Source organism: Nannobrachium achirus (assembly GCF_963921795.1).
Source record: "Nannobrachium achirus genome assembly, chromosome: 13".
In the NCBI taxonomy this organism is placed as follows: domain Eukaryota; kingdom Metazoa; phylum Chordata; class Actinopteri; order Myctophiformes; family Myctophidae; genus Nannobrachium; species Nannobrachium achirus.
Window position 1 is genome coordinate 62288250 of NC_137833.1, and position 72089 is coordinate 62360338.

General features: G+C 42.4%; 2 protein-coding genes across 2 annotated transcripts; one reads left to right on the plus strand and one right to left on the minus strand.

Moving 5' to 3' along the window:
• Positions 1–20463: 20463 nt before the first annotated feature.
• LOC308297038 (uncharacterized protein) lies at positions 20464–23741 on the plus strand. The gene is made up of 2 exons (XM_080740418.1): positions 20464–20840; positions 22721–23741. The coding sequence occupies exons 1-2, from the start codon at positions 20738–20740 to the stop codon at positions 23641–23643; spliced, it is 1026 nt and encodes a 341-aa protein (XP_080596544.1). The 5' UTR covers positions 20464–20737; the 3' UTR covers positions 23644–23741.
• A 6425-nt stretch (positions 23742–30166) lies between these two features.
• prorsd1 (prolyl-tRNA synthetase domain containing 1) lies at positions 30167–43650 on the minus strand. Its single transcript, XM_080739777.1, has 4 exons — positions 43546–43650; positions 42562–42687; positions 32503–32592; positions 30167–31072 (listed from the first exon to the last, which is right to left on the minus strand). The coding sequence occupies exons 1-4, from the start codon at positions 43630–43632 to the stop codon at positions 30863–30865; spliced, it is 513 nt and encodes a 170-aa protein (XP_080595903.1). The 5' UTR covers positions 43633–43650; the 3' UTR covers positions 30167–30862.
• Between the last annotated feature and the right edge of the window lie 28439 nt (positions 43651–72089).

The window sequence follows — 72089 nt, forward strand, 5'->3', positions numbered from 1 at the left end:
AGTGGGAGGACTGCGCTATTGAGCCAGTTTTGGCCCCACACTCCTCCCCACCTCCTGCTCAGCAGGCCTGCCCACCCCTCCCCAACCCTCTCCCAGCTCCTCCTGCCTCCTTCTCAGGCCTGCCTGCCCACCCCTCCCCAACCCTCTCCCAGCTCCTCCTGCCTCCTTCTCAGGCCTTGTGACATCACAAATCTGACATTTCACAATCAGGACCGTTCTGAGACATGCTAACATAGATCTGCCCATAAACTGAGAAAGACACAATGGTCAGAAATAGGACTTTGTGAGGATAGAAGTTGCTGGTGGGACACCAAGAAAATACATAAAAATGAAAATTCATGGTGTAGTCCCTTTAAAGAGGCAGTGCCATAGTTTTGTACTTTTTCTGGTTTTCATGTGTCTAGGAGGTTGACAGTATAATCATAATAGTAGATAATCATGTTTTATAGAGGGGGGAAATCATGGCACCCCATCTTTAGAAGGTTGAGAACCACTGTCCTAAACCACTGTAAGCCCAGGTATCTGCCAGATGTTCCTATTCATTTCATATGACTGTCGATTAAGTCTTTAAGGTAATGTGTTTTAACTAGGGGTGTAACAATATAGTAACTGTATCGAAATATCGTTTTTAACTTAAAAAATCGAAGTAAATCGAAATGAAATCATCTAAAATCGAATCGTATCGTTTTATTTTGTATCGTATCGAATCGGCAGTGCAAAGAATCGATTGTATCGGTACTACCTACTTGTGCATTGTATTTAGCATTTTTAAGAAGAAAAAATGAAAAGGAGGGGTTTCATTACTTTTCCTTTCCATATCTATCGATAAATGTGTGTAATCTCTGGGTTCATGTCAAGGTGCAGGTTTGTCAATATACAATGTCCATGTATTTGGCAGAAAATCACTGCGTTTACTTATTTATATCCATAATAATACATGTTTCCCTTAAAAACCTGCACTATCCACACCTTTCACACAGATTTAATGTCTTTGCTAAATAGTTACTATATCGATTTTAAATCATTGAATTGAATCGTATCGTATCGCCATGAATGAACCAATATCGTCCATGTATCGTATCGTCAACCATGTATCGTGATATGTATCGAATCGCTATTAAAATGTATCGTTACACCCCTAGTTTTAACATATAGCCTGCACCTTTACATGGTTAAATAGGTCAGATCTTTATCTACATGAATATATAACATTTAGTGTGAATTCTCAAATCTAGTTTTGTCCCGACTCTCAAGAATCAGTGATTTATTGCAATTGGGCAATACAGCAAATACATTAGATGTGTTGTGTTACATCGTATAATTAAGATTTGATAATAAACTCTTTGTTTGAATGTGAATCATGAAAAGTGTTTTTTTTTTTTAGTTTTTAGTGTTTTGTGTTGAACAACATGAATCTTCGAATGACCATTGAAAACGCATGAGTAGCCTACTTGGATAACAAGAACAACATGTCATATTAAAATGTGGGATCTGTTTTCAGAGGAATGCAAAATTTGGCAACATGTTTTGGAGAGAGTGTTTGCAGTGATAACGTTTTTGTCTGAGCATGGCCTGGCTTTCATATTTCTCGATTTGGAGTGCAGGGCGTGGCAAACCATACCTATCAAGCACCATTTGTGATGAGTTTGTTGATTTGATGGGAAATAAGGTATTATCTGAGATGATTAACGGAATCAAATTGGCTAAATATTTCTCTATCAGTGTTGACTGAACACCTGACAATACACACATAGACCAGCTAACTGTGATTATGAGATATGTCTCCCGTGAATGTATTCCAATAACAGGTCTTATAGGTGAGACACTGTTTAACACCGTTATATCAGTATTGAAAAGGATAGCTATTGATGTACAAAATTGTAGGGGCCAATGTTTTACGACAATGCCAATAAAATGTCAGGAGCTTATAAAGAGTGCAATTACGCTTACCTCAGTTAAATCCGCTCGCAGAATGGGTGCCCTGTGCTGCCCATACGTTAAATTTAGTTGGCGTGAATTCAATTAACTGTTGCCTGGAGACAGAAACTCCAGAAGTTTTTAATGTATGCTGTCCCCGTAAAATAATAATATTTTTTTTATAATAATCTCAAGATCCCCATCACGGTGGGCAATAATGCTTAAGAATCTGCAGCCAAATGACAAAAAAAAAGCATAAAGACCCCCAAGACTCTCTTGGACACACGGTGGTCTGCCTACGCGTCGGCAGCCAAGGAAGGCTATAGGCCTATATGCCTTAATTATGATAACATCATGCAGGCACTCTGCAACATAAGTGAGGATGATGTACACGAGGCTACATCGTTTTTACATAATGACGCATTTAGAGACTGCTGTTGTGTGCACATTTTGGGAGTCCTACTCTGCAGCGGTTTAACAATGTAAGCGAGCAGCTGCAAGCAGTTGATCTCGACCTGTGAGCTGATGTAGACTTGGTTTCCTCGCTCAGAATGTATGTGGCCACCCTCCGTGATGAATACGACAGGTTTGGGACCATATCGAAAAGTATGTCTCCAAATGTCTCTAAAACATACAGATGTGACACCCAGAGAGCTAGGAAGCGCCTGAGGAAAGCTGACGAATCTGATGAGCCTGATGGTCAACAAAATATGTCAGGAAAAATGAAGTTTTCTGTTAATGTCTTCAATGTTATTGTTGACTAATGATAAGGCATATAAAGACCTGTGTTTTGGGTTCCTTGGCAAAATCCAATCCCTCTCAGAAAGTCAAATTCGAGTGTCGGCAGCACACTTACAACAACAATATTACAAAGACTTGGACGAGGACTTCTGAGATTCACTTTAATGAGACTGCAGCGGTCTCATTTTCAGATGTGAATGCTTGCTTTCTGGAACTTGTCTGGAACATCCTTAGAAGGTTTGGACATCTGACTGACTATACTGAAGCATGTTGCTCACTTAAAGCAATGCTTCATTTTATATACATTTTGAGTGGTTAACATATGTGTCCCAGCACAGCTGACGGCTAGTCATTGAATTTTTTTTTTTTTCATTTTCATTTTTTCATTTCATTTGAAAGCTGTGAATCATAGCTACAAAATGATACATTGGTTGTGGAGATTGACCCAACAGTTTTGAAGATATGGCTTATAGAATGATGCCATGCTGAAATACTACTTTTGAGATATTCAAGTTCTAAATTTGGGAGGACCAACAGAATTATGTCCCGATCTCTCACATTAATTAAAAAAAAGTCTTATTTACATGCAGAGTTAAGCTCTGGCGTTTAAGTGAAATGTAGCCTGATATTTATGACATGCTTTTGTGGCTTTATCACATTTTAGAAAAAATAATAATAATAATAATTTCAGCTGTGGTCTAAAGTAGTGGATTCCGAAATGACTGCCCCTGTGTCATGCTCAGTCACATATATTGATTAGATTTTGATATTAATTTCAAACATATACAGTCTGACCAGAAGCAGTTATTTAACATTAAGAACTAGTAGTGTAAGATACAGATTAATTAATATTATTTGAATATTAATACAATAATATATCACCAATTACCTTCGAGAATAAATGTTCTGTATGATGCCAGCCTACAAAGCAACCAAAGGTATGGCACCCCCATATCTTCAAAGCCTGAACCAACCTTACAACCCCTCCCACTCATTCATCAGATCAGCGAACACCGGGCAGAACCTTTGTTAAAACACCCGGGACAACGCTCCACACGTCCCAGACTCCCTTCTGGATCCAAAACTGCGGAATGAACTCCCCATTGCAGTTAGAACTGCAGACTCACACCTAGTCTTCCGCCGTGATCTAAAAAAGACCCAACCACTTCAGACTCCACCTTATAGCCCGTAGCACTTGCCCTAGCCTCAATGACCTTGCAGGCTTATGCAAAGGCTAAAATAATTACCGGTAGATAGTTATGTAATGTAGTATTTAATGTTATGTATAGATTCCAGGCCTGGCATCCTATGGTGTGTATAATTTCAATGTACCGCTTATTGAATTTGTTGGATAGTCTAATGTTAGACGGAGGATTGTACTACATAAACAGTTCATGTATTATTAATGATAATACAACTGGTAGTTTCGATGAAGCAATCTGATTGGTTGAAGTAGCTCTACCCGTGTGAATAACGAACACTACCACACGGGTCTAATCAAACAAAGTTATCAGCTGCGTTGGTCGCAAAAGAAATGAAGCGCTCCCCTCTCCCCACACTCTGCTAGCGGCTATAGGCTAGCAGTTTTCATGTGACGTTAAGGGACATAGTAGCTAAATGTGGCATAAAAAAATACAAATTCCTATCGAATATCTTAATTACAATGAAATGAAGTTGACATGTTTTTAAGGGCAACAGCTGTATATAGCAATATTACACTCAAGGGTGTGGGTTATGTAATTATTGTACCTTCTGCGCTGCCTACGGGCATTCACCCTTCAGGCTTGTGCCTGCAGCAACGTAGGCGGTACAATAATTACAATAAGCCACACCCTCTTGTGTAATATTGCTTAAATATAAGCAACATGTATTAGGAATAGAAACAACATGTATTATGATTACAAGAAAAAGACAAAGGAAGTATTTCTAAGTACGATCTTTATTAAACTGCACAACGCTACACCATCACAGTGGCAAAGAAACCTTACAACAGTTTCAAAACACATCCATGTTGAACAAGATATTATTGATGTTGTATTTTCACTGTTTAACTTTTACTTAAAGGATAACTTTTTTTTCCTTTTTTTTACAACAAGGCTTCACATTTTAGATAGTAATTAGAGAACAAAAAAGAGTGTTAAAATGTTTTCATTTACTGCTTTCTATCATTTTAGATTTTGATTTCAGTGGGTGGGGGCATGCGTACAATAAGCCGGCGATTTCTTAATGACTATTTACATTAGCCTCCATAAGTCACATCTGCCCATGAAAGATTGCGGTGCATCTTGGGAATTGGCTTATTGTGTCTAAACATACATATTTAGACACATAAAAGAGAAAAAATATACAATAACATCACAAGGCAGTAGTCACTCCATCCCACATTTTTTACATCTGCCTCATGGTGGTGCTATACCTTCCCACTTTGTTCTTTTGAACCGTAGGTCAAATGATCAAAGGAAAATGACAATGTATTCCTTGATCATAATGCAACTCCCCATATACCCGATGTCTCTGGTTCACATTGACACATTTCCTGGGGCAATCTGCCCAGATCATGCATGTCATGCAAGTCTTCTCTTCTTTTTTAGTATTTTACTCTCAAAAAAGCATCTGCAAAGTAGTGCATTTGAAACTACATTACAGTGCACATCATGGGGTGATCACTGCTTGCCTCCTGTGAATTGTTTTATTTTAATTTTTGTTTATTTTATTTTTATTTTGTTGCTGAGTGAGGTCAGTAGACAAAGTGACATGAGTGAGATGAAAAAACCTGAGTGAAATGTGCCAATGTCAACCAGAGACATCGGTAAGTCATGACCATTTCCACAGAATTATATTTAGCATCTTCTAAAAAAGATTAAAACAAAAACAAAACAACCGGTTGTTTTGTACATAACCTCTAATTCTGAATACCATGCTGACTGTACTCACTTCTGACCAAACAAATATGAATATTTCAACCATATGTAGAACCGTCTAATCTATCATGACAGCCCTGGGTAGGGGCTGTCATGCACATTCAGGAAATCAGACTTCTTTGTACAAACATGTTTCACAAAAAATTTAATAAAGGTACACAATGAAATTATCAGTTAAAAAAAATATCAGTTATTTAACAACCCATAGGCTACTAATGCCTTAAAACTTTCTTCCAATATCAAATCATGATTAATATAGAACCAGTTGCAAAGTCACACCAAGCCTGCTATGGAAGCAGTCCACAGTGTGTGACTTTTGTAATGAATACATATTTAAACAACAGGTTAATTCTACTCCAAACTCAGCATCTTTGAATAATAATAAACATGCAACTATCTATGTAGAGTATATGATATACTATATTAGGCACTTGAAATTGAAAGGCCTCTCTCTACAGCATGGAGGCGCTGATGTCTTTTTAATGTTCCATACAGACTAAAACACTTCCCACATATTTCACAAGCAATGACTTCACTCCAGTGTGAACTCTCTTGTGTGTCTCAAGGCTAGACATTTGAGTAAAGCCTCTCCCACATTGGTCACAGCAGTAAGGTTTCTCTCCTGTGTGAATTTGCTTGTGTCTCTTAAGGTCAGACTTCCAAGCAAAGAATTTCCTGCACTGCTCACAGCAGTAAGGTTTCTCTCCGGTGTGAATCTTCCTGTGTTTCCTAAGGCCAGACTTCCAAGCGAAGCATTTCCCACACTGCTCACAGCAGTAAGGCTTCACTCCAGTGTGGATTACATTGTGTACCTTGAGACTATCCAGTCTGCTGAACCTTTCTCCACAATGGCAACACCAGTAGGGCTTCTCGCCGGTGTGAACCATCTTGTGTCTTTTAAGATAAGACTTGTGAGTGAAGTTTTTCCCACATTGGTCACAGCCAAAAGGCTTCTCACCAGTGTGAATTCTCTTGTGTCCCATAAGGTGAGCAAATATAGTGAAGTTTTTCCCGCACTGGTCACAGCAGAAACGCTTCTCTCTCCAAGTGGTCCTGGTTGGGCCTAAGCATTCTCCAGAATGCATGCGCTGATGTGTTTTTAATGCTCCATACCGAATAAAACACTTTCCACAGATGTCACAATCAAATGACTTCACTCCAGTGTGAACTCTCTTGTGTCTCACAAGGTTAGACCTGTGATTGAAGCTTGTCCCACATTGGTCACAGCAGTAAGGCCTCTCTCCACTGTGAATTATCCTGTGTGCCACAAGATTACACCTTTGATTGAAGCTTGACCCACATTGGTCACAGTGGTAAGGTTTCTGCCCAGTGTGAATTATCTTGTGTGCACTAAGAGCAAACAAGTGAGTGAAGTTTTTGCCACACCAGTCACAGAAGTATGGCTTCTCTCCTGTGTGAATTCTCGTGTGTGTCTCAAGGCTTGACTTTTGAGTGAAGCTTTTTCCACATTGGTCACAGTAGTAAGGCTTCTCTCCAGAGTGAATTCTCTTGTGTCGCACAAGTTTAGCCCTTTGATTGAAGCTTGATCCACATTGGTCACAGTAGTAAGGTTTCTCCCCAGTGTGAATTATCCTGTGTGTTTTAAGAGCAGACAATTGAGTGAAGTTTTTCCCACACAGGTCACAGCAGTAAGGCTTCTCCCCAGTATGAATTCTCTCGTGTGTTTTAAGAGCTGACATTGTACTGAACTTTGACCCACACTGGTCGCAGGAGTAAGGTTTCTCTCCAGTGTGAATTCTTTGGTGTATTTTGAGTTGAGAAACATAAGTGAATTTCTTTCCACACTGGTCACAGCAGTAACATCTTGGTTTAACTGAAGCCAGGGCAGGACAGGTATCTGGTGAGATAAACAACACAAGGTAATGTATAAGAGTGGAGGTAGGTGCACACAGGTTGACTACATGTTATGTTAACCTGGCGTAACCAGGCTTACTCATCTGCGAAGAGAAAATACTGGACACGACTTAAGGCAGAGAGTGGTTAGAAAGGTGGGACTTCCACTGTGTGTCTTTTTTCACAGTGTGGTGTTCATGCAAACGTATTCCCCACGGAAACATTTGTGTTTCCTATTCTATTTCTCCCGCTCCTTTGGTTGCGCTCGCAATAAACAATATCCAAACAAAAATATCCAAAACATGGATTGTGACAAAGTTACACAGGCGAACCCTATCAAAAGTGAGTTAAGAGCTACACTCTATTTTTATTCGTTTTCTAGGGGATGTTAAAAGACCTGCACCGCATGACATAACTACCCTTAAAATCAGCACTGCTGCCAAATTCGAGCATCTCCGTTAAAGATGGGGTGCTATGGGGTGCTCACACCCACCAGTTCATTAAGTATGCCTGGTTGACATGGTGGGTGGTGACCCAGCTGAAGTTAACCACACCCACAGTGTTGGGTGTATGGTAAAAGGGGAGGGGATGATTATATAATGTCACTCTATCTGTGTTTTTGGATCAGCACTTTTGACCCACAAGGTGGCAGCCTTGAGGAAAAAAACCCAAAATACAAAGGGAATACATAATCGCTACCAGGGGGTCTAATGAAATACTGTCAACGTCCTAGACACATGAAAACCAGAAAAAGTACACAACTATGGCACCACCTCTTTAACACAACGCACAGCACAACTGCACAAGTGGAGACATCTAAGAAAATTCCTGTCTGTCACAGAGGAAGAATCAAGGAGACCTGGTGGTGGAATGAGGGAGTACAGGAAAGCAGACGGAGGAAGAGGTTGATGAAGAGGAGCCCCCCTGGTGAAGGCTTATCACCCCCTAAGCCCCCCCTCCCCACAAAACCAATTGTGATGATTTTTTTAAGGAATAAATAAATAAATAAATGTGAATTGACAATTGACTGACTTCTATGTAAACCATGCTATAAAATCATACTTTTTTATGCTGGAAATCATCTTAAGCCTTAAGCCTTAAGCCTCTTGAAAGCTTCACTTTCAACCGACTGGCCACTGTTTTTCCCACTGGTAATTAGTTCCGGGAGACGAAGCGTGTCGGTCAGTATAGAGCATTAACAAATTCATCCACCAGAGGCATTGACATCTCATTCTTATGACTTCCTATCTAGCCAAGCTGTATAAACCATGAAGAAATAATATTTATTTTTAAAAAAGAGAGGAAAAAATAAAGAATAAAAATAAATAACCGAATATTCGACTTCGGTGAATTACGTTGAATAGTGACTTTGATATTCGATTATTCGAATATTCGGTAAATGCCCTATATATAAATATATAATATATATATTATATATATATATTATATATATTATATATATTAAAAAAAAGAGAAGAAGAGGAGGTCATGCAGGTGACAGAGAGGACATGGGTTAGGGCAGGATGATCCACTGTGGCGACCACTGACAAAGAGAGCATGGAACTTACTGAGGTCCTGGTGGTCGGCAGGTTCCTGCTGTTGAACACAAACAGTCCTGGCTTCATCTGGAGAGTTGATCTGCACCTGCAGTCTGGGCTCCATTGTCTGGTCTGCACCTTCACTCTGGGCTCTATAGTCTGGTCTGGAATGAAACTATGTATAGATATATAGATTGTATTAGTGTTGTTACAGCATTGAAGAACATGACACAACTATGGAGACAATGGAGGTCCCCAGGACTGTTTTGTGTTATCCTTTTTTTTATCCAATTTTTTTTATTATTATTTAGCAACGATGGAATAAGCGGACCACCGCTCCCGTTTTGAGCTGTGGTCGGGTTGACCAAAATGGGCAAAATGCGTAAAACATAAATAACACCTGGACGAGACAAAATAACATAAAAAAGGTAAAAAGGCTTATTTTCATGCACTGTGCAGGGCATGGGTCTTCAACAGGGGTCCAGGACCCCTAGGGGGTCTTCAGTTAGGCTACTACAGGGGGGCCCGCTAAATCAGCGGTGACTTATAGGTGAATAATGACCGCTGCGCTCTATAACGGACTGCTGCCTAATCAAAGGCTCAGAACACCTGCTGCACTCAGGCTGTGCTGTGTGAATTTAGTGCCGAATCCAACATGTCAGCCATGTAAACAAACACACAGCGTCATTTACAACTCAAGAATGTTTTTAAAAACATTTTAGGCAAGAAATAGACGACGCAGTATCAGAAAATGGACAACCGTTTTGCGCTGGGGTATGAGGGGCCGTTTGGGACAAAAATCATAAAACACTTGTAAACACACTAATGAGACAGTCTTATACTTGAGACACTTTGACACACGCTGTTGAGACACTTTTACATATAGGCCTACTAATGAAATGTTATACGTGTTTTATTGATTTTTGTCCCAAACGGACCCTCATACTGGGGGGACGCCCAGCGTACTTGTGGAACACTTTCAGCAGTCTGTAAACATAATTTTATTGAGTAGCCGGGTAATAAGCGGCTATCGCGTCGGTGGCATATCAACCTGTCGGGCTCCTATCACTCGATAATCACGGCTATTTCCAGCACAGAGGTTTAGAGTAGATCGAGGTCCAGAGCAAAATTAAACTTCAAAGTGAAGTTTACAAAGTGTTGAGAGTTTAAGTGGTTAAATGTCTGAAAATGCACACCAACATGAATCCAACATCAATATCTTAATCTGCAACACATTTGTATCCAATATGCTCTCTCTCTCTCTCTCTCTCTCTCTCTCTCTCTCTCTCTCTCTCTCTCTCTCTCTCTCTCTCTCTCTCTCTCTCTCTCTCTCTCCCCATGGAATCTTACAGGAGCGGAGGCACTCTTTAAGCCCCAGCAGATCTATTACATTACATTAAACGGTTAAATCAGTACAAGTATACTAAATGATTACAGTGCATGTAATTACATTAAACATAATGAATGAAATACATACCAGACTAAATGATCTCTGCTTCTGAACGTCTTCACAGCCTTCGACAATGTTCCTCCCTGAGAAACAAGTGTGTTATGAGAGAGAGAGAGAGAGAGAGAGAGAGAGAGAGAGAGAGAGAGAGAGAGAGAGAGAGATCAGCCAGGAATGTGTGACCTTGCCCATAGCTCTCTCCCCCCGCATAGTGTGTGTGTGTGTGTGTGTGTGTGTGTGTGTGTGTGTGTGTGTGTGTGTGTGTGTGTGTGTGTGTGTGTGTGTGTGTGTGGCAGTGCAGGATTCTCTGAGATGTATTGTCATTCCTTAAAAGTACATAATGAAATGTGTATCCAAGTCCTGGTCAAGGCAGAATAAACAAAATATGACGCCTAAACACTATAGATAAAACATTCTAACAGCCTAAAACCTGTAGTGCAAATAAAGAATTAGTACTTATCCACTACAACAATACAATAGCAACAACAAACAACAAGTTCATGAGTAATCTCACCGATCACTAGCGCAATAATCACAGGTCAAGGTCTAGAGCGCTGAACGTTTTCCAGGCCAAGGACGCCTTAAATGAGAGAGAGATGAATCAGGGACCCCTTAGCAGAGAGAGAGAGAGAGAGAGAGAGAGAGAGAGAGAGAGAGAGAGAGAGAGAGAGAGAGAGAGAAAGAGAGATGAAGCAGGGACCTGTAAGGGTCCATTTGGTTCCATTTGTACACTCTAGTTACAGACCTGTAAGGGTCCGATTGGTTCTATTTATACGCTCTCAGGGTTAAAGATCTGTAAGGGTCCATTTGGTTCCATTTGTAGCTCTCAGAGTTACAGACCTGTAAGGGTCCATTTGGTTGCATTTGTACATTCTCAGAGTTACAGACCTGTAATGGTCCATTTGGTTCCATTTGTACACTCTGAGTTACAGACCTGTAAGGGTCCATTTGGTTCCATTTTACACTCCGAGAGTTACAGACCCACAAGGGTCGATTTGGTTCCATTTATACACTCCCAGAGTTACAGACATGTAAGGGTCCATTTGGTTCCATTTGTACACTATCAGAGTCACTGGTGGTCCCCAAACCAGATGTTGAGGAAACATTAATTACATTTTGAATACAACAACAAGATGGGTAGATGTATGTGTATGTATTTACTTCTAATAAAGTCTTCAATCAAAAAAGCCTGGTGACATGAGTTTATGCAGAAGTTTTTGATTGATTGAAGAATGTATTATAGAAGTTTGCATTAGAAAAAAAGTACAGTTTCATGACAGCACAAATCACTGGTACAAGGTCTACTAAAAAGGAGATCCTAGAAAGCCAAGGCTTATTTCCACAGGAACCACACTTTATGTACCTCATATAACATTGAAAGACAGACAGAACATAGTAATTTATCTAAGATAACATCAATTTCAAAAGCAGAAAAAGCACAACATCAAATACAATGGCAGAAAAAAGGAGGGTGGGAGCGTGGGGGCTTGCACACAGGCGGGATTTACAACCATTGCGTTTTTTTCGTTTGCTGCATGATTAAAACGCATTGGATTTGGTGTGCAAGGCTGTGCAGAATCCACACTGCGGAACCGAAAAGGAGTCATAAAAGGAGTCAATGAGTTTTTTACTGCAAGACACATTTTGATTGATTGATTGAAGAATTTATTAGAAGTTTGCAATAGAAAAAGTACAGTTTCATGACCATACAAATCACTGGTACAAGGTCAACTAAAAGGAGATCCTAGAAAGCCGAGGCTTATTTCCACAGGAACCACAAAACACACAAATTGGGTTCTATCTGGAAAAAAACGCACAGCCGCAGCCACCTGCCGCATGGCAAATTATGAGCCGGTGTGCATGAGGTCATAGAGAATCATTGTTTTCTTTTTAAAAAATGGAATCGTCTGTTTTTTCCGTGCGAAAGAAACGCGTCTGTGTGCAAAGGGCTTAAGTTTAAAGGGAATGCAACACAACAGGCTCTGCTTTGTGTCAATAGAACAGTGACATAGTTGTGAAAATATTTGCCAATGCAACTATACCCTGAAAGAGTTAATATTTGGATCTGTCAGAAGCAGGAGGTCCCAACTCCAAAGGCACCGTCCAACCCGCTCGGAGTGACGAATCAAAACACTGTCACATAGGGAATGTTGGTCACATGACCCCCATTAAATGAATGGGAACCGATGGGGAACCAGGCTGTGGGAATTACGATATTATATACCCTAATAATAAAGTAAATACAAAACGTTTGTGTGTGTGTGTGTGTGTGTGTGTGTGTCCGTGCGTGCGCACGCATGCTCACGCGCATGTGTCACCTGACACGACTAGATCAGGGTTAGGCAACCTTATGCACGGGTGCCAGCATTGGCACGCACAGGAGAGGGTGATGATCACTGGCACACCGGCAGAAGAAGCCTGGGATCCCTTCACTTTTCAGGGTTTGATCCAGATCCAGTCAGGAGCGGAAACCACTCTACGTCATGTTGTAGTCTTCAAAGGACTACAATTTGGCCGGAAAGATCACCAGATTCAGTTTTAACACAAAATAATTCCCCTGCACTCAAGGACATACTTTTAGGGCCTACCTAATAAACCCCTTGTTCCGGCATAGTTTTGCTTTTGGAAAATTAGTTTCGTATAGGCTATGCATCTTTTAGTCCAACTCGTAGCGACTGGCAAGACTAATATCCACAACTTTCCAACGTCCCATCATGCATTGCGCAGAAGGTGTGCGGCAGCTTCCGGCGCCGCAGCAGAGTGTGATCTACAAGCTCACAGTGGTCGCATCTGCGACGCGACGTGAGCTTGTATGTCTGCTGTTAACCGGAAGTGTCCCACAGATAATGCTACAGTAAATTCTCGCGGAAACAGGTGGATAGGCTACTCGAGCATTTTAATAGGGACTGGGGAAACAAACGTGGGGAACCAAAACAAAGCGACGCCACTTCTTCTGCTTGTGGTTTCCGCCTAGACCGGATCAACGGCCCGTTGTAAACAATCAGGCTTTCCCCCGAGAAAGCCTGGTGACATGAGGTTAGGCAGACGTTTTTGATTGATTGAAGAATTTATTAGAAGTTTGCATTAGAAAAAAGTACAGTGTCATGACAGCACAAATCACTGGTACAAGGTCTACTAAAAGGAGATCGAAGGTTACGTAGGTAACCACGGTTATGTGACCCGATTGGATCACTCCAATGTGGGTATCACTCCGCAGCGGAGGGATACATTCGAGGTAAGGATTAACTGATTCACTACCGTACACACCTGTGCGTGCGTGGGTGGGGGTGTGGCCACCCCTATATAGGCACACCCCACCCACGCGCGCCTGCTTGAAGATCATTTTCGAGGGCGCCTCAAGCACCACGACAGGATTGGAGTGATCCAATTGGGTAACATAACCGTGGTTACCTACGTAACCTTCGTTATGTTTCCCCTCATTGGATCACTCCAATGTGGGTATCGAATTACCCGATTCACCTGGAGGTTGAGGTAAGAACAGACAGGTCAAGAAGGCTGAAGCCTAGAACCTACCCCAAGCCGGCCGCCTCGTCTGTGAGGTCAGGAGGAGCCGCCCAGGACTGCCGACACCACTGCACTGGGTGCCGCCACATTGACGTTGTAGAATCTGGCAAAGGTGGCCGATGAGGCTCAAGTGGCTGCGGCACACACTTCCGAGAGTGGGACCCCCCGCAGGAAGGACCTAGATGTGGCCATTCCCCTGGTGGAATGAGCCACCACACCAACTGGCTCAGGCCTACCCGCCAGCCTGTATGCTAATTGGATTGCGTCCACAATCCAGTGGGACAGCCTCTGTTTTGAAAGGTTTGACCCCAGGACCCGCTCATCATAGCACACGAAGAGCTGGTCTGTCCTGCGCAGCGACTGCGTGCAACCCACATAAGCTTGCAAAGCCCTCATGGGACAGAGCACACTGGGGGCAGAACCATGCTCCTCCCCATCTGCAGAAGGGGAGAAAGCAGATAGAGACCAGGGACTGTTGACATACCCCTCAGGCAGGACCTTCGGCAAGAAGCCACAGGGCCCCTCTCAGGGGCAACTGCCATGGAGTCCCTACGAGGAGAGACGACAGGAGACTGAACCATGGGCGCCTCGGCCAATACGGGGCAATTAGTATCAACCTGTGACCGCCAGCTTGGCCCTGTCCAGCACTGCCGGGATCAGGGGAAGTGGAGGAAATGCATACAGCAGTTCCCGCGGCCAGTCGTGGGCCAAAGCATCCAGTCCCAGGGGTCCCGGAGGCCCCTTCACTGAGAACCAGAGGGGGCACTGGGAGTTCGCTGAGGCGGCAAAGAGGTCCACTCGGGCCCGGCCAAACCTCATCCAAAGCTGCTGCACTACCTGCCAGTCCGCCTCTTGCGGCCCTGCCCTCGAGAGCATGTCCGCTGCTGTGTTGTGAGCCCCAGGAATGAACGCTGCACGTAGAGAAGCTAGATGCGCATGAGCCCACACAAGCAACCTCTCTGCCACTCTGTGCAGACGGGGAGACCTCAACCTGCCCTGGTGGTTGATGTAGGCCACCACTTGTCTGACCTCACCCATACATGTCGGTCCCTTAGGGACGGGAGGAAAAACTGGAGAGCCAGGTGCACAGCCCTGAGCTCCAGGACATTGATATGGCTGCCCAGCCAAGGGCCCTTCCACAGGCCGCTCGCTGACCTGCCATTGTGGACCGCTCCCCAACCTGCCAGGGAGGCGTCCGTGCACACTAGCTCCCTGCGACACACCCTGTGCAGCTCCACCCCTTGACAAAGAAAGGAGCGTGAGCGCCACTTCGACAGTGCCCTAAGGCACTGTGTCGTCACCACAAGGCGACGATGTCTGTGTTGTTTCGGGTGAAACCCGTGGGAGTTGAACCATAGTTGGAGAGGCCTGAGATGGAGCAGGCCTAAAGGGACCAGCAGTGAGGCTGCTGTCAGCAAGCCCAACAGACGCTGGCACTCCCAAACTGACACCTCCTGGCAGCGCTGAAAACGGCTCAGAGATGAGAGGATCTTCTCCACCCTTACCTGCGGTAGAGACGCCCTCATTGTCTGTGCATCCAACGACATCCCAATGAATGCCACAGCCTGGGATGGAGTCAAGTGACTCTTCTCATGGTTTAACACCAACCCCAACTGCTGTATATGATGCACGACTTTGCATGTGGCTAGATGCGCTTCCACCTCGGAGTGGGCGCAAATTAGCCAGTTGTCCAGGTAGTTCAGGATCGTTAGACCTCTGGCTGCCAGGGGCGCGAGGACTGCTACCATGCATTTGGTAAATGTCCTCGGCGACAGTGAAAGCCCGAAGGGAAGAACCATGAATTCGTACGCCACCGCTTCGAAGGCGAACCGGAGGTACTTCCAACAAGAAGGATGGATGGGAATTTGGAAATACGCATCCTTCAAGTCGATTGTTGTGAACCATAGGCCCTTTGACATGGCCTGAAGAACACGGGCTGGGGAAAGCATGCGGAACTTCAACCGATTTAGCCAGCGATTCACCCCTCTCAGATCGAGAATAGGGCGCAGCCCGCAGTTCTTCTTGGGAATGACAAAATAGGTGGAGTAGTACCCACCTTGCCGTTCTAGCGGCTGTAGTATCCTGATGGCGTTCTTGTCCAGCAGCACAGATATCTCCTTCCGCAGCACCACCCTCTTCAGGGGGTCGGCCACTGTCGTAGGGTGGATACCTGTGAATGGGGGCGTCCGGCCTCGGAATTGGAGTCTGTACCCTTGGAGCATGGTGGAGAGCACCCAAGGGGACTCCACCCGCTCCTCCCAGACTGCCCTTTGGGCCTGGGAAAAGCGGCCGAGGCCGGGCATACCGTCAGGCTGACTGCTGCGGCCCGCCACCCCTAGGAGGGCGGCGCTTGGATCTACGATTGTCGTAGTGTCCCTGACAACGGTCCTCCTCCCTGCGCTTCTCGACTCTCCTCTGAGCCGGGTTAGGTGGCGCGGCCTGAGGCTGCCTAGCAGGCAAGGACTCTGCCGTCCTTTTGGGCTGACGAGGGCCCTTTCGGTCCTGGCGACTTTTCCTGAAAGGATTGCCCTTGTCCCGAGGTGGAGGCATGAAATGCCTGAGGGTCTCCCGATCCCTCCTGACCTGGTCTGTCTGACGCAGGATCTCACTGACCCCGGCCCCAAAGGTAACACCGGGGGTCACGGGGAGGTCGGAGAAGGTGGCCTGCATACCGGGAGGCAGCTCGGTCTGTGACAGCCAAAGGTGGCGCCTAGCCACCACGACCTGTGCCAGGGCTCTCCCATTAGCCCAGGCCAAGTCCCTCTGGATCTGGCCAATCAGGTCAGAGATCAGCTTTACCTCCTGACTGAGAGGCCCCTCCTCTGGCGTAACCTGGGGCAGCAGATTCTGCAGGTAGGTATGGAGGAGCGTCACTGCATTAGTAAGGCGTCCCACCGATGTCAGTGAACCATAGACCGTCTTGAGGTCATCATCAAACTTCTTGGGAGGACCGGACTTAAGACGGGGGGTTTTCCCAATGATGTCCTTATCTGGCAGGACCATGGCTGCAACCATGGTGTCCATGGTTGGGTACCCACGGAGGCCAAGGGAATCTGGCTCCGCCATGAAAGCCCATGGCCCCGAATCAGGGGTAAAGTGGAAGCGGGCGCCCTTATCAGCCCAGCCATCCAACATGGCCTCTTTGAAGGCACTGCACAAGGGCACAGCTGGCGGGCTGTCTTGAGCCCCCTCCTGGGCAATGCCCAAGGCAGCTGTGATCCTCCCCACGATGTCCTGGACCCGCTTCTGCATAGCAGGGGCCACACCAGGACCGTCACTGTCCTCCTCAGAGGGCTCAGCTGATTGTCCGAACCTGCGATTCACAGATCCGACGTCGTCTCCCAGCCAAAGGCCGTCACTGGCCGCCACTGAGAGGACGTCGTCTTCCTGATGCCAGGCCCCCTCCCTGCGCCCGCCTGAACTGCAGGAAGGGGTAGCGGGATGATTGCTCACCACACCCGAGGGAGGCAGAGCCGCGGCTTGAGCCACCCGGGTCCGCATGGCGGACAGACGGGCCCCCCTGAGCCGCTCAGAGAAAACTGAGCAGAACAGGCAGCCATTAGGGCGCTTAACCGCCCCCTCTGCATGAGCCAGCCCCAGGCAGTGCATGCAGGTCGCATGCGCATCCCCAGGAGGAATGTCCTCCGCTCACTGGACACAGCGAGCTGACATCCCGTAGTGTACCTGCTCCTGGTACACTGTTGCAGGGTCCCCTCTCCCTATACACTGTACCCAGTAAGGGATTTACCAGGGGAGAGGCCCAGTGACAATGGTTGCCCCGTAAGGGCCTTACACCCGTATCACCCAACAGCAACAAGGGCTTGGCCCTAAGCTGTGCTCTACAACTGCTGAAAAACAATAAACCTCAAAACAGCAGACAAAGGACTGAAAAAGGCTTCCAGTTTATGGAAGCGTATTCAGCAACAAAAAAGAGAAACTGAAACTGAAAAAACTGTATACTTGCCCTTTAATGAGCATATACTGTATGCAGCAAACAGAAGGATGACAGGCTACCAGGTTATGGTTAGGCCTGTCGGCCATGGACATATACCAGCCAGCACCAGGTAATGGCCAAGCTGGCTGATATAACACAATCCAAACTTTATGCAGAAGAATCTCCAAAGTGATTTCTGCAAAACAAGAAAAAAAGAAAGCACAAAAGAAAACCTCAGCAAGCAATGCTATAGTAGGCTTAGTGCAGCCAGCTGCTAATGCATGGCATAGCTAACAGCGCTACAAACATTAGCAACCAGCAAAATGGTACACAAGGCATAAAACTCAAGTGTCTCGTGAGGAGGGCTACACCGTAGCAGCTCCAGGCTAACCTTAGCCACTGAGAGCAGTTGGATGCGAATCAAGTCAAATGAGCTATAATAGAGAGATATACTTACCTTCTCTGTTCATTCACCTCCTAGAACCTGAATGTTCCGCCGAGAAATGAAAAAAGCAGGCGCGCGTGGGTGGGGTGTGCCTATATAGGGGTGGCCACACCCCCACCCACGCACGCACAGGTGTGCACGGTAGTGAATCAGTTAATCCTTACCTCGAATGTATCCCTCCGCTGCGGAGTGATACCCACATTGGAGTGATCCAATGAGGGGAAACATAACCTAGAAAGCCAAGTCTTATTTCCACAGGAGCCACACTTTGTGTATCAGACAGATAGAACATATAGGCCTACTTTATCTAGGATAACATCAATTTCAAAAGCAGAAAAAGCATAACATCAAATACAATGGCAGTAAAAAGGGGGGTGGGAGCGTGGGGGCTTACGGCTTTGCACACAGGCGCGATTTTCAACCATTGCGTTTTTTTTTTTTTTTTTTTTTTTTTTGCTGCATGATTAAAACGCATTGGATTTGGTGTGCAAGGCTGTGCGGAATCCACACTGCGGATCCGAAAAAAAGTCATAAAAGGAGTCAATGAGTTTTTACTGCATTCGACAAGACACATTTTGATTGATTGATTGAAGAATTTATTAGAAGTTTGCAATAGAAAAAAGTACAGTTTCATGACAGTACAAATCACTGGTAGCCTACAAGGTCAACTAAAAGGAGATCCTAGAAAGCCGAGGCTTATTTCCACAGGAACCACAAAACACACAAATTGAACTGGGTTCGATCGGGAAATAAATGCACTGCCGCAGCCACCTGCCGCATGGCAAATTCGGAGCTGGTGTGCATGTGGTCATAGAGAATCATTGTTGTCTTTAAAAAAATGAAATCGTCCGTTTTTTTTCCGTGCAAAGAAAAACGCGTCTGTGTGCAAAGCCCTTTAGTTTATTTACGAGTCACGAGTAGCAGCCGCCTGAAGGTGACTTTTACCACGTTTGAAGGAGGCTAGGGATTTGCTCTCTATTACATTCAGTAACAAAGTTTATGGTTCCATTCCAACTGTGTTGCTGTACTGTCACTTTAAGACTTCACTGGCTGCGGTCGCACATTAATGACGTCATACAGCTGCGCCTCCCTCAGGCGTGATTATGGATCTGGGAACTGCAGGGAAAGATGGATAACCACACCCCGGACTCATTTTTGAAGCTTGTGATTGGCTGAACCGGACGTAGGGAGCGCTCCGTTGTAGTCACTTGGACCGCGCGAGGTGCACCAAAACCCAATTATCATGGTGTTTATCGTGCGCTTGCCCAGGCCTTACGGCCTGGACATAAATATAACGATTGCATTCACCACGGCTTCGCGGCCACTCGCGCCTGCGGCGCTCGGGGGCGAAGAGCAGGACCAAGGTCCGCTGGCCTTCGCGCCGCTTGCAATGTCGTGGACAATAACTGAAAACGAGCGCTCTATGCCGTTTCCATCCATCTTTCCCAGTTGGATCCATAATCACGCCTCCCTCAGTCCATCCGTGGATTCACGAGGCGTGGAGGTATTTATGCTTTGTTTTCTCCGTCAGAGTTCTCATTTATTTCGTTCTGTAAGCAATTAATGCACAACAGTATGCAACTATAAATACTATTAGTAAGCTTGGGATTATACAGAGGTGTCTTACATCTGAATACAACGTCTGTAATACACTTTTGAAACCTTTATAATGGACATTAGTTTCCCAATGTTACAGGGTTCCTGGTTAAATGGTAAATGGTAAATGGTGCATTTATATAGCGCTTTTAATCCAAAGCGCTTTACATAGATTGTGCATTACATTCACCCATTCACACACACATTCATACACCGGTGGCGGAGGAAGCCATGCAAGGCACCAACCTACTCACCGGAGGCAATTAGGGGTTCAGAGTCTTGCCCAAGGACCCTTCGACATTAACACAGGGGGAGCCCGGATTCGAACTGGGAACCCTTCGGGATTTATACCCTTCGTGCTCTAATACCAGTTTCTCTACCCCTGAGCTATGCCGCCCCATGGTTCCATGTATGTTGTTGAATCATAGACTGTAAAAAAATATGGATGGTGGAAAATAAATCAATGTTATTGGAAGAAATGGTACCATCTTGAATGCTATTGGCTGCCAACGGTCACGTGCAACCACAGGGATGTCGCAAGATTTCCGGTTACTACGCTTCTAGCGTAACTTCTGTAGCGCAAAGAAGGTTTTGTCCTGGAGTTGTTACAGCAGTATGTACACAAGGCATTGTTGTATAAATGAATAAATAAATAAATAGCAGCTGCGTAAGCTTCGAGAATAGCGCACGTTATCTTCTCATTCATACAACTGGATTCTAGCGATCAACCGACTAACTAGATTATATTCTTTTGCTCCTATCCACAGTTCATCCAGGAAGCAGAGCAGAGGACTGCAGCTCACTGACCTCAGGAGAGAGATGTCGTCCAGCATCTGTTCAGCTGCTGCGTCAGAGGAGGAACAGTCACAGATTTACCAGCGAGCCATGCTGAAGCAGCCTGTGATAAAGTTACACAGAATAGGTGTGTGCATGTGTTTGTCCCTGGACTCTTTGCTTTGGGGAAATCTTGCTTTTGCGAACGCCCATCATTTCGACCGGAGGGTTAGCGACTCACTCCACGGAGGTTAGGGTGAGGGTTAGAGTCGGGTGTCGAAAAGATGACATGTATAACAGCGACACGCTCCCCTTTGCTTTCACCTTCTATAGAAAGCGGATGTACAGAAATGAACATCCGCGCTGCCCGCGACGCGAACAATGAAATCTCATTAAAATACATTTGTTTCAACGAGACCGTCCTGGCGTAGCCTACCACGAGCGACAATGTGTCGTGAAGCGACGTCGTCCGCCACTCCTTTTTTCGCTCGTAGAGTCTATTTGAGCCTAGTCTCGTGTAGCCAGGCTTACTCATCATGGAATAGAAAAGCCTGGTGACAATATGAAGCAGGGACAGTTCTAGGAGGTGGGGCAGAATTTTCCCGGAAGTTGTCTTTTTTTCACAGTGCGGTGTTCCTGCAAACTTATTCCCAGCTGAAAAAAAAATCTGGTCTACGTCTCCTCCTCCTTCGGTTGTGCTCGCGAATAAACAATATACAAACCAAAACATTCATTCAGGCATGTTACACCTATTAAGAGCGAGTTAAGAGCTACAATCATTTTTTTCCCCTTTCGTTGGGGAATGTAAACAGACCCGCACCGCATGACGTAACTTCCGTTAAACGCAGCACTTCCGCTAGAAATCTTGGAACCAAGTGGAAGTCATATTGTGCCCAGGGTGATTTGAGCCAGGTTTCGCGGCCATGTCCTGCCTCCAAACACGTTTTATTGGTTGAGATCGGCAGTGTTGTTTTTGACAGCAAATTTTTATTTAGTTTTAGTCATAATTTAGTCACCTGAAAAGTTTTAGTTTTAGTCTAATTTTAGTCGTCTAAATAAAGATTTAAGGCGACTAAATCTACAACTGATTTAGTCGACTAAAATGTATTTTGGCGGGCCTTGATGGCATCGTAATGACTGATTTTACACTTGGTTGTGTGCTGAAAATAGCAGATCTACAAGCTCACAACGCGTTGCGAGTTTGTAGATCGGCTATTTTCAAACATAAAATGACTCTTCTCCACTAGTCCCTCTAACGTTTTAGTCTAGCTTTTATTTTGTTGACAAAATTGTCAATATATTTAGTCTTAGTTGTAGTCATCACAGCTTAGTTTTTATTTCGTTTTTATTTCGTTTTTGTCAGTAAAAACAGCCGACAAACATTTTTTGTCATAGTTTTAGTTGACGACATCAACACCGGAGATCGGTCTCCCCAGAGGCAGCTGCCTGTAGAGATGGACTCCAGTACTTGAGTACAGATACTACTGGTCAAAACTCAAAATGTACTCCGCTACAAGTAAAAGTAGCTCAGTCAAAATGTTACTCAAGTAAGAGTAAAAATGTACTTGCTTTTAAGTAAGTCTTTTAAATATTCAAGAGTACATGCTTTTAAGTAAGAGTACCTGTCTTAGTTTTCACTTCAATTAATTACTTATTCATTACTTAATTTATAATGAGCTTGTAACTCTCTTTACTGCATGCATTGATGTGCTTGCTTGTATAACACTACTTAAATACAGTACTCAAATAGATGTACTCCGTCACTGTCCACCACTGCGCTGCCTGCCACTGGTACAAGCTACGTCACTACGCAGTGGCCGACGGTCCAAATGAGGATAGTATTTCACAGAACAATGTGTCGCGCCGCTGGGACTGCGGATGAGCTGTAACGCAGTAATGCTTCCTCCCAGCGCTAAATCAACTGTAGATATATAGATAAGTCTTCATGGAGAACATGAATCTTGGTGATAAAACAGCTTGTACGTTATTTTTCTTTTTAAATATTTTTTTCCATTTACTCCATCCCAGATGTCTTTCCTGCCCAACTCAAACATATCTACAGCATAAATAGACATCTCAAACATCACCAGAAAAGTCATAGTGGAGAGGAACCGTATCACTGTGACCAGTGTGGGTACAGGTCCAAGCGACGTGACAGTCTCGAAACTCACCGGAGAACCCACACTGGAGAGAAACCGTTTCACTGTGACCAGTGTGGGACCGGGTTCAGCCGAAGCGGCCACCTCAAACTCCACCAGATGATTCACACGGGAGAGAAGCCCTATCACTGTAACCAGTGTGGGAAACGGTTCGGACAGAGAGTTCATCTGAAACATCATCAGAGAGTTCACACGGGAGAGAAACCCTACGCCTGCGACCAGTGTGGGAAAACGTTCAACCGGAGCGGATCTCTGAAAGGGCACCAGATGCTGCATACAGGAGAGAAACGCTACACCTGTGACCAGTGTGGGATAAGCTTCCGCCACACATGTCATCTCAAACTTCACCAGAGAATTCATACAGGAGAGAAACTCTACAAATGTGACCAGTGTGGGAAACAGTTCAGCAGGAACGGTCATCTCAAAAGCCACGAGAAAACTCATACAGGAGAGAAGCCCTATGCCTGTGAGCAGTGTGGGAAACAGTTCAGATTTAAATGTACTCTAAAAACACACCAGACGTTAATTCATACAGGAGAGAAACCCTACGCCTGTGACCAGTGTGGGAGCAGGTTCAGCCTGAAGGATTCTCTAAAAATACACCAGAGAATTCATACAGGAGAGAAACCCTACAGCTGTGACCAGTGTGGGAAACAGTTCATAAATAGCAGTAGTTTCATAATTCACCGGAGATTGCATACAGGAGAGAAACCCTACAGCTGTGACCAGTGTGGGAAACGGTATAGGCAGAGCAGTCATCTCAAAAGTCATCTCAAAAGAATTCATAGATGAGAGTAGCTACCACTGACAGTTGGATGTTTCGGGTAAAAAGCGTCTTTGTAAAGTCTTGCCTCAAAAAACATCACATTGTAAAAATACTTTGGGCAATGTAGTGGCGCACACACACAAGTTAACCATGGGAATGACATGACCATATAATGATGATGAAACTCTGGTCGTTAAGGTAGTTGTGGAAAAGCAGTGTAAAGTAACTAAGTACTGTACATAAGTAGAAGTTTGAGTGTTTTTATTTTTTTAACTGACTTTTTATTTTTCAATACTTTTACTCCACTACATCTCAGAGGCAATTATCTTACCTTTACACCACTGCGATTATTTGGAAACTTTATGTAATTAAAGATTTTAGTTCCTATTACAAAACATACATTCACCAATTAATGTGTATTTAGGCTATTTGAAAACAGCCAACCTAAGTAATGTAGCTTATTACAATGTATGTATTTTAATTTTATTTTTTTCTGGCTGTAAGGGGTACAATGTCAATCTCAAATCGAGGTTCTGCTAGTCAATGCAAAAGCCATTTCATTATTGATTAAGTTTCATAGTTTCTACCCAATGAATGACAGGAGATGTGATGGCTCACCTGCCTGATTATTATGTTCATCTGTTGTATAACATGTACTACATATTGTATTTAGCTGTTTTTAAACTGAATTAAACATAACATGTATTACAGAGGGCTTCCTTTAGATTGACCCAGGTTCGAATCCCAATGTGGGTTTTCTTATTATTGTTATTATGATTATTTCAGAGTAGGCCTATGTTCCGATAAATGGTATACGATAGACGCTAGTGGGAGGTTGAGCTTAGGCAAAAATAACTTGACACAGCCATTATTGTATAAACCGCTGGCAACCAAAGTGAGTAAACCCCGAAGTGAAAATGATCAAATTGGGCCCAATTGTCAATATTTTGTGAGGCCACCATTACTTTCCAGCACTGCCTTAACCCTCTTGGGCATGGAGTTCACCAGAGCTTCACAGGTTGCCACTGGAACCCTCTTCCACTCCTCCATGATGACATCACAGAGCTGGTGGATGTTAGAGACCTTGCCCACTTCCACCTTCCATTTGAGGATGCCAACACAGATGCTCTATAGGGTTTAGATCTGGAGACTTGCTTGGCCGGTCCATCACCTTTACTCATAGCTTCTTTAGCACAGAGCTGGTGGATGCTAGTGAGCATTGCTGCCATTACTGTCACTGAGTTATTGTTTATCTATCGCTTCCCATTCCCAAGATGCGCCGCAAACTTTCATGGGCAGATGTGTCTTATGGGGGCTGGTAGTGTTACTGTAAATAGTAATAAAGACGGCTCATCGGCTCATTGTGTCTAAAAAGACATGTTTAACCACTTGTTTGCATGCCCCCACCCACTGAAATCAAAATCCACTGAATTCAAAATCGCTAAAATGGCTAAAACGATAGAATGCAGTAAATGGAAAATGTTTGAACCCTCATCTTTTCTTTTCTCTAATTACAATCTAAAACAGGGATCTTCAACGTTCTCAGGCCAGGGAACCCCAAACCAATGGTGGAGATGGAGCAGGGACCCCCTACCTTGTAGGGTGGGGGTATTGTGATATGTATGTATAAAATTGTGTTTCGTGTGCTTTAAACAGATGAAAGACAATCCAACCAAGGTCGCCACAACCTCTCATATGTTTGGCCGGTTCATGAACCCTGGCTTGGCATCGGACAGAGCTAGAGCCCTCCGTAGCGCTGCCAGGCACGCCAGCCCTAGCATCGATACTTAGTGCAGTGTTTCTCAGCCTGCATGGGCACACTTTTCATGTCCCAAGAATCCATGGGCACACCAACATAATACGGGGGTGTAAATCTCGTCGCTGTCGGGAAGAAACCTTGTATCTCCAAGTTTCAAATGTGTACGTTTCTTCGCAAAGTAAAGCCCTGCTTCATCATACAAGGCTGTCGCACAACAGTAGTGAAAACAGCAGATCTACAAGCACACAACGCCTCGCACCGCAAGGAATTGTGTGCTTGTAGATCGGCTGTTTTCACTAGTTTAAATCATTTTTAAAATGATAAATACAATACTGGCTTTCAAGCTATTTCAAGGGGCACACTTGACCCTTCTCAGGGGCACACCAAAGGTCCCCAGGCACAGTGGTTGAAAAACACTGACTTAGTGGACATCGAGACATCAAGACGCAAGGAAGGCAAATTGCACTTGGGTGGAAAATGTCGCCTTTTTGCTGGGTGCCCTGTGAAAGTCACGACCGGATCTGATCATGTCTACAGTCAGCCATTCAAAAGGGCCGCCAGAACACTAGCTCCACATGATCTGGCACACTCTCTGTGCAAAGGTCAAAAGACACCCAAATGTTTGAGTTGTGCTTATTTTTCTACTTGGCTACTATACTGTAAAATATATATTTTTGTGCATTTGTGCCTACAAGCTCACAATATAAAAGACACCCAAAATGTTGACACAAGTTATGTAAGAGTAGCCTATTTGTGCAACAGTGACAAATAAAGACCCTGACTAAATGTGTTATTACTTCATATACGGTCAAATGTTAAACTTATCTGACTGCAAGCCCCCAAAACTCCTCGCCATCTCTGCTAATCACTATGATGTCATTCAGGCAGTATATAATCATTTCAAGGGGAGGTGCATGTGACTGAATGGAGGCTAATCACTCTGCCATTCAGGTGGCATAGAAGTATGCATAATCTAATATCTTTTTTTACAACTACTACCTTACTTGTGCATTCAGGGCTTGTTACCATTATCCCAAGCAGTGCACACATTTGCCAATTTGAAGATCCCTGATGTCATTGATATATCATGGCCCATGTCTGTGTGGCTGGTTCAGATAGGGATCTCCATGTATGGGCATAACATATATTGTATGTATATGGATACATATTATTATTGATAAAGGATAAAAAGTCCATGGTCATTCTCAGAAAAAAAGCCCATATATGGAGATTTCTGATGTCATCAATGCCAGGCCGAAAACGTTAATATTAAGTCCATGTTATGTATATGGATATATATTAATAAAGGATAAAAATGGCAGCAAAATGGCCCAAATATGGAGATCCAAAGGCATCAAACCCAGTCCTTAACTCGCCAAGGCCCTGCTTGGCTTTTCCATTTAACATATGTTTTATGCCCATATATGGAGATCCCTGTCCCAATGTTATCAATATTAAGGACATATCTGGGAATGCCCACATTTGGTAATGCCCATATATGGGCATGTTTTTAACATTGTTGACTATCATGCAGGGGTCTCCATATATGAGTAACTGGTCCACTATACATAATTGGCCAGATGGCCAAGAATTGGCGTGACCTCGTATCGCCCTGAGGCGTCTTACTAGTTTCCCATTGCTGGCATTCCTCCAAAAACAGTTGTTTTTAATTATAGAGAATCTCATTCAAGATGACTTCCAAACTATATTACTCACTGTAAACTTAATGAACACAATAAAATATGTATCTGTAAACATTATAGGTTAGAATAATAAGCAACTTGGTACCACACATTCTGTTATTACCCAACTTATTTGTTGATACAAACCCAAACACAATCTATTGATTGATCATCCAATTAAACATGCTTTATTGACTTTCAAGTGGGCCTGCTGACCCACTGTCAGGGTTCTCACACAGTAGTACAGGTATTTCACCCAATTTCCAGGCCTAGGGCAATCATAAGCAGGGGCGTCACAAGGGGGGGAAGTGGGACTGAGTTACTAAGGCCCAAGGTGGATGAGGGGCATTAATTATCTTATATTTTAGCTATTGAAAAATAGCAGATCAAGCTCACAGTGCGGCACGAGTGCTGCGCTGCGAGCTTGTCGATCTGCTAAATCGATCTGCTAAATCTTTGAATAAATGTATTTTTTAAGCGAACAAGCGTATTTTTTAAGCGAACCAGTGTTCTATCAATGGCCAAAGATGGATTCCAGAGACGGTGTCACGTGACAAAAAAAGAACACATCTACAGCTAACAACGTACCACAATGCAAAGATAGAAAAAGCTAGATACCTCATCTGCCGCTGCATTTCATTGGAGCCAGGGACATGCTGGGCTGATTCAGCTTTGCGAAGAAATTTACACATTTAAAACTTGGAGATACGAGGTTTCTGCCCGACAGTGACGATTTACTTTGTTGGCCGCCCAGCCCCCAAAATGGAACGAAGGCCGACATTTTATTTAAATTTAAATGGCCTGCCTGGAATGAACCGGCCGTTCGGGAGTTGTCCGACTTTTCCCAATGGCCAGCACGTCCCTGATTGGAGCGACGTGTAACAACTGGACATTCCTACATTTTGTTTTTTGTCTCCACCAGCCGAAGGCATGGGGGAGAGGATGTCGTCACACGTCGGTCTCTTATCTTCTAATCAATATAAAGGACTGCCCATATATGGGCATGTTTTGGCTTGTTGGCTTATTCTCTGCCAAACTGTGCACACACACTCCCTGGATGCCAATTCAGAACCTCCGCCCCACATCTTTGACATGGGCCTTTTATAGCGCCACCATGAGGCTGATTTTTGTCAAACAATTCTTTGGATTCAACAATTCAACAATTCTACAGATTTTGCCCAAAAATCACACATCGGTACACAGTATCTCTAGTCATGTGATCAACACGGATCTGTCCGATTTTCCATATTCCCTCCTGATTGGCTAAGATTGGCTTCCAAAGTGTGGAATGATATGATATGATATAGTACTTTATTGTCAGTTCACACTGAAATTTGTCTTGCGACACAGCAGGTCATGTATGCGACACATAACATATATACACACATTTAACACATGTAACAAAAAAAGACAAGACTGGTTTACATACATAAGGATAATATAGACAAGAGCAGTGTCCACCGCCAAGCCTACCTATGGCCAAGCTCCTGATTAAGCCTTAAAGTCGACTGATGGACAAAGGACCTTTTCAGTTTGACCTTTTTGTATGCTGGAACTTCGTATCTCCTTCCTGAAGGCAGCAATCTATATTCTCTATGCAACACATGGCTACTATTAGAGGTAATATTTCTTGCCAACCTTAGAATGCTGTTATCATACGTATTCGTATATAGCCTCTGAAGTGGTTGTCCAACTATCTTTGAACAAATGTTCAGTTGTTGCAGCAGTTGTGACTTTAGGGCTGCAGACAAGCATCCATACCAGGTGGTACTACAGTACTGGAGAACACTCATAATGACAGACGTGAAAAACATAAGAAGAATCTGTCTACTAGCACCAAATGATCTTAAACGGCGAAGGAAGTAGATTCTTTGCTTTGTTTTCTTACACACAGATTCAATCTGATCTTTCCATGACAAAAGATGGTCTATTACTACTCCGAGGTACGTATACGAGCATACCTGGTTGATCTGTTCACCATGAATAGTAATGGGAGATCTGTGTGTATCTGGTGGTGCACCAGATACATTTTTGGATATTACTCCTTCAGATTTTATCCAAAAATCAAACAAATCAGTACACAGAAATCAGTACGCAGTATCTCTATATATTATGGGATCAAGACCGATCCTTCTGATATTTCAAGTTCCATTCTAATTGGCTAATTGGCTTCCAAAGTTTGCAGGATTGCTCTGTTTTTGAACAAAATACCTCAAATCATCAACGCAGCTTGCGATTAGTGTGAAATTTGCCACACATATTCCCACTAGGTCAAGGAACAAATGCTACCCTTTTAGACTTTAGCAAAACACATTTTTGGAACACAATCTGACTCAAATCATGCATGCAGCATCTGGTTGCCATGAAAGGTCTAAGATTGGCGAAGAACACATGCCACGCTTTTTACATTGGCCTATTATAGCACCACCAGGACACCTGGCCTGGTGGAGACCTGTGCTCGGGAGAGCACTGCTTCTAGTTTAATTGTCATTCTATAAAATCAAAATCTGTAGGAGTACTGTCCAAAAATGTGTTTTACTCAAACCCGCCTCCTGGTGGCGCTGTAACAGGGCCAGACACTCAGACAGACACCAAAGGTGTGTAACCCCCCCGCCCCCCGCCCGCCGCACACACACAACACACACATTTTGGCAAAGCTCTGCAACGGCCACACACACACACACACACACACACACACACACACACACACACACACACACACACACACACACACACACACACACACACACACACACACACACACACACACACACACACACACACAGAGAGAGAGAGCTGGTCATAAATGTTGCCTCATGCTAGATACAGAATTAGATATGCCTCATGCTTGATGCAGATCAGATACTGTACACGATAAAAATGCTAATATACAGTATACGATTTGTGAAAGTGACAAACGGGCTTCGCAGTTATGTCAATTGCTCCAGCCACCGTGGAGATACAGTCGGACAGACAGACAGACACTCAGACAGACAGACATTCGGAGAATTATATGACATAAAAAATAAATAAAAACACATTGGCAAACTTTTCTTTTTCATGACTTAAAAACCAAATCGAAAGAGTTGGTTCAGTAATTTAATGAGGTAATAAAAGAAACGTCCATGAATTAGAACACAAATGTTCAAGTCGTAGTGAAAATAGCAGATCTACAAGCTCACAATGTGGCGCGCAAAGCGACGCGTTGTGAGCTTGTTTTCACTAGTTTGGGTCCCGGTGCGAACGTCATATTTCTCCTCAGGGTCTCGAGCTAAAAAGTGTGGGAACCACTGCTTGAGGACTCCTCATTAAAAGAACGGGTACACATTATTGTGTATCATTGTTTTATGCTTTAACTACGGTGCCGCGCTGCGAGCTTGTAGATCTGCTATTTTTTTTAAATTGTGAAAATTTGAATTTTGATCCGATTCAATAAGTCTTTTGACTCCTTCTAAGGTTTTTTGAGAAAAAAAAAATGTTTCTACGTCAGCAATCTGGCCAGCCATCGTCAAAGAAAGGGTCCTTTTCACTTCAACTGGAGCTCAGTTAGTCTAGACTATGTCAGTGGTTCTCAAACCCCAAAATGATATGTATTTGGCCACGGACCCCCATCTCAAAATATCTAGTTCCAGGGACCACCCAGAAGCAAAATTTGAGTTACAAACGTTCGCTTTGAAAATACATATCAAAGATTTGCACACATTTTCACGACTTTTTCAAAAATAGCAGATCTACAAGCTGCGAGCTTGTAGATCTGCTATTTTTCACTGGTTAAAGCGTTCAATAATCCTAGGCCTAAATGGGTTAAAAGTCCTGCAGGACGGGCTCGTGTCCCGTGTCCCTCAGGAACTTGAGCAGGTCGTTGGGGGTCAGTCCCATGGTGGCGCTGTTGGTCATGGGGTGGAAGAAGACCCTCTCGTGTCCCCCGCTGACCAGGTCACTGTCCAGGACACACGTCACACCCTGCTCCTTGTCCCAGAGCAGAGAGAGCGCTGTGGCACAGCCCTGGCCCACCTGGAACACATGCAGGAAACAAACACACGCCTTTTCAAGACACCCAAAATAATCATTTTAACTGGGGAAGTGGGGACCCCCCCATCCCGACGAGCGGCATTACGTTTTGTACAACACGGTTCTATTGTGAAAATAGCAGATCTACATGCTCACAACGCCTCGCGTTGCGAGGCGTTGTGAGCATGTAGATCAGCTATTTTCACAATTTCTGCCTCTAATACTTGACAATTTGGCCAATGTTGTCATTCTAGAGGTATTAAAAAGACCTTAAATTGTCAATTTAGAAATGTGCATATAGCCTTTATACACCAAATCTCTTAACCGGAAATAACAGTTCTACAAACTCAAAATTCCTCCCACAGCTTGTAGATCTGATCTTTTCTGCGAGTCTTCCCCAGACAGACGATATTCACGTTATAGACCAATTATTTGTTTACAAACATTGAGACTGAATGCACAGCTGACTGTATCATGTAATCAATTCCCAACAGATCCCCAAACCTGTTGCTTTGGGGAGCACTGGTTATTCAACGTCCTCTTTTGTGCTAGTGAGGTGCGCCCATGGGTGCGCCCTTATCGAGACATATATACTTCATTGCGCAACGGTATTCCGCGTCTGATATACAAACTCACATTGTGTCACCAATACAACCCTTCTGAGCTTGGAGGTCTGCGCGCGACACCGTGGCAGGACGGAGCATAAATTAGGCTTCATGGACTGCAGCTGGGCGAGCAGTAGACGCTCTGTGATCAAGAGGAGCGCTCCCTCTTTTCTGATGACGGTGAATGGAGGTGGGGTTTGAAGGACAACTGTTTTGAATCGCTATTATTTTTTACAATCAACAGAAACTAAGGATTATATATTTCAAGAGTGAGAATTTACAGTAAAGATCCTAAGCATTCTTCCTACACACTGGGAGAAAAACGGCATCTGAAAGTTTGATGGAATGCATTTTTAAACAGGAGTGCCATCCATTGCATCCTATGAACGGTGGGGTTCATTTTGTGCCGACCCGCGTGCACATACTGGTTTATATCAATGTGACGTGGACCATTAAGGCATCAATTATCCCATTGAATAGGGCTGTTACCACCGTTCTCATCCCATAGCTACAGTATGGTCCAGTAGGTCTGGTAGGCTGTTATCAGCCTTAAATCATGTGCTGTCATGTGCTGTCATGTGACCTGTCCAAGTCCCATTTAAAAAAAAAAACTTCCTGGCCAGGAATATCATAGTTTTGGCCCAGAAGTTCTTCTCGCACCCCTAGTGGCTAAAAAAGAACTTCTGGGAACTCAGATTAAGGTTCAAGTAAATGTAAAGAAACAACGAAAAAAGTATCCTATCACACAAAGATTTTGCGGCTCTCCCTGTACCAACTCTGAGGACCTCCTAGGGGTCCCGGACCCCCTGTTGAAGAACCCATTTTCACCTTGAGTTTTTCCAACATGGTCGCCTCGTCAGCAAAGCGCAGGTTTCCACTGCCCACGCCCAGCTTCTTGGCCAACTCGTTAAGATTCACCTGGACATAGAAACACAGTAGATACATCAGTTATCACCAGCTCGTTAACCATTTAGAACGGGTAAACATTATTGTGTATCATTATTTTATGCTTTATTTATTTTTTTAAATCGTGAAAATTAGAATTTTGACCCAATTCTATAAGTGTCTTTTGAATCCTTCTAAGATTTTTTGGAAAACCTATGTTTCTATGTCAGCAATCTGGCCAGCCATCATCAAAGAAAAGGTCCTTTTCACTTAACTGGAGCTCAGTTAGTCTGTTCTTGAGAGACTGTATGTCAGTGGTTCTCAAACCTTTTCATGTGAAGGACCCCCAACATGATATGTATTTGGCCACGGACCCCCATCTCAAAATATCTAGTTCCAGCGACCCCCCAGAAGCAAAATTTGAGTTACAAACGTTCGCTTTGAAAATACATATATTCAAAGATTTGCACACATTTTCACGACTTTTTCAAAAATAGCAGGCACTCGGTGCCGCGCTGTGAGCTTGTATATCTGCTATTTTTCACTGGTTAAAGCATTCAATAATTCTAGGCCTAAATGGGTTTACCTGGACATAGAAAAATAGTATATAGATCAGTAAGCTATTACACAGATTGATTGAAGGCTCGATTCTGATTGGCCAATCACCGAATTCAGTGGAGTGTTATTTTTGAATAATGAAGCTGAACTCAATAATAGTCTAATAAAATGTACTTTTTTATAAATAAAGGAAAATTTGTTTCATAATTATATACTGTAAGTATATAACAGTATGATTGGAAAACCAGTCAGGTTTAAAAATGTGCACAGGTTAGACCCTGTTTGGTCACCCAACTCTTCGGGGTGAGGGAATGGATTCTCAAATGAGCGGGGCCAGACCCAAATCCGCAAAGGGCATTTTTATTTCTTTGCTGTAGGGGGAACGGCGTTCCCACACTTCTCTCACCCCCCCAAAACAATTTTGGGAGTAAAAATGCTTTTTATTTTACATCTAAAAACAACACATTTGTAACAACTGCATAATATTATATCTATATCATCCCCCGGTTCCACGGAAGTAATTCTCTATGGAGAATAACATTGGGCCATCTTAAATCGTCTTATATAAGCATTGTGGTCCAAAAATAAACAAACAGTCTTTGCGATATTGTCGGCGAGGTGGCTCTGTATGGTTTATGATAGTCATTCACTCATAAGTAATAAAGTCTGTTTCTAGTGAAAATGTAACTAATTTGGCGACAGTAACATTAGCGTTTTTTCACCATCAGTTGACTCTTCATATCCATATGAGTCAAACCGCTGAGATCATTTGTTTATAATTGGAACACAGTTCTTATATGACACTATATGAAAAAGGTCTATGGGAATTCACAATGGGGGAAGAAAACCGCGAACCAGGTAAGATGTGTAAATTACGTCACACTTCACTACTCTATTGGTCGTGAACTCGTGATGTCAATGCACAGCTACAGTGAATGCTTTTATGTTTTGAGGACTACATAGAATGTATGAAGAGGCGTTCCACGCGCACTTATGCCACTATTTAACTGTAATATGCTCATCCCATGCAGCCTGGCAGAATGCGAGCGCGACTTTAGTTTGATGAACCTAATAATAACATCACTCCGTTCGTGACTGCATACAGAACGTGTGTTGGCTCTAATGTTCATCAGACAGCATGGACCTCCGCTCCGCTCTCAGCCTGTAAGGACTTGGTTGCGAGTAGGGCATTCACCAAATATTTGAATATTCAAATATCAAAGTCACTATTCAACGTTGTTCACCAAAGTCGAATATTTTCTTTTTTTTAATATATAGTTTATAAAACTATTTGTTTCTAAGGCTAGATAGGAAGTTATAAGAAAGAGTTGTCAATGCCCGTGGTGGATGAATTTGTTAATGCTCTATACCAGGGGTTCTCAAACCTTTTCAGGCAGTGACCCCCAAAATAAACATATTTGAACTGGGGACTGTTGGGTTAAAACCATTTTAATATCTATCTATACTATAATTTTGCGAATGTCTGAGTGAGTGAGTGAGTGAGTGAGTGAGTGAGTGAGTGACTGTCTGTCTGTCTGTCTGTCTGTCTGTCTGTCTGTCTGTCTGTCTGTCTGTCTGTCTGTCTGTCTGTCTGTCTGTCTGTCTGTCTGTCTGTCTGTCTGAAACAGCGTTTCTCCTCAGTGGCTGGAGCAATTGATCTGAAATCGCATCACCATTAGCATATGAACACACCTGACATAACTGTGAAGCCCGTTTGTCACTTTCACAAATCATATGCTGTATATTAGCATTTTTATGGTGTATCTACTATCTATTCTGCATCTAGCTTGAGGCACATCTATTCTGCATCCAGCATGAGGCAACATGTTTAACCAGCTCTCTCTGTGTGTGTGTGTGTGTGTGTGTGTGTGTGTGTGTGTGTGTGTGTGTGTGTGTGTGTGTGCAGGCAGGCAGGCAGGCGGGTGGGCGGGCGGGCGGGGGGGGGGGGGGGGGGGGGGGGGGTTGGAACACAGTATCTCTGTAGCCATTAAACAAAACGGGTATTTCTTACATTGATGCTCCTACATATTATCATGCAAGCACCAGTTAAAGTTACTTTCCATCCCTCATCCCATAACCCACACACTGCACATCATTTCGGAGCTCATATCTTTGAACGGGTAAGGGCTAGTTATATTTAAAACACCAACTTCAGTGTTACAAGTGACAAGGTTATTTTGTTTTGATCTGATAACTAATGCACGAGATGAGAATGTCTCCACTGCAGGATGTTAATCAGGTCATATTGCCCAGGACAGGATAACGAATTGGATAATGCCATATCTGGCCTTGTCCTTCTGCTACTGGGCCCAGGACAAGGAAAACATCTGATATCTTGTTATGTTTAACTGTCCAATGAATGCTTGTCCAATGAATCTATTTTCCAGCAAGAGCCGTTGGCCGCCGCGTCCACGTCCATGGACGCGGCCATGGACGCGTCCATGGACGCGGCCGCGAAAAAAACGTCCGTGGACGCGAGGCCGCGTCCACGGACGCAAACGGCCGGCCGTCCCGGCCGTGGACGCGGCCGTGGACGCAGACGGCCGGGGACGCGGCCGTGGACGCGGCCGTGGACGAGGCCGCGGCCGTGGACGCAAACGGCCGGCCGTGGACGCAAACGGCCGGCCGTGGACGAGGCCGCGAAAAAAAGGCAGCGAAAAAGAAAAAAAAAGGTGGCTATTGTATGTATTTTTTGATGGAGATTTCAAATATGACCTTCTTTTTTGCATAGGACAACTCTAACCTGCATCAATTGGTATTTTATAATTGCCAATTGTACCCCATCCATCTAAAAAACAAATTGGATGTCTATTGTATGTATTTTTTGATGGAGAATTCAAATATTAATTTCTTTTTGGGATAGGACAACTCTAACCTGCATCAATTGGTATTTTATAATTGCCAATTGTACCCTATCCATCTCAAAAACAAATTGGATGTCTATTGTATGTATTTTTTGATGGGGAATTCAAATGTTACCTTCTTTTTTAGATATGACAACTCTGCATCAATTGGTATTTTATAATTGCCAATTGTACCCTATCCATCTCAAAAACAAATTGGATGTCTATTGTATGTATTTTTTGATGGGGAATTCAAATGTTACCTTCTTTTTTAGATATGACAACTCTAACCTAAATCAATTGGTGCATCAACCTACTTACTATCTATCTATCTATCTATCTATCTGTCTGTCTGTCTGTCTGTCTATCTATCTATCTATCTATCTATCTATCTATCTATCTATCTATCTATCTATCTATCTATCTATACTTCACCTTTAGTCCAGAAGAGAGTTCAGCCTCAGGAACTTGCACACATGGAACTGTGTCATGACTGTGTCATGGAGCTAAAACAGAGCTATGTTAAATACTCACAATGACTCTGATGGACCAATCAGGGTGGTGGTGGGGGGAGGGATCAACAATAGACAGAAACTGGATAATGCTTTGTTAACTGTCCCACCTAAGTCCCTGCTAGTCTGAACAAACATCACCTTCCCTCTCATAACACTACTACTACTACATTTATATAAAGCTGCTCTTGCATTTGAATTCAAGTCTGACACAAGTTAAGGTTAACTTAGGTAGTATTTCATTTTGCTGGCTTTTAGGGTCTGTGTGAGTGTGTAGGCTCACAAATTATTATAATTGTCATTAAGTGACTCTGAGATCTATCCATCCATCCATCCATCCATCCATCTATTTATTTTTACTTACTGTTTACATTTTCTATAAATATTTATTTCTATATAAAACTCAGTTGTGTGGAGTTATTGTGTGCCCTTTCTTGTTGCTAAAGAGTCCATTTGTTCACTAGACATTAAGTCAAGGTTACTATTTTGAGTTGAAGCTAAGTGTTTTATTGCTTTGTGGTTTAACATGATTTAAAAGGCAAATTCATTGTTATGGTTACTTTAGAAGACTGCTTTTGCATTCATGAGTTAAGAGAGCCAAGCTAATTCAAAGAGTTAGGTTAAAGGAACACAAAACATGACCTAACTCACAGCTGCCATTGGACAGACAGTTACAACATACTCTTATCTTTCACAGAACAGACAATTATCATTTATTTGATCTATTTGAGACTATGTAGCTGCTCTAGGGGAAATAGAGCATTATATCAGCCTATTCAATTGATAATGACCAATGGGTGCCAGTTTCTAAGTAGTTAAAGCATATTAACATAACAATATATGTGGCCTAGACATGGATATTGCCCAATCAACTCGTAATCTACAGAAATGTCCACCACATCACACAGTATAAAACCTAGTAGGCTTAGTGGATTACCTATGTTAAATCATGTCAGGTTAGTTTGGTTCAAGGTTCAAGTATAATAATTTATGAGCCAAAAATGTGCACAAATGTACAATCACATCTAGGCTAGAATGATAACATAAAGTCCTGACTACTCCTTGTTATTGTGGTCCTAAATACTACAATGATTAGTTTGGATGCATTGCTTCTATCATGTCCAATTAAAAATAAATACATTACATATACAGAAATCTGCCTTCTCCTGTATTGTATTAGTGACATTCATTATAAATAGTAAAATAACAGGACAGAGCAAAAAAGGCCTCTGCAAAAAAGGCCTCTGCAACTAACCTAACCTAACACACACTATGTGTTAATGTTGATCAATATAATAATGTAAAAATACAAAGTTAAGTAGACCTAAGTAAGAAATAGTAAATACATTGTAATAATACATTGAAGGGGAAATGTAGGAAAACAAATGCAACTCAGCATTGAATTTATGGCAAACATTTTGCTACTCAACCCTTTCCAAATAATATACAATTAAGAAGTGGGATGTTCCACTTAGTAAGAGAAAGAATTAATGACATATATTTTTTTTAAAAGCTAGAAGACTCACCTATTATAGTAACCATGTGAATTGCTAATAATGTTATGGGTCAGATGTGTAAAGATCTATCACATTGTATTGTTCTTTTCAGACTCAACAATAATAATGATGATGTTACTTAAATGCTGATCAATGTGTGAATCTGGCTCTTATCAGGTGTGTGTGTTTTCTCTCCCTGTCCTGTGCTGTCCTCAGTTAAACCAAGACAGTACTGTTGTGACCAATGTGGAAAAAGCCTTCAGCTCAATTTATTATCTCAAAGTAGACCAGAGAATTCATACCGGAGTGAAGCCATTCAGCTGTGAACAATGTGGGAAGTATTTTGCTCGTCTGGACAATTAAAAGATCATAAGCGTTCACATACTGGAGAGAATACATGAACGAATTCACACAGGAGAGAAACCGTACAGCTGTGTCCAATGTGGGGAAAAGTTCAGTTTAACGGCTGCTCTGAAAGTACACCAGAGATTTCACACCGAAGAAAAGCCTTACTGCTGTGAACACTGTGGCAAACGTTTCACTGTAAAATCTAGCCTCGTACAACACAAGAAGATTCACACTTGAGAGAGACCTTACTGCTGTCACCAATGTGGGAAAAGGTTCACTCTGAAGACGGCTCTGAAAAGACACCTGAAAATCCACACTGGTGAGAAGCCATATACTGCTGTGTCCAGTGTGAGAAAAGGTTCAGTGATATTCATCATCTCAAAGCACACCAGAAAAATCACACTGGAAAGAAACCTTATTGCTGTGACCAGTGTGGAAAGAGCTTTCCTAGACTGGAACATATCAAAATACACCAACAAATTCACACCGGAGAGAAACCTTATATCTGTAACCAATGTGGGGAAAACTCTGTCAGGTACATGTCTACCGTTAGAGGCCACTGGCATGAGTGCCTTTTTAGCTCTGTTGGGGCTTGGTGAATGTACTCTGTTGTTGTTTTTTTAATTATTATCTTTGTAATGTATGGTCTTCTTACCCTGTGGGCCTTGAGCCTGTAATAAAGTATTGCTGTGCAGTGTGAGTGTCTGATTGCATGTGATCAGATAAAGACACAACAGAGGCCTTTTTTGCTCTGTCCTGTTATTTTACTATTTATAATGAATGTCACTAATACAATACAGGAGAAGGCAGATTTCTGTATGTATGTAATGTATTTATTTTTAATTGGACATGATAGAAGCAATGCATCCAAACTAATCATTGTAGTATTTAGGACCACAATAACAAGGAGTAGTCAGGACTTTATGTTATCATTCTAGCCTAGATGTGATTGTACATTTGTGCTGTTTACATTTTTGTCTCATAAATTATTATACTTGAATCTTGAACCAAACTAACCTGACATGATTTAACATAGGTAATCCACTAAGCCTACTAGGTTTTATACTGTGTGATGTGGTGGACATTTCTGTAGATTACGAGTTGATTGGGCAATGTCCATGTCTAGGCCACATATATTGTTATGTTAATATGCTTTAACTACTTAGAAACTGGCACCCATTGGTCATTATCAATTGAATAGGCTGATATAATGCTCTATTTCCCCTAGAGCAGCTACATAGTCTCAAATAGATCAAATAAATGATAATTGTCTGTTCTGTGAAAGATAAGAGTATGTTGTAACTGTCTGTCCAATGGCAGCTGTGAGTTAGGTCATGTTTTGTGTTCCTTTAACCTAACTCTTTGAATTAGCTTGGCTCTCTTAACTCATGAATGCAAAAGCAGTCTTCTAAAGTAACCATAACAATGAATTTGCCTTTTAAATCATGTTAAACCACAAAGCAATAAAACACTTAGCTTCAACTCAAAATAGTAACCTTGACTTAATGTCTAGTGAACAAATGGACTCTTTAGCAACAAGAAAAGGCACACAATAACTCCACACAACTGAGTTGTATATAGAAATAAATATTTATAGAAAATGTAAACAGTAAGTATAAATAAATGGATGGATGGATGGATGGATGGATGGATGGATGGATGGATGGATGGATGGATGGATAGATCTCAGAGTCACTTAATGACAATTATAATAATTTGTGAGCCTACACACTCACACAGACCCTAAAAGCCAGCAAAATGAAATACTACCTAAGTTAACCTTAACTTGTGTCAGACTTGAATTCAAATGCAAGAGCAGCTTTATATAAATGTAGTAGTAGTAGTGTTATGAGAGGGAAGGTGATGTTTGTTCAGACTAGCAGGGACTTAGGTGGGACAGTTAACAAAGCATTATCCAGTTTCTGTCTATTGTTGATCCCTCCCCCCACCACCACCCTGATTGGTCCATCAGAGTCATTGTGAGTATTTAACATGGCTCTGTTTTAGCTCCATGACACAGTCATGACACAGTTCCATGTGTGCAAGTTCCTGAGGCTGAACTCTCTTCTGGACTAAAGGTGAAGTATAAATAAATAGATGGATAGATAGATGGATAGATGGATAGATAGATAGATAGATAGATAGATAGATAGATAGATAGATAGATAGATAGTAAGTAGGTTGATGCACCAATTGATGCAGGTCAGAGTTGTCATATCTAAAAAAGAAGGTAACATTTGAATTCCCCATCAAAAAATACATACAATAGACATCCAATTTGTTTTTGAGATGGATAGGGTACAATTGGCAATTATAAAATACCAATTGATGCAGGTTAGAGTTGTCCTATCCCAAAAAGAAGGTAATATTTGAATTCTCCATCAAAAAATACATACAATAGACATCCAATTTGTTTTTTAGATGGATAGGGTACAATTGGCAATTATAAAATACCAATTGATGCAGGTTAGAGTTGTCCTATGCAAAAAAGAAGGTCATATTTGAATTCTCCATCAAAAAATACATACAATAGACACCTTTTTTTTTCTTTTTCGCTGCCTTTTTTTCGCTACCTCGTCCATGGACCCGTCCACGGCCGGCCGTTTGCGTCCACGGCCGGCCGTTTGCGTCCACGGCCGCGGCCTCGTCCACGGCCGCGTCCACGGCCGCGTCCCCGGCCGTCTGCGTCCACGGTCGCGTCCACGGCCGGGACGGCCGGCCGTTTGCGTCCGTGGACGCGGCCTCGCGTCCACGGACGTTTTTTTCGCGGCCGCGTCCATGGACGCGTCCACGGTCGCGTCCATGGACGTGGACGCGGCGGCCAGCGGCTGTCTCTCCTATTTTCCCTGTACCTACTGAAGTATATTTGTGAACTGATGTTACATTGTATTCAGATTCAGATTGAGAAAGAAAAAGAGACACATGTGTATTGTACTGTACTGGACATCTATTTTGTATGCTCATTGATTTAATATACAGTAAGAGAAAAACCGGACTTACACTGTGTGGTCTCATTTATTGTGTGGGAGTGAATTCAATCATTTTGGGGGAAACTGTCTATTCATATGGAATATAATAATAATCCTTCCATCAGGGACCCCCACTAGGGTTGGGTATCGTCGGCGATACTTTTAATGGTATCGATTCACTGACTCGATACTATCGAGTATCGGTTCACGTAAAAACGAACGATACCTTGTTTCGATACTTTTATGCACCCCTTGTCCGTCGCATCTGTAACAGTTGGGCTACTGAAAGTTTAATGACTGCTTTAGTAGGCTACACTCGTTACTGTGAAAATAGCTGAGAATAGCCTATAATGTTTATTATTATGATAATGATCCAACGTCTATAAAATAGCCCATAGAAAAAGGCAAATAATAATTATGATAATAATAATAAATAATAAGTATCGAAAATGGTATCGAAAAAGGTATTGTATCGATTCCCAGGTATAGAAAAAGGTATCGTATCGATTAAAAGGTGAACGATACCCATCCCTAACCCCCACCCTGACAAGCACTTGGAATTGTAGGTATTACATTTAATGTGACTCGGTTCTGCAGATAAATTATTGCACCCTTGTAAATTAGGCTACTTTTAGCCTATGGATACAATTAGACACACAACCCCACCAAAAATGTCACGTGCACGCGCATTGACACGCACACACATGTGTGCGTCCCCCCACTTCCAAATTTAGAACTACAACACTGGTAACCTCTATACTCTGAGCACCACTGTTACCTGTCTGTCATGACTGTAACATACAGGGGCGTCAATTGGGTATGGCAGGGGTATGCAGCTGCCATACTCTGGGTCCAGGGGGAAAATAAAAGTTACTTTTAAATATAAATCCATGAATGTCTCTTTGTCTATCTGTGCTGGTTATTATGTTGTAAATTACAGTAAAATAACTACAAATGCAAAATTTAACAAAATGGTCACTTTAACAAGGTATTATAATTATATTCTCCACACTTGTATTCCCCCTATCTTGACAAGATGGTATATTCCCAGGTTCCACAGGTCAGCTGCACAGGTGCAATGCATTATTGTTAATCGTGGCACGTTTACTAACATGCCAAGCTTATCTGCACTTGAACAAGGTGTTCATGCCTGTAACTAAGGTATGGCAACATGGCTGGTGTCACCATGTAGCCATACCTTAGCTTTTTCTGAACTGACACCACTGATACCTGTCTGTCATGACTGTAACCTCTATACTCTGACCACCACTGTTACCTGTCTGTCATGGCGGGCTGACACCAGGTACAGGCCTTTCTTCTTCTTGTCTTTCAAGAAGAGGTTCTTGGTCACGGCCCCGTTTAATTCCTGCAGGTGGGGCATCATCTCCTCTACCGTAAACACCTGGTGGGGGGAGAGAGAGAATGAAAATGAGGTGTTGGTATACCGTTGCTGTCAAGCTCACAACACCTCGCGATGTGACGTGTTGTGAGCTTGTAGATTGTTTATTTCCACTATCAATGTTCTTTTTTTAAAAGTATGTCAGTAATTTCTTTGTATATTTAGGTTATGTGGCATATCTGCCATTTGAAACAAGCCAAATAGAAATGTAACACAATTAAATCTTAATTGTAAAAAAATAAAAATAAGATTGTTTATATTTATTTCAAAGCAACATCAAATTGTGTGGCTCTTTGCAAAGCCACTGCTGTGGTGTGGGCAGGAAGCGAGGTAAGCGTAAGCAGCACCCTCTAGCGATGACTGGGAGTCACTGCAGGTGTAGCCTACACGTGTCAGTTTGTAAACACACTGCAGTCACATATAAATATAACCAGTGGGTCTGCGTGACGATTTTTGTGGCACCACAGCAATTATTGACAGTCTCACAGGTGCTCCCAAATATATTTTTAGGTTGCACAGACAAAATTTCAGGTGCATTTGCGACCAAAACGGTCGCAATGTTGAGCCCTGCTGAGGAATTAGGGTAATTATTATCGGGTGAGTACACAAGTTGCGCGGCAATGCGCGCAACCAGTTTATTGCCGCACAGATTATCATCTCAATTCCGCGCAATAGGAGTGGTCTATGGCTGTGTATTGTGTAATATTACACAAAGTGTTTCATAGTAACATCACAGACATTCTAGGGCTAAGTGCTAACTTGACACCAAAACGCTCTGCTCTACTACAAGTTGTAGATTTGTTATTTTCTGGAAGCGACGCCGTGGCAGCACAGAGGACATGAAAGAGCTTTCATGTTTACCGCTGGGTGTTCCACGCAGGTGGTCTTAATGTCCAAACTGTCCAGATGTTTCTGCAGCTCCACGCGCAGCTCTGACTGATCCGCCATGTTGGATCACCGTGTTCCACTGGAGACCAAGGCTGGCTGAAGAAGGAAAGGACACATGCAGTTGGAAAGCTATATGCCTATATAGTTTGGAATATTGTTTAATTTTTACTTAGTTTTGATGTTTATATTTTAATATTTTTTAACATGCGTATGTTGTGGAAAAGGCTATTTTATAATTGTTTTTTAGGGTTAGGGTTAGGGTTAGTTTAATGTATTGTAATGAGGGGTAAAAGGGCCACTATACTCAAAAAGCTCTGAAAGAAAAACAGACAATCTGTAAGCTCACAACACGTCCCAGACAGTACGCGTTGCGTGAGCTTATAGATTGGCTATTTTTGCCACAGTAAAAGAATAAATCAGCCTGACCGTCTGCCCTAACCTCGCCTTACCAGGCTTTCTGGGGGAAAGGCTGGTGATCATTAACAATGGGCGGGTTGGGGGCACGGTGGCGCAGTGGTTAGCGCTTCGCCTCACAGCTAGAAAGTCTTGGGTTCGATTCCCGCTGGGGGACGCTGTGGGCACTGGGGGCGTGTTCCTCCCTCCGCATAATCAGCGCCCACACCCTAGGTGGGGTTGGCGATAGGGCCTTTCTGTGTGGACTGGAGTTTGCATGTTCTCCCTGTGTCTCCTAGGGTTGATACCCTCACAAAAACATGCAGTAATCCTGGTCTCAATAGTGCCTCCCCCTGGCCAGCCGGGGCGCCTGATGGAGGGGAAAGGAACTGGTTGGAATAACGTGTTCCTTCCACGCGCTACGTCCAAACCAGGGAAATCCCCACTGTCAGGTGAAAAGAAGCAACTTGGACTCCTCATGTATAGAAGGAAGCATGAGGTCAGTCCGTTGTCTCCCCAGGCGTGGCAGCGGGAGAGCAGAGCCCAGAATTACATAGGCAATCGGCACTGGGTGAAAATGGGTTACAAAAATCGTGGGATAAAAATTATAAGTAAAAAAAAAAAAACGGGCGGTTTGATCCGGTCTAGGCGGAAACCACAAGCAGAAGGTAACATGGCATTGGTTAGACCTCCCTTTGGTTAGACCAACTAAACCTAACCTTAACCCTAACCCTAACCCTAAACAATGGTCTAACCAATCCCCGCCGAAGAAGGGGCGTCGCTTTGTTTTGGTTCCCTCCGTTTGTTTCCCCAATCCCTATTAAAATGCTCGAGTAGCCTAGTGTAGTCTTGACAGTCGCTAACAGTTGGACTGAAAGATGCATATACCAAACAGATTTCCCAAAAGCAAAACTACTCCGCATCAAGGGGTTTATTAGGTAGGCCCTAAAAGTATGTCCTTTGGTGCAGGGGAATATTTTGGGGTAAAACTATATCCGGTTTGGTAGTTCCGGCCAAAGTGTAGTCCGTCTAGGACTACAACATGACGTAAAGTGGTTTCCGCTCCCGACAGGATCAAACCCCGAAAAGTGAAGTGATCCCAGACTAGGTCTGCCCAGTCCACCAATGTTTTTTAATCCTTGCTTAAAACTCACCTATTTCACGCTCATCTTATCGTATGGTTGCTTTTATTACGTACACTTTATGTGTTTTGTGTTTGTGTTGAAACTTGTTTTACATGTAGCCTATATGCTTTTGATTTGATTTTTTTGCTCCTGCTCTGTACAGCACTTTGGTAAATTTCGGTTGTTTTAAATGCCATCAAACTAGACTAAATTACTAAAATATTACTAAAATTTGCTGTAAAAAAAAGAAGAAAAAAAAAACCCATCTCACACACTTTTTATGTTTGTTTGTTTGCTTCACCTTTTTATGCTTTGTCTTACGACAGTGTGGTACTAAAATGGCAAAAATAGCTGATCTACTGTCCTCTCCTTCTAATATACTCCTTGGAAGACACGTGGAAAAGTATTCCCCCTGCATGAAGTAACACTGCCATCTACTGGAGCAGATGACATGGCATACAATAAAATTTGCCTTAGATTGGTGAAAAAAGCACACAAATGTTTTATTCATTTAGTAAAAGTGTCACATTAAACACATGAAATGCTCTATTACAAGGAAAATGCATGTATCCAAAATGTTTAGATCAGATAGCCTATAGGCCAATTCAAATAGCCCAAGTATGAAATATATAGGGCTAACGTTGTTTATATAATTTGGCAAAGTAACTAAAGCTGTCAAATTAATGTCTTGTGATGAAGATGAAGAGATACGATGAGCTGACATGTCACTAACAGACATACGATGAGCTGATGTGTCACTAACAGACACACAGGCGACAGCGATTGACGATCACAGTCACAACCAGAACCAATCGGTGCAGATCGGTGAAGTTCCAGTTGAGAATCCAGTGTGAGTGAATCCTTTTCACTCTCTTTCCCCATTTCCTATCAGACTACTATCCTATAAAGGTATAAAGACCAAAATAAATAAAAGTTACAAATAAAAAACATGTAGATGTTCTGTGTGAGCTTCATAATGATGACGTCAGCTCATCTGATCTCCTCATCATGTGGGTTCTTGTTGACAGGAAGCTGTAGATCAGGGGTGCCCACACTTTTTTGACTTGAGAGCTACTTTTAACATGACCAGCTCGACATGATCTACCCCAAAGGAAAAAAATCACACCCGTGTGAACTGAGCGGTGGTTGTGGTGTGTGTCTGTGAGTGTGTGTCTGTGAGTGAGTGAGAGGGTGTGTGTGTTGTGACACTTGCTTTGACAATGTAAAGAATGTTTTCTCATGCCAATACGCTCCTTTGAATTGTGTGTGTGTGTGTGTGTGTGTGTGTGTGGGTGGGTGACGTGACGTAACGTTTTCGCTGTCCTCGGTGTCAAACATGTATAAATAAAAAATATATTTGTCAAAAACCTTCTGAATATTGTGCAGGACATTAAGCTTTATGTGAACTTACTCAAGATTAAAACATTTCATTCCTCATTTCTTCAGAATGTTCAACCAAACATGGCAAAACTCATATGGTGTGACTGTCCTGACCTTGTTTCTCAAAGTGGGAACTTGAATAAAACTAAGAAAAAGAATTGCTAAAAATCATTTGAAAATGAATTTAGGCTAAAACAATGTCTATTTGTGAGCCTATATCTTTTCAAAGTCAAAGCATAATGTTTTCAGTCATTTCTGATCAAAAACATTTTGTCCCCCAAACCAAAATCATTTGGTGTGACACTAGTTTGGACAAATTAAACAGGCAATTATTTGGACACCTATTGGCTAGAGAGGTCCTTCTTCTGTAAGGCTATTCAGAGTTATGATTTTAACATTTTCATGAAATGCCATCTTGTTGAAACTTTGACAAACTCACCACTTTGGATGTCTGTTGGTGTGACACCTTTTCATTAAAAAAAGCTTAAGTTATTTGAAGTTTTGGTCATATTTCCATGTAGATCTAGGTTGCTTTGTTATAGCTAGCATGCTGTTAGCATGCTAATGTGTACATAGTAGCCTCAAGGTAAACCTAAATGCAGAAAACGTAATATGGTGTGACACTTAATCATAATGGTGTGACATGTCTGCTTGTCACGCCATATGACTTGATTGTCACACCATATGATTTATACTGTATTTAACTACAGATATAACAATAAATAACAAAGTTCCATGTTTCTTTTGTACATTTAAACATTTGTTTTAAACATTTTTACATAAAATGTAATTTAGCTTCATTCAGTGATACTTCAAATTCATCAGACAGAGCAGAAACCCCTTCACAGAAACCTTAACATATTGTTTCAATCTAAACAATATTTTCTCTTTGTCTTAAACTATACATTCCATTTTCTTTTGTCAGCTGGAAAATGACAAGTGCTGAGAGAACGAGAAAGTACAGGGAGAAACTAAACAATGACCCAGCAAGGAGAGAGGAGCCAAAGGGGCGAGACTGCATTTTCTACGAAGAGCAGGAGGTTGTCTGTGGCATAGCAGAACCGCAACAAGGCAGCCGGTTTGCTACCCTCACCAAATACGACTGGCTGATGTACAATACAGTCTAAATGTATAATCTAATCTGATCTAATACTTTTGTACTTTCACTCACTGGACTGGACAGTGGACAGTGTTAAGGTAGGACCCGAGACAAAACTAGCGAAAATAGCTGATCTACAAGCTCTCAACATGTTGTGCTGCGAGAGCTTGTAGATCAGCTATTTTCGGAGTTGCGCAACCCAGCACTCTTTAGCTAGTGGAGATGTGGTGTAATGTCATGATTCCTAATTACATTTGTTCAACACAAAATGCTGTGTTCAAGTTCAGGAGACTTCGGAAAAAAGCAATTTACCTGAATGCTGAGTTCTGTTTCCACTAATTGGTGTTAATAAAATGTTGCCTTGGCTCCAAGTGTGGCTATGCGCCTTATTGTCTCTTTAGGATCCTTCTGCCGTGGGCCGGCAGAAGACTTAGGTGTGCGTAGCATTCCTGTGCACATCCTCATCATCCATCTACTACTACAATTCTTTCTTATCCCATGTTAAAGCCCTACAATAATATCCTGTTCAGAAATATTAAGGCCATGTTATCCTGGGTAATTGTTTAATCAATCAGTAAAGTTCAGTACTCACTAATAGGTAGGTTAAAGTCTGATTCCAATAAAATATCTAAAAACAAAATGTATTTCCATAAGGTTGAGAGTGAGTAGAACAAAAGTAAATAACTTTTATGCCTGCAATTTAAAGTTTTTTTTAAAACAAATTTTTTGGGGCGTCATGTCACTGACCCGTGTGTGTGTGTGTGGGGGGGGGGGGGGGGGGGGGGGGGGGGTGCCTGTGTGTGTGTGGCCTGGCCTGAACGTTTGTGTGCGAGTGTGCCTGGCCTATCCTGAACAACAGCGCCCCTCCCTTAACATGTGTGGTCATAAAAGGTCCTGCAGGCTACAGACATGCATACAGACCCACACACACCGCCACGTATAGGAGCGTTGTGACCACCACTCAAAAAGGGGCTAAGGGTAATTTGGAATAGTGGCCCTGGCATTACATATAGGACAAACTCACTTGAAATGGGAAATAGTGAGGAAAAAAGACTGGAAGTGTTTTTTTGTAAATGCTACTGACTCTTGACAACAAAGCATTGCATTGGAGGGTTTGACTACTTTAGATGACATGACAGAACTCTAATCTGGCCTACACCAAAATAATGTATTTTTTATAATAACTTTATTCTCTCGTTATTTATTTTACAATATATGTGCTGACAGGCACTTCTTCATGTCAAATAATCAAGTCACCTTATTTCAAGTGACAGATGCCAAAAAGAGGGGTTTTGTGATTTTTGTTTGTTCATATTCTTCTTTATAATTTAAATATATTTGTTTAGGGGCATGTCATGTGATCTACCTGCACAGCCTTTGTGATCTACTGGTAGATCACAATCTACCTTTTGGGCAGCCCTGCTGTAGATCCTCCTGCCCCACATAGTGTGTGTGAGATCTGACAGGCTGGCAGGCAGGAGGATAGCAAGCTTGTAGATCTGCGGTTTTCAAAACATTGTTATACATTTGAAAACTTGTGAAATGGGGATTACATTTTGATGCCAGCGGTCATCGATATGTCCGTACACGGGCAAGACTTGTCCTTGTCCGTGACAAATTGTAGATTTTATTTTTACAAAACATTAGAATGTTCTAATTTTGATCCTAAGACCCCATTACTGAATGTCAGTTCTCCAGGTTTTCTTCAGAATACGTATGACACCGATGTATGATTTACTACGGAACATTATGAGTCCACTATACTAGTAGTTCTCCGATTTTAACATAAGGGATTAATTTTAAACCTGCAGGAGAGGTGGTTTAAGTGGAAACATGGCAGCATACATCAGATGGCTTCATGAAAATGAACGAGTACTGCAAAGAAAAATAAGGGACCGCCAAAACCCAGTGGAATACTACGATGATAAGAATTCAGGAAGCGGTACAGATTCACTAAAGTGTCTGTAATGACAATAGTTGATAAAATCAGGCCTGTGATTGAACATGCTACTGACAGGAATGCAGTTATATCACCCTTGCTGCTCTTTTATGCAACCGGTTGTTTCCAGATGTTGGATGGGGACCTTGTTGGGGTACATGATTCAACGAGTAGGATTGTTGCAAGGGTATCACAAGCAATTGCGTAATTGAAAAACCAGATATAAGATTTACTCCAACAAGAGAAACATCTGCTGGTTTTTACAGAAAATCTGGTTTTCCAGGAGTGCTAGGAGCAATTGACTGTACTGACTTCCCCATTCAAAACCCTGGTGGAGCAAACGGAGAGCTGTTTCGCAACAGGAAGGGACACTTTTCTATTAATGTTCAGCAGGGACGTGCTGGCCATTGAGAAAAGCGGGACAACTCCCGAACAGCCGGTTCATTCCCGGCCGGTCCAGGCCGGCCATTAGGAAAAAAATGTCAGGCAGAAACCTCTTATCTCCAAGTTTCAAATTTGTAAATTTTTTCGCAAAGCAAAGCCCTGCTTCATCATACAAGGCCGTTGCACAAAAGTAGTGAAAACAGCAGATCTACAACCGTGAGGCGTTGTGTGCTTGTAGATCAGCTATTTTCACTAGTATAAATCATTTTTAAAATGATAAATACAAAACAAACGGTTTTGGACATACAAGGTTTCCACCGACAACAACAAAATATAACTCATGTAATTGGCCCACTGGCTTGTCACTTGTCATGATCTGAAATGGCAAAGTAGCAGCAGCGCTATAGAGAGAGATCTCTCTCTATAGCGCTAAGGGTGCCGGAAAAAATCGATATGAATCGATTATCGGTTTCAACACGAGCGATACGGCCGCATCGATGCGCATTTACCTGTATCGGTCCAAATCGCGGCCGTATCGGTCGATGTATCGGTCCTAAAGTTATTAATCGGATTAATCGGATTTTAGCAATAAATAATTAACCTGCTGTGAAAATCTGAACTTACTTACTCAGCGTTTACTGTTACAAATAATGAATTCAAACGTGAGCGCTGCGTAAACACAGTGCAACGCTGCTTGCATGAAAGCCGCAGATCTACAAGCCCACAGCTCATTGCGTTGCGACTGGGTGTAAACATATAGATCTTCTATTTCTGGCGCAGGGCACGGAGAGTACAAATGACGCCACAACTGTGCGACACAACAAGCGTAAACATAACATTACAAGCAGCATGGCTGAAGCAGCAGAGCCTATTTACAGTGCGGGGTCCCATCTTAAATCCTTTGTTTGGAAGAAGTTTGGATTTTACAAGAGAGGAGGAAAATTGGACAAAACTAAGGCCATTTGTATGATATGTAGAACGGAGGTGCCATTCGTTAGCAGCACGACAAATCTGAAGACCCACTTGGAGAGACATCATCACATCACTGAAGAGAAACCAGATGTCGCCAGCACTAGTAAGGACGTGCAAGACACGAATCTTAAACAGTTTTTCCAGGGACAACCACTTCCCCCGAACTCACCGAGAGCAAAGGCAATCACCGCAGCTATCGCCCGTTTTATTGCAATGGACTTACAGCCGTATAGTGTGGTAGAGAATGATGGCTTTCGTGAATTGATTAATCTGTTAGAGCCGAGGTACGTGATACCAAGTAGACAGCAAATGACCGACACATGTGTGCCAGCATTGTACGATAAAGTCAGGGAGGAAGTTCAACAAGGATTGGATGATGCAGAGAATGTGACTTTAACATCAGATGCCTGGAATTCGCTTGCAGTTAATTCTTATGTGACGATAACAGGGCAGTACATTACTCCAGAGTGGGAATTAAAAAGTCAAGTTTTACAGACAAGAGTTTTCAATGAATCCCACACAGGGAAAAACATGGGTGCTTTACTGAAAGATGCATGTGATGAATGGAAAATTGCTGCTAAAGAGCCAGCCCTGGTAACTGACAATGCAAGAAACATGATTGTAGCTGGATCGGAGGCAGGGCTATCTCCGCACCTCGGTTGCTTTGCTCACACAATAAATCTAGCCTCTCAGAAAGCCTTTAAAGTGCCCACTGCTGCAACTATGCTGGGCAAAATGAGAAAGATGGTTGGTTTTCTGCATCGCAACACAAGAGCAGCTGAAATCCTACGGGAGAAACAGAAGCAAATGGGCGCAGTTTCCAAGTCAAAGAAACTAATCCAGGATGTTACCACCCGCTGGAATAGTTCACTGGATATGGTGGAGCGCTTCTTGGAGCTGGAACCTGCAGTCACTGCCACACTCACGTCAAGGGAGATCAGAAAAGGGGAGGAGGTGAACAAGAACGCTCTTAGTAACACTGATCTTTTGGATGCTGAAGACATAGTCAGAGTGATGTCACCTGTTAAGATCATGACCACTGCTATGTGTGAGGATGAGCAGCCCACAGTCTCAATCATTGCCCCTCTCCAAGCTAAACTGTTTAAGGACTTTAAGGCATCTGATGAGGACACATCACTCATTGCTGACATGAAGAAGGCGTTCAGGGATGACTTTGAGAAATGCTACACGGACGTCCAGGACCTCCTCTACACTGCATCTGCTCTGGACCCCCGCTTCAAGATGTTGCCATTCCTGAGTGACCACGAGACTGAGAGGATCTTCATAAAGCTGACAGCTGAAGCTGCTGCCCGGGCCCAGCACAAGGTAAACCCCCTAACAAACACACTCATCCACTCAACACAGTATAAATTATTATTTACTTCTTTTTTTGCTAATATGCACACCAGTTACCAGTTAAATAAATTAAATGTTGTTATAAGTGGTAAACATTTGTCAGATTTTTAATCATCTGTGCCTTTATACATCATCATTTGTTGTCATTAGGAAGCAGTGAATACAAACAGTCCAGGACATCCAGTGGAGACAGATCCAGCTCAGAGAGACCCTGACCCTGACCCTGCTCCTGCTCCTAGAGAGCCAGAGATCCAGGATGAGCCAACAGGTGTGTTTTTATTCACTCTCTGATCAGATTGAGATGTGTTTTAAGGTGTGTTTTAATTCACTGTAAGCTGACTGAGTGTGTTTTCATTCACTGTAAGTAGATTGAGAAAGTGTTTTTATTCGCTGAGAGCAGCTTGAGATGGAGAGGTCTTTTATTCACTGTAAACGGATGTATTTCATAATTGTAATGTGAAATAAAAGCTCTCAAGCGTGATGGCATAGAAAATTATGAATAATACATACTACAGTAATTGATTTTGTATTTCAGATGATGATCCTCCTCGTAAAAAGCAGAAAACTGGGGCACTGAGTCTGCTTTTCGGTGAAACCTTCCAAGTGAGGGCAGCAGCACCACGATCTTCAAGGGAGAAAGCTGCAGAGGAGGTCACAAGGTATTTTTTTAAACTGTAATCTTTTATTTTCAGTCCAATATTATTATTAGCTTTAGTCTAATTATTATCCTGTGTAAGTGTGATGAATGTGATTTATTTTAATTGTTAGTCTTGTGGAACATACCACAGTAACATTGCATTGCTTAGTGCTTCACTGCTTACTGCTTGAACCTGCATGAGTGAATAACACATTTTCTTGATTCTTAAGGTACAGACAGCGGGATCCTATAGACCTGAGTGACGACCCTCTAGCCTGGTGGAAAAAACAGGTGGACCTACCTCTGCTGTCATCTCTTGCAAAGAGATACCTCTGTATACCAGCCACCAGTGTGGCATCAGAAAGAGTTTTCAGCACCGCTGGAGATATTGTTTCTGCCAAACGTAGTGTACTCGATCATGAGCATATCGATCAATTGATTTTCCTTTACAAGAATATTTACAGGCCGCCTAAGCCTAAAAAAGAAAAGAAAGTAGCTCAAGCCAATGCATGACATGTCACAGCATTATGTGACTGTATTATACAGTGTTAGTTGCAGCTTTGCACTGTACAATAGTAAACATTAAACAGCTAATGCTGCACTCAGATTGTATCAGGGAAATACAAAGGAACTTTAAAAAAGTTATAATTTCTATATCAGTTTTATTTTTCAGCCCCATACAAAGAAAAAAGCATGTGGTGTGGTATTTTGAAGAAGACAATGATGTAATGCCAGAAGTGTGAACTCTAAATAAATACTAGGAAAACTACAAGTAAAAAAGAAAAGAAAGTAGCTTAAGCCAATACATGACATGTCTCAGCACATGTGACTGTCATACAGTGTTAGTTGCAGCTTTGCACTGTACAATAGTAAACAAACAGCTAATGCTGCATTCAGATTGTATCAGGGAAATACAAAGGAACTTTAAAAAAGTTATAAATTGTATGTCAGTTTGTTGTTTTTTTTGTCAGCCCCATACAAATAAAAAAGCATGCAGTGTGGTATTTTGAAGAAGATAAGATTAATATGATGTAATGCCAGAAGTGTGAACTCTAAATAGGAAAACTACAAGAAAGTTACCTCAAGCTCTTTTCTTGTTATTCTATTCTCTCCTCAGGAAGAATACAGTTTACCTCAGGCTCAAGCTTTATCCATGAAAATGGTATAGTTCTGTAGCTAAAGTGTGAATGTTTTGTCACTTTCCACAGTGTAATGTGTATCTTTGCACTCAAATGTTGCACTTGCTGTACTGTTGTTAGTACTTTACTTGTTACTTTAAGACATGGGTGGAGGTCTCTTTGAATGTTTTGTTATTTTATTTACTTAATATAACACTTTTATAGTTTTATTTAATTTATCTGATCTGTGGCATTACTGAGGAATTATGTCATATTTGTGTTTTCAGTGTTATTTAGGAGTTTGCAAAGTACAATAATTGTACTGTACTGAGGCCTTAAGGGATAAGCCTTTTCTTTTGTTGCTCATATTTCTCCACCTGACTAACTGTAAAAGGTAAGCAAGCAGTAAGCACTAAGCTCTAAAAATGGGTGTGTGAGAAGACTTCCATTCCATGTCAGTGTGTTTCTTGTACTAGTACAGTAAGTATTTTTTGTATCTACATGTCTGTGTCTATTTAAAATAAACACAATGACGTGATACTGAAATGATTCATTTGCCATCCATCTTTCTTTCTATTATTCTGTTAATCTGTAGTCTTGACATATCTATTATTTGAAGGTCAGCCATGCTACTTTATAGATCAAGTTTCTTAATTAAAAATGGAAAATGTATGTTTCATTAAACGTAAGTATCAGATCACACCGTATCGCATCGAATCGTATCGAATCGTATCGTATCGAATCGAATCGTATCGAATCAAATTCCACAAAATCGAAATCGTATCGAAATTGCACCAAATCGAATCGTATCGAATCGTTCTGTATGTAAGCCGTATCGTTTCCGAATCGAATCGTTAGCCCATGTATCGGATACGTATCGAATCGCCTTGTAGGGGATGGATACAATGAGGGCCTCTCCAACTCTTTTTTCCCGGGCTGAATCAGGGGCCGAGCATGTCCCTGATGTTCAGGTTGTGTGTGACGAGGAGGCCCAAATCAGCAACATTGTAGCTCGTTGGCCAGGAGCAACACATGACAGCCGGATTTATGATAACAGCCACCTCTGTGCTCTCCTTGAAAGTCAGGAATTTCAAGGTCATCTAGTTGGTGACCTTGGATATGCCTGCCGTGCCTACCTGATGGCACCCATTTTGCGCCCTCAAACACGAGCAGAGAGACGGTACGATACCAGCCACATTGCAGGCAGAGGTCTTGTGGAGAGATTGATTGATTGATTTTTATTTGGATATCTTTTAGCCATCGGCTACTCTTCCAAGAGTCGAGCAAACACAAGAATACATTACATTACAGCATTCATAATACAATCATAATACAAATATGAGTTTCATCATAAGGATCAATACAGTTCCACTCACTCTTTCACACACACACACACACACACACACACACACACACACACACACACACACACACACACACACACACACACACACACACACACACACACTACTAGGCCTATCGCCAGGGGCGTAGCACCAAATTCTGGGCCCCTAGGACAGAAATCTGTATGGGCCCCCGGGGGGGCGGCCAGAGAGGGGCCAGCCAACACAGAGGGGCGTATTAGGCTAGTCAATCTAAGGTTTGACCCAAAATAAAGAAAGAAAAGTGATGACTCATCACTAAACCATAGTTCTATGGGTCCATTTTTAGCCCAAGGAATGTTTTTTTGTGCAAAACAAATGCTTGCAATGTATTCAGAATCATAAAAAAAACCCTAGTTAGACCCCACGCATGCTACTTAAAGAAGATTTTTTTGGGGGTCTTGTTTTCCTGTATAGTAAGTGAATGGACCCAAACTTGAACCCCCTGAATTTACCTTGATCCACTAAATATATAATTCACAACTTTTAATATGTTATTTGGATGACCCTAAGGATCATAAAAAACCTTGAACCATTACTATTGCAATTTATTTTGGGTCAGGCCCTTTTTTAGCTTAGATTGACTGGCCTAATCATCACATGTGTTCTATCCATCTGTCATTCAATGTTATATGAGATACTTCAATGGTTTCCTGTGTAAATAACTGCAGCAATGTAGGACTTTCCTAGGATCTCCTTTTAGTTGAACTGTACCGTCATGAAACTGTACCTTTTTCTATACAAACTTATAATAAAGTCTTCAATCAATCAATCAATTGACATAAAGTAATAAATAAAATCAACCAACAAACTCGTTTCCTACAGAGGATCGCCCCGATGGTCAATTTCAACACACTGAAGACCATAGCTGGTGCAATAATCCAGCCCCTCTTTGACTACGGAGTCCACGTATGGTATCGTGACACCCCACAAGCCCTGAAAACTAAACTCCAAACAGCCCAAAATAAACTAATTAGGGTGCTTAAACTTCCCTATCAGACTCACCTCACCGCTACTCACCAGTTAAGAGTGGGGTGGCTCAGAGTAGATGACAGAGTACAGCAACTTGCAATGGGCCTGGTGTACAAGATACACTACACCACTATGATACCCAAGTACCTGTCAAAATACTTATAAACATTAAGGATGTCCATAATTATAACACCAACTCAATACCTATTCTGAAATGATGATTTAGCACAACAAGACAATGAACTTGACAAGACAATGAAGAGCAGAGGCAGAGGAAGCCTATTTGTTGTCATTATGGTTGGTTTTAAATACCTAACCACAATCATTTTGGATCTATTTGATTAATTAGTACAGTAAGGTAAGTAAGGTAATCAAAGGTATATAGAGTAGGCCTATATGTATATTTTTATACAGGACATATTTGATGCAGGACAATAATTATTTGAATAACAATAAGGGAATATCAGTGAATAATAATACTTTAAAATGATATTTTTACAATTCCTTTTTAATTATTATTTTTCAAAATTTAGATAAAATTAAAGCTGCAAGCAGCAATGACCGGGCCCTCGCAGCTCTACCCACGTCACAAGGGGTAACAGCCAATCAGAAGAGGGGACGGGATTAAGTTAAACCAATTAAGGTGAAGGACTCTTAATGAAGTCATATGACACCAGCCACAAGTCTGTACGACAAACGGTTCATGAGATATAGAGGCACTTCCTGTTTGGCGAAGGTCACTTCCTGTTTTGGCGAAGGAAGCGGCAATTAAAGTTAAGGACTCTTAATCAAGTCATATGACACCAGCCCCGAGTCTGTATGACAAACGGTTCATGAGATATAGAGGCACTTCCTGTTTGGTGAAGGGCACTTCCTGTTTGGCGAAGGAAGTTTGATCACTGTGTGAAATCCATTGACTCCAGTGAGAAGTTGGTCAATTCTTTAAAAAATCATAACTTTTGACAGGAATGTGCTAGAGACTTACTTTTTTTTTCTAAATGCTCAGACTTTTCGAGGGCCCTGGCACCTTGGGCCCCCCTACCTCAGTCTAACTTTCCTAGGCCCTTCAGCGCCACTGCCTATCGCACCCCTAGGATGCCCATAGTGGACTCTGCATGGCAGGGGCGTCCCCTCCCTGAGCCATGCCTAGACCTGGCCGCATACCAAAACCAATTTATTAGAAAAACAGAAATACACATAATAATAATAGTAAAATATAGCTGCAAGCAGCGATAAAGTGGCCAAGGTCAAAAACACCTCAAATCATGAACACAGCCTGCAATGTGCGTGAAATCTTGCAAGCACATTCCCAATAGGTCAAGGAACAGATACCACCCTTCTCACATTGGCCTGTTATAGCGCCACCAGCGGGTCAACTTTTGCACAACACATTTTTGGAACAAAATGGACCAATCTTTGACGTCAGTAACGTCAGAGAGAGCACTGCCTGCGATCTTGACATTTTGTACTTTTATAGCCATTGTTTTCTGGCTTGAAGCGAGCCCACAATTGTTTCGAAGGAACAATATTTTCTAGTGATTGCATGTTATAATTGCAACTCAAACTCTCACATGATATAAATGATTATAGAAATGATTTGTGCCAAAGACCTTTTTTCACAAACATTTAAGTGTAACCAGTAACGTTAGGTAAGGCTTTTCCATTCACCTCTGATTCTGTCCTTGACAGATCTTTCACTGACTCATATTTTTTTATTCTCTAATTTCTCTAACTCTAATAAAATGTGATTTGATGAAGGGTTGCAAACTGTAAAACACCCACAATAATAACCATTATCCACTGCTAATGTCTGGACTGTTAACAAGGTTGAAAAAAGGTTGTTTAACTGATCATTGGGCTACTTAAAATACATGCACTCCCTCCTCTCTCCAGCAGGGGTCAGTGATGACTGGCTGGCTGCATCTGTGAAAAGACAAGCCTTCAGTTAGAATGAAATCAATAAGAATCATTTGATTAACTGTGGGGGGGGGGGTAATGGGTAATGAACTGCATTCTCAACCCCATTAACTCAGTATTCTGACTGACTAGTCTGTGACAACTGTAATGTTGGGAGAAAAATACATCAATCTGAATCACAGCAAAGTGCAAACAGATAGGGCCTGCCCTGGTGGGTTCAGTTTTATCTGGTTATCTGGTTTAATCTGCTTTAATTCAATTCATACATCTTTACACACCATAGTCTGAACTCTTGTGTGTGCACTAGTTTGATAATCATTTATAATAGGCCTACATAGGCCTAACGTTATGATGGTTTCGTAAATGAACGAACAAGTATTTTGAACAAATCAATTCTGTGTCTGATATGTAACTACTGGGTCAGTCTGTCTGAACCGTACTGACTTCCTGGTGTTTCTACTCCAAACTATATGTACTCTGTACATGAAGTGATTTATATCTGTGATGATATTTGAATGTTTTTGATGCTACTTTATATGTTGATGAATTGAATACCAAGGACCCCAATGGAAACAAGACCGCAAGGACTTATTATTTGCTTAAATCCTTTTAGACAAAGTGTTTAGACTGTACTCATGTTGTTTACATTTCTGTCTAATAACATATTCAATCAATCAATCAAACTACTACTGTTTTCTCACATGCTCACTGCATTCTGCCAAGCTGGTGCTGCCATGGTAGGGGCGGGTAGGGACAGATTTTGCCAACCTCAGGTTGCAAAGCACATTCTAAAAGCATGACGAGCTCAACAGCCAAGGAGCGAGCGAGGTCAGACTGAATCAGATTTATAAGACTAATTTATAGATAGGCTTTAGAATGGACACACAGTCTCCTGGAACAAGATCAGATTACTTCCTCTACAGAGGATGATACTTCCTACTCTGTTCTTCCACAAAAGATAATTACTTCTTCTTTGACACATAGAAATAATTCTCCTTCATGTAAACACGCACGCACGCACGCACACAAGCACACACGCACACACACACACACACACACACACACACACACACACACACACACACACACACACACACACTAGCTTTTACCTCTGCTAGAAATGCATCCTACTTAACTCTATCCGTGCCAGAAGCAAAAATGGCTCCAAGGTCCATGTGCCAAGATGTTGTATGTTTTTCTTTGTTGTTGAATGAAAAAAAAATGTTTTTGGCGGGGCCCACTGATCGGTCACAGAAACAGACACAGTCGTTGTGATTCAGTGGCAAAAATAATTTTGTCAATCGGACAAATGGTTCCAGAGATAGAGCTGAATGAATCAAAAAAAGTGTCCACCAGCTAGAATGAACACACATTTTCTCAAGCAGCCACACGAGGGAGCCAACACACAAACAGAGAAAAGCATCTCTCTGATCTCAGGTCATTTTGACATCTTTTCAAAAAGGAATAAAGATGTCACGTCATTGGCACACAGGGCCCTTTGAAAAAAGACGTGTGTGTGTGTGTGTGTGTGTGTGTGTGTGTGTGTGTGTGTGTGTGAATGGGTGGATGTAATGAATGTGTGTGTGAATGGGTGAATGTAATGCATATGTGTGAATGTGTGAATGTAATGAATGTGTGTGTGAATGGGTGAATGTAATGAATGTGTGTGTGAATGGGTGAATGTAATGCACAATCTCTGTAAAGTGCCTTGGATAAAGGTGCCCTATAAATGCACCTTTTACATTAAGTGTTTATAGTTAAGTCTTCTTTATTTAAACAGGGGTTACTGAATAAGCATATTTTTTGTATAAATGTGTGTTTGTGTTGAACAGGAAGAGGAAGTGAACGTGGATGTTGTGGAAGGAGGATTCTCACCTTCAGTTGGTCGTTGGCACCGGGATACGACCTGATAAGAAGAGATTAAACATTGATAAGACATTATGATTAAAATATAAGACAGACAGACAGACAGACAGACAGACAGACAGACAGACAGACAGACAGACAGACAGACAGACAGACAGACTCATTCAACTCCACCTAGCATCAACATATCAGTCTAATTAAACAAGCTGTCAGTGTCCGTGTAGATCTGACCTCTCTTCTTCCACTGGTAGCAGATTAATTAATTAAACATTAATTAATCATGTTAATCACCTCCTCTCTTCCTCCACAGGAAGTAGATGAATCCAGACAGGAAGAAGACCAGACCCAGAACCAGACCTGCTGCTCCCAGAGCCAGCTTGTTCTTCACTCCATCTGGCATGGAGTCATCTGGTAATAGAAATGTGATATGATATTAATGATATTATATTATTACAGTAGAGTCATCTGGTAATAGAAATATGATATGATATTAATGATATTATATTATTACAGTAGATTAAAACACTGTGTTAATTCTTCACTCCATCTGGCATGGAGCCATTTACATCTGCAGTTTGTTCTATTTCTTGGGGGTGGTGTTTGGAGGGAGGAGGAAACGTAACCTTGTTGTCTTGAACCATGACAGAAATGCTCTGTCTAAGAGATTCACACCCAGAGCACTGTTAATGGAGCAGCATTTAACACAGCAGTATGTTATCCATAACAATAACACTACTATGTCCACCTGTCAGCATGTTATCTGATCATATCAAACAACAAGACCCTGACAGAGTGTTATATGATCATATCAACAATATGACCTGGGTGTCCCGCCTGCTGCTGTATGGATGACTGACTGGCCAAGCCTGATTTAAAAAAAGAAAACAGCAATGACAGCAAACCTGAGGGAAACACTTTTCTAAAGCACTTATACCTGAGTTGACTCTCTACTGGGAGCACTTTTTGTCCACAGACACCACATTTCCCCCCATAATAGCAGATCTCCCCAGAACATGGATGGAAGTGGTTACTGTGTTGTATAGCCTACTGCAGGGGTGCCCAAAAGGTAGATCGTGATCTACCAGTAGATCACCAAGGGTGTGCAGGTAGACCACATGAGAATGCCTCTAAACATATATAATTAAAAAAATATATATATGTCAATATGACATCAAGAAGGGCCTGTCAGCTCCTTTCAAGGCTTCTAAAGTAGGCAAATCTCCAATGCAATACTTTGTTCAAGAGTCAGTAGCATTACAAAGAACCCCAAGACCTACCACTTCCATACCGAATGGGATGAAGACATTTCCCCCAGTATTTCCCATTTATTTCCCCCTTACAGTAAGTGTGTTTGTCTAGAATGTAACGCCAGTGCTGCTATTCCAAAGCCTCCCTCAGGCCCTCAGCTAAAACATTTTGGATGGGTAGATCATGTTGAGCTATTCATTTTAAAAGTAGATCTCACCTCAAAAATGTGTGTGCACCCCTGGCCTACTGTATACTTATGTTTACTGTCAGGTGGAAACCTCATATGTCCAAAAGGTTTCAGTCATGATTACAGTATAGATTACAGTAATAGATTACAGTAATAGACAAGACTGCACCTCTAACGAGGAGCAAACTTGCGCCTTCTTTCTGTCGGTGTAGGTGTTAACTGTTCTAAAGGTAGTTTAAATGGTACACAAAGAGCACTGTTAAAATGATACTCTGAGGGTCCGCCACTCTAGAATCTAAGACTGAGGTCCCTCAGTCGGATGCGAGGTCCCTTTTCTCAATGGTGCTTTGAGGGCAACTTACAGTAAATTAAATGCAAAGACCAACGTTGAAATGGTGTTTTGAAGGCAGTTACAACTATTATAATAATATTTACTTCAATTTCTATTTTCATAATGAGAGTTTTGAAATAGTCAGAGTAATTTATTATGTATTTTTTTTACTTCATAATGATGACGTTATATACGTCATTAAATATCTTACAACAATGTTGAGATGTTCTGAAGGCAGTTACTCATTGCTGTTCTAAAGGTAATTTAAATAGGTGTCATGGTCTGGGTCCCCACAGACCATGTCTGCTCAATAGCCCCGTTTACATGCACGCATATAATCGTATTAAAAACAAGATTTTAGATAAACCCGATCTAATTCTGCATGTATACACCTAAATAAACCCGATCAAAACCAACACGATTTAAATTCTGATCGGATGCAGAGGGGTGGTCTAGACTTTTTTACGACCCGATCAAAAGGAAAATCCTTCCATGTATACACCTAACCCGATTAGAATGTGACATGTTCTTTCAGCGCAGGCTTCCTGGCCATTTATTGTGGCACTTTTTGTGATGTTTCACCACATCTTTTTTTTTTTTTTTTTTTTTCAATCTATAAATGTGCAGACTATCTGTGTAGCCTGCCTACGTTAGTGTGCGTGTTTGCGTGCGCTCACGCGAGTCCCAGCTAAGACTCCTGTCTCAATTGAGAAGAACCGTAGGCTAGAGATCTTCACGGGTCCAAAAAATGGTCCCGAAAACTAAATGGACCGTCAAATTTTGACCGATTCCGACCAGTTATGAAACAATAATCAAATTACAAAACCAAACCTGAGTGGCCCGTAACGGTCTCGTCCGATTCCGTCCCGTTCCGACGTTCATTCTTTTTTTACAGACGGAAACCCGCGACATGTTGTCCCGAAATCCTTTTATTTCCGAGGTTCCGAGAGACCCGACCATTTAATCATTATTAAAAACCCTCTTTTATGTAACTCACTGCAGCCGTGCAGCGTGCTGTTAACTGATTGACGGGCAGAAGAAGGCTGCCAAGGAATCTATAATATTAAGATCGAAACAAAAGTCAGGGATAAAGGAATAGACCTACTTATAGGCTACTTTCTAACTACAGTCATTTTCGGTTTGTTTGACATGTTTAACTTGTACGCGGTCGCGGGTGCCTTCTCATCAAAAAATAGCCGATCTACAAGCTCACAACGCGTCTCAAATCCTGGCAGCAGGCTACGCATCACGTTAAACTGATCCTAGACCAGCATTATCATCTCACTTACACAGCCATTCATTCATCTCGCGGCCTCACGGCTAACAGACCTGATCCTAGGTCAGCCTAAACACAGCACACACGAAACAGAACTCCAGTAGTTCGGTGAGAGAAAGAGAAAGATATTCTAGCGCGACTGGACGCTACGACGTCCTCGTTCATCTATCCTCCTGTGCGTCTTTGCCCAGGTCAGATTGATCTGGCCACTAACTAATTGTCTTCTTGCGATCATAAATAGCCTAAGAAACCACCAGCAAAACATCCTATATTCTTCATCAGATAAATAATATTTAAAGGGGACTCGGGTAAGTGGATATATAGCTAAGAGAGTCAATTTTAAAAGTATTACATACTTTTTGTTTATTATCGTGAATGCACTTGTCCATGAATATGTTCTATGGGCCGTCGCCCGTCGGGAGCAAATATGGATTGTGACGTGATGATGATATAGGCCTAATACATACAGAACAACGCACATCCCCAATAATCTAATTAAAAGAGCATTGCAGCTTATTGTTTCACTTTGGTGGGGCTGCATGTGTATTTGCATAGGCTCCATTATTATTATTAATGGATACAGGGAAATGCGATCTATTTAATCATTTGCGTCACAACACGATTTAAAAGTGGGCACATGTAAACACCAGATCGGATTGATCTCACCCCATGTAAACACTTGATCCAATACCTTCAATCGGGTTTATTTAGATCAGATTGGAATGAGGCTGTCATGTATACACAGCTATTGTCCACTCCCAAATCCCATTCCACCTCTCAGCCCTTGTTACACACCTGTCCACAATACCTCATCATCCCAGCAGTGCCCTGCCCTCGACACACCTGTGACCACTCCTGTAATCACCTCTCACTATAAGACTGGACTCCTACCACACACACATTGCCAGTACATTGTTTGGATGTCACCCTGCTCTGCCTTGGACTTGTTTCACAACTTTGTAAGGTTTGCCTTTTGTTGGACTTCCTAAGTTAGCATACTGCCTTTGTGCTTTAAGTATTGCTTTATGGACTTATGGATTCATGCCTGTGTTGTGATTCATGACTTTGCCTTGAGAAGTGCTTTTGGACTTTTTGCCTGCAACTTCTACTTTATGTTTGTATGCTTAGTCTCTTGAATAAATCCTTATTTTGAACTATTCCTGCTTGTGGCTCTGCATTTGGGTTCAGTCTTCTGCAAACCGTGACAGAATGTACTGGCCAAAATGAACCCAGCAGAGCTAAAACTTTTTCGCCGCTGTCCGGTGAGGCCAAGACTCAACAGCTGTCCAGCATCTACAAGCCTCCGCTGCCCAGCGTGCCGGAGCCAGAGCCCGTTTTGCTCAGCATCCTGGAGCTAGAGCCCTGCCTGCCCTTTTCCTGGCAAGATTTTGGAGTTACCAGGGAGGTCTTCTACGAGGACCCTGAGTTCCTGGAGTCCCTTGCCATTGCTTGGAAGATTGTCCCTGAAATGGCCCACCACATGGCAAAGTTCAGGTGGCATTATGGTGTCGGTTGCTCTCCTCAGTTGGCTCTTCATGATCCCGTCGCTGGACCTGCTGTCGACCTGCCAGAGCCTTTGCCCGCCGTCTGCATCGGCGACCTGCCTGGGTCCTCTGCACACTCACCGGCTGTATCTGCTGCTGACCTGCCAGAGCCCTTGCAAGCCATCTCCCTCGATGACCTGCCTGCACCCTCTCACCAGCTTCGACTGCTCTCTTCGCATTCAATCGGACTTTTTCACCATTTATCAGACGTTTGAATCCACGGGGTATCCACAGAGTATCCAGTTTCGTCGCGGCAACTCGGCTCGCTAGCGCTCGCCTCGGTGGCGACTCACGGGGGTCTTCGGCGCTCAATACCGCGCTGCTCCGTCGGGGTCTGTGGCGTGGAGCATTACACCGGGGAACAGAGAATCCATGGCCTCTAGTTCGATGCTGGAATTCAGCTCAGTTTTTGTTATTGTGTACCTTTGAGGTTGACCACTAGATGTCGACATTTCACTACTAATCAAACCACTGTTTCATTGTTTTGATCAACCGTCCACTCCGTCCACTGTGAGATACCGGGATACCCAGAATTGAGTATCCGAGATACCAGACCATTCAAACACTTGAAAACACTTGTTAATTTCTCATTCAATGCACTGAAATCATTCGAAACAGGTGCTCTGAACCCACAGCAGCCCTGTCGGCTGACGACATCTCATCCGAGCATCCCGGCCGCCCGCCTGACGACACCTCGTCTGAGCGTCCCGGCCACCCACCAGACGACACCTCGTCCACCTCAGCCCAGCATCCTGGTCATCCACCAGACGATGATCCTGTTGCTTCTGCCTCGTCTCAGCATCCGGGTCGTCCGCCGGATGAAACCTTGTCTGCCTCGAATCAGCATCCAGGCCGGCCTCCTGACGTCACTGACCCAGCCCTGGTTCTCCATCCTGGCCGGCCTCCTGACGTCACCAGCTCCGTCTTGGTCCATCTTCCTGGTCGTCCACCTGATATCTACGATGCAGCCTCGGTCCCTTGCCTCCAGACTCCCTCCACCCACCCTGCTTCCTGGTCCGGGCCAGCCTGGTAGGACGTCTGGAATCCGTCCCTTGAGAGGGGGGTACTGTCATGGTCTGGGTCCCCACCAAGCCCCCAGAACCCTGGGGGCGCCCTGAAGCAAAAAGTACATGGTGGCCGTTTGAGGTACTGCAGTTGGGGCTACTGTTCAAACAGTTAGTTCAGTTGAGGCAGATAGCCCCCCGCTACCCCCGCCTCCCCGTTTCTCGCTCCCCGACCGTCGCGATTGGCTCAGAAGCCAAATAGTAGCCCCACTACGTCACGTTTCAGAGGCGTTTCAAACGCGGAAGTACGCTTCATGCGCTGGGTGAGCAACTCAATGCAAGTGGACGGGCGGGGATATCAGTTGCCCTCTCTATTCTTATTATAACTCTATGGTCCCCACAGACCATGTCTGCTCATTGTCCACTCCCACATCCCATTCCACCTCTCAGCCCTTGTTACACACCTGTCCACAATACCTCATCATCCCAGCAGTGCCCTGCCCTCGACACACCTGTGACCACTCCTGTAATCACCTCTCACTATAAGACTGGACTCCTACCACACACACATTGCCAGTACATTGTTTGGATGTCACCCTGCTCTGCCTTGGACTTGTTTCACAACTTTGTAAGGTTGGACTTCCTAAGTTAGCATACTGCCTTTGTGCTTTAAGTATTGCTTTATGGACTTATGGATTCATGCCTGTGTTGTGATTCATGACTTTGCCTTGATAAGTGCTTTTGGACTTTTTGCCTGCAACTTCTACTTTATGTTTGTATGCTTAGTCTCTTGAACAAATCCTTATTTTGAACTATTCCTGCTTGTGGCTCTGCATTTGGGTTCAGTCTTCTGCAAACCGTGACAATAGGATACAAAGAGCACTGTTAAAATTATATATATATATATATATATATATATATATATATATATATATATATATATATATTAATGGTGTCCAAAATAACGCGTTATTAACGAGTTAACGCACTAGCCTATTAACGGGATTAAAATTTTTAACGCAATTAACGCAAAAAAATAAAAAAATTAAACTTTTTTTAACCTTTGAGGCTTCCGTAGCGCTCCCTCTAGTCTGCGCTCCGCATCTCAGAGTGTCAACATTAGCTATCCCAGAGCAGAGCTCACTCAGCTCAGCTCAAAGTCAGGAACGGAGCTCAAGCTCACTGTGTGTGAGACCATGAGTGTGTGTGTTTGTCTGGAAGCTGGGTTGAATGAATGATGAAAAACACAGTGGAATTACTCATCTACAGGTGCCTTTAGAAAGCAACATCCCCCTGCTGTTAGCCTGTTAGCAAGTTCGCTAACAGTTAGCCTCCAGATAGCCAGGACTACTGTCTGTAGTAGGCTACAGTATGTTAGCGGCAGCCCCCAGCTGTGTGTGTGTGTGTGTGTGTGTGTGTGTGTGTGTGTGTGTATTTAGTCAGCATTTGAGCCACAGACCACCATTTGATTAGATTTATTCTCCCAGACCCCAAAAATAAGATCTATAAGGGTCCATTTGGTTAACCAACTCTCCATCATTTAGCTGCAGTGGTGGAAAAAGTACTCACATATTTTACTTAAGTAAAACCTATACTACAATATAGAGATACTCTGTTTCAATTATAAAAGCCCAGAATTCAAAATGTACTTGAGTAAAAAGTATCCCAGATAGCAAAATATGGTTGAATCAACGTTCAAATATGGTTTGAGAGAAGTATTGAATCTACGTTGAAGCCTATCATTGAAATTATACAGAAAGTGCAAAGTTGATAACATGTTGAATCAACATTTGCTTTTCAACCATATCTGACCCTATATCAACGTTGATTCAACCATCATCTAAACATGTTGAATCAACGTTTGCATTTCAACCATATCTGACCCTATATCAACGTTGATTCAACCATCATCTAAATAAGAATTTACATACACATTTTAGTTGATTTTATATTTAATCAATGTTAAGGAATCAACATTGATTCAACCATCATCTAAATGAGAATTTACACGCACATTTTAGTTGATTTTATATTTAATCAATGTTAAGGAATCAACATTGATTCAACCATCATCTAAATGAGAATTTACATGCACACTTTAGTTGATTTTATATTTAATCAATGTTAAGGAATCAACATTTGTTCAACCATCATCTAAATGAGAATTTACATGCACATTTTACATTAAATATAAATGTTCTCTAAAATACTGTAACAACAATATTCTATGGTTAGTCCATTAGAAAATAGTTATGCTTTTCACAAGTTTCTGCTGATGTCTTAGGACTTAAATGGATTACTAGCTAGTTAAAAATTACTTCTATTAACATAATTCCCCAAATGCATATAAAAAAAAAGCTTAAGACAGAAAACATGTTTAATATTCAAATTTATTCCAAAGGCACCCCAGAATTAAAAAAAATCCTTTACAGTTCCTTACATTCACGTCAATATATATACAACTTTCCCCAAGATACATAATGTCATTGCCACACGTGTTACTGGGCGGGCGTAACCAAATGTATTTTAGCAAACCGTTATGGAATAATAATGGCAGATTTTACACTTGGTTGGTCAGAGTAACGTGTTGTGAGCTTGTAGATCTGCCATTTTCAGAGTGCAACACCAGAGCACAACGAAGCATATCCTCCACTACTTCCCTCCCTAACATTTTAGTCTAGCTTTTATTTGTTGACGAAATTGTCAATATATTTAGTCATCATAGAATGAATAGTTTATTCACTTTGAAGTGAAAAAAGGTAGACAAACTTTTTGACAGTTTGTCGACAAAATCAACACCAATTCTGGGGAAAAAAAATAGCCGATCAACAAGCTCACATCATGCCGCATTGTGAGATACTTGAAGTCACTCACTGTTAGTATCAAAATGACATTGCACCACAGCAAAACCTAATACAAATGTAACTCTTAGACTGCAGGAACATCAGTCCATAAAGCTGTTAACATTTTACTCTGAACATCAGTCCATAAAGCTGTGAACATTTTACTCTGAACATCAGTCCATAAAGCTGTGAACATTAAAGAACAATATTGTCCATGAGGACACACAGGGGGTACCCTTAAGTTTGAGCTGGGTTGGTTTGAGTTGCGTCTGCAGCACTTTGACTCCTTGGGAAGGCCTCCTCGACGGTTATGAGCAAACCGCAGCCACTTCTTAACAGTGTCTCCGAAGACTGTGGGGGTCAGTGTGCAGTCACACTGCCGAGCAGCAGCTGAAAGACAAGATTACAAAAATAAGGAAGGTGTGAGAGAGGAGACGTGCAATACATCATAGGAGTTGGATTCAAAGTGTACTATGGCTCACAAAGAGCGTAATTATGTTCTGGATCACCATCTGTCCCAAACCTGGGGTGGGATCCCCAAATTATTTGGGTTAGGGTTTTGGGTCCAATGTTTTCTCACTCAGCAGTCAATAATCCAACATACAGTATAATTGCGTACAGGGACATTTACACATGTATAAAGCAAAGATTGCGTTAGACCGGAAATTGAAAATATAAACCTCATCGGACATAAGGACCGATTGAAAATGACACAGCAGTTCATTAATATCACCGCGAATCCCTCTCTTTCTCAATGTCTCTCTCTCTCTCTCCCCCTCATCACTCTCTCTCACATGCACGTCTGGTTGCACAAATACACACGGGTTAAGTTACACTTTTTCCTGTTAATAACCTGTGTAAAATAAGCTGGGAGGTAAACGGGAGACACTTTATTGTGAAGGTAAGACAGGAAAAGATAGTTGTTGCTGGGTAGGCCTAGTTGTCGGTTTGTCATGTTGTCGCTAAACTCTGTGAGCTGCGGCTGCCTTGGTTTGGAATACGAGTGTGCAGTTTAAGTTGTACGTGAATGGACAGTCAAAATAAGTTGTATTATCAGAAATGTTTAGCCTATACATTAATTTGCGAACGGGGGCTGGGGGGAGAGAGAAGACAACAGTCCATTTCAGCGTAGAAACAAAATTCTTAGTTACATTTCCACTTTAGTTTGGGAGTAGCAACACAATCTGATGGTTGTCCTGTATCTCAGAGGTTGTCTGAACCAAAAATCTGAATTGTAAGTCATAATATATGTCAAACAGCATTCATTGAGGAGTTCTGTGTCCTCGCCTCACCAACTTTAGTGTAGTGAAAGAGTACCATCGTACCAGGGCGTGCGCTTGCTCACTGTTGGGTCTGTAGCTGTGAGGCGTGCAGCGGTGGGGTCTGACGCTGTCGAGTCTGAAGCTGGTGGTATTGGGCATCAGGGTTACTGCCACACCCTGACATCGCAGCTGAAAAACACAGTAGGATATGCACAAGGCAGTGAAGTTATTGGCATGACACTATTGTAATCTCCTCTTTCAGGACGGCTACGCTTGGCTGAAGTACAATTTACGCATTTAGCTGATGCTCTTATTCCAGAGCGACATACAATAAGCAAGGTTATGCATGAAGATCAGGGGTGCAACATATCGAACCGAATGACCCTGTACCAAACAATACAATACCACTCCACACCTACATTCCCCTGGAACCCCCTCAAGGACCCCTAGGGGTCCGCAGAGCCCACTTAGAGAACCACTACCCTAGAGGTTGGGTACCGTATTGTTAAAAGTTAAAGAAAAAATACATAGTTATAAAAATGCATTTATAAATCAAGGACATTTCTGTTTATTTTTTGTATCGAAAACATATCGAACCGTGACAACAAAATATCGAACAGAATCGAACCGTGAATGTTGTGTATCGTTGCACCCCTAAAATCAATACATACAAAACATAGCAATTCTTGTAATCTAAGAAAAAACATTGCAATCTAACTTATATGTAAGGTCAGTGAGCAGGTGCTATGGGCTATGAAGGAGTCTGAATAAGTGAGTCTTCAGACCACGGCAGAGGCTAGGGAGAGAGTCTGCTCTGCTGTTGTTAAGTACAACAGGGAGATTATTCCAGTTTGGTGGCCAGGAGGGTGAATTGCCAAGGGCGAGTTTTTGTCCTGTTTTTTTTTTTTAGTGAGGGTACTAGTCATCATACCTGTAAGGGAGATTATTCCACAGTTTGGTGGCCAGGAGGGTGAATTGCCAAGGACGAGTTTTTGTCCTGTTCTCTTTTTTTTAGTGAGGGTACTAGTCATCATACCTGTATTAACTGATCTAAGTGGCCTGGTGGGGCTCTAGGCTGTAGCAGTCCAAATCGTTAAGCTAACAGCCACCAGCGACGGGTTTCCACCCCTTTGACTGAATTCTTTGGTTCCCATGGTGATGGAGTTCCGTGTCCCTGTCTCACCAACTTTAGTGTAGTGAAAGAGTATGTATCATACCAGTGCTTGCTCGCTGTTGGGTCTGTGGAGTCTGCAGCTGGTGGAATTGGGCACCAGTGGTACTGCCACACCCTGACACCCCAGCTGAAACACAGAAGGAAATGCACAAGGCAGTGAAGTTATTAGCATGACACTAACCTCCAAAGTGAGTAAATGTATGACTTCCATTCAGCTGATGTCCCTAGTTTGACATATTGCTCTGACCCGGGGATAAAAATAATAGTATGAAAGCTAAAAGCACCGTCCCAATTTGGGGAAATCTCGCTCTTTCGAACAGTTCGACAAAGGAGCGTCAGGAGGATTAGCGACTCACCCCACGGAGGTTAGGGTTGGGTGTCGAACAGATGACACGTAGTAACAGCGAAACGCTCCCCCCAATTTTCCCTTTTCTAATGTCAAAGATAATGTGATAAAACACACTATGACGCAACACTGTAATGCAAGAATATTAATAGTTGGCCTAAAGAATACAATTGACAGAAATGTAGTCATAATGTTTATTAGCCAGCCCAAGTCTATAGTCTCATACAGGGGACCCTCGGGCCATTTTGTGTTTATCTTTTAGCATTACTTGGATAACTGTACTGCTGTACAAGCTGCAACAACCTAGTGAGAGCAGAGCAATGATTGGTCTAGTATGAGCCAAGCTGTCAGCGAGGCAATGTCAGCTGAGCTGTGTGGTTTGCTTAATCCATGTGGTAGCATAAACTGAGCTGTGATTGCGTGGTGGTCAACATAACAGATGTACTAACCCAAGACCAGTGATTCTCAAACTTAAATCTTCTTTCAGTCGATCTTCTTTCTTCAAATCTGGTATGTGATCCTGGGGAAAAAAAGAAAGAAAGGTCCAAATGAATGCCAATGCAAATAAATTGTTTAAAATAAAGTAGATGAAGTGTAGAACAGTGGTTCCCAAACTTTTCCCGAAAGAGAAATTTGATATTTGCTCAGGACCCAAACAAGTGAAAACAGCAGATCTACAAGCTCACAACAAAATGCTTTGCGCTGCATTGTGTACTTGTAGATCAGCTATTTTCACTACTTTGACAAATTTGTTTTCTAAAAT

What these genes read in the sequence shown, in the direction of transcription:
- prorsd1 (XM_080739777.1), bottom strand. Translation starts at nt 43,632, where the DNA reads ATGGCGGATCAGTCAGAGCTGCGCGTGGAGCTGCAGAAACATCTGGAC. An exon ending in CAGCCCGCCATGACAGACAG is followed by an intron (nt 32,593 to 42,561) that starts GTAACAGTGGTG and finishes TTCTATGTCCAG; the next exon opens with GTGAATCTTAACGAGTTGGC. An exon ending in CCATGTTGGAAAAACTCAAG is followed by an intron (nt 31,073 to 32,502) that starts GTGAAAATGGGT and finishes CATGTGTTCCAG; the next exon opens with GTGGGCCAGGGCTGTGCCAC.
- LOC308297038 (XM_080740418.1), top strand. Translation starts at nt 20,738, where the DNA reads ATGTCGTCCAGCATCTGTTCAGCTGCTGCGTCAGAGGAGGAACAGTCA. An exon ending in GATAAAGTTACACAGAATAG is followed by an intron (nt 20,841 to 22,720) that starts GTGTGTGCATGT and finishes ACTCCATCCCAG; the next exon opens with ATGTCTTTCCTGCCCAACTC.